The 71023-nt window shown below is 53.1% G+C and overlaps 1 protein-coding gene across 1 annotated transcript; it reads left to right on the plus strand.

Moving 5' to 3' along the window:
* Positions 1-934: 934 nt before the first annotated feature.
* GP2 (glycoprotein 2) lies at positions 935-15810 on the plus strand. The gene is made up of 11 exons (XM_016157035.2): positions 935-1067; positions 2187-2318; positions 4191-4622; positions 5930-6040; positions 8139-8350; positions 8817-8965; positions 10112-10357; positions 11182-11344; positions 12241-12325; positions 13374-13418; positions 15314-15810. The coding sequence occupies exons 1-11, from the start codon at positions 983-985 to the stop codon at positions 15370-15372; spliced, it is 1719 nt and encodes a 572-aa protein (XP_016012521.2). The 5' UTR covers positions 935-982; the 3' UTR covers positions 15373-15810.
* The last annotated feature ends 55213 nt before the right edge of the window (positions 15811-71023 follow it).

Below are 71023 nucleotides of genomic sequence, written 5' to 3' on the forward strand. Positions count from 1 at the left end.
CAGTTAGTGACTCAATAGCCACCTGGGCTATCGGATCTGTCACGGTATCGCAGAGCTTGTGTTCAAACCACCCTTACTTGGGCGCAAGGGTGGTGATGACCGCCATTCGGATGTGCCAAAGAGAAGCTGTAAACTGCTTCCTTGACGTGAACGGTGAAAGTTCTTGACTTAATAAGGAAAGAAAAGAAACAAACAAACAAACAAAAGTATGCCGAGGTCGCTAAGATCTATGGTGAGAATGAACCTTCCGTCTGTGAAACTGCGGAAAAGGAAGAAGAACCCGGAGTTGGTCTTGCTGTCGCGCGTCGACCTCCGAAAGTGACGGCCGCCGTGCGTGAGCAGTGCTCCGAGAAGCTGGAGCAGGCACTTGGCCCATGGGACGAAGGCGGGACATGCACGTGGCTCACGATCCTCCTCGCGACTTGCTGTCGGAAGGCCAAGGGCGGCCCGACAGGATGTCACTGGGCCCACGCCATCCTTTCACTCTGCCTCGCCACGTAGGCTCCGTATCACCCCACACCGTCACGGGAAGGGTGCGCGCCACGCGGTGAGATGTCCTCGGCGAGAGACCCCACCCCCCTGGCTTTTACTCCATAATATCATCGTGATTGTTCCTTTTCCATTATTAGCTCTTGTTGATCCCTTACTGTGCCTAATGTATAAATGAGCCTTTATCACAGGTGCGTGTATCTAGGGTTTGGAACTCTCTGCAGTTTGAGGCACCTGCCCGGGGTCTTGGAAGTAGCCCCTGCAGCTCAGGGGCGCATACTGCATCACTGCCGCTGCCGGAACAATCCGCAAGAAGGTGTGGCAGCTGGGAGTGCTTACCTGCAGGAAGGTGGTGGCTGGCCAAGGGCCCTTCCTCGCCTTATCTCGTGACAAATCACTTTTCTTACCTGCAGCCAACACGCCCAGTGGGTGCCTGGGAGATCGACTCCAGGGACACCTCAGCACCAATCCTGGAGAGCCACATGGGTGGGACATGGCAATAAAAGGACGGTCCCCAACAGGTGTGCATCTCCACGGCTGGCCGGAGGAAGACAAACGCTCTGTGTTCTCACCCCGAGGTAAGTCCTGCTTCAGGCCCCGCTGGGCTTTCTCACCCTGGGCTTGCTGGGGTTGTTTGTTTCTGGAAACTTTCAGCACCCAGCAAGAATTTGGACCCTGCACCTTGTCAGATGCTCCAGATATCCCTCTATGCCCAGCTTGACCATGACTCCAGCCGTGGGCTGGCTGTGTCCTTGGCCCTTGGTACCCTCACCGGGCGACAGGCCTCTCCTTGGGATCGTGTCTTTAAGACTTAATGGTCCTGGGTGCTCTCTCGTAACACATTCTTGATATCCTTTCCAGAAATCTTAAACTGGAGTCTTCCAGAAGCCATAAGCGAGCCCCCAAAAGGTTCCCCAGAAGAGCAAACGTTATTGAGTGCCGGCGGGCTCTCCATAGCTCTTTGGTTCCACCTCCCCACTCCATTTATGTATTCCATCCCTCAGACCTCCATGGGGCACCCCTTGTGTCCCAGACACTGCGCTGAGAGCAAGCGGCGGGCTCAGTCTGACGTGGTCCCCCACCTCGCAGAAATCCACACGCACTGCGAGCACCTCACGGGGCCCCCGGCCCAGTGGCTGACGTGCAGAACCCTCCGCCTGCCCTCGCCTCCGTCCCAGCCCCCAGGGCCTCTGCCTCCGCCTGAGCAGGGGCCGGCCTGAGACCCTCCGGGACATTCCGCCGTGCTGGCTGGCTCTGCACTCGCCTGCACTTTTCTTGCTGCCGCCTGACGCCCTTGCTAAGTCTCCTGTCACCCGGATGCAAACCACGCCTGCTTTAGAACAATGAGGCCCTTCATGATGGATTGGGATCGCGTCCGTTTCTGCGGCCCTTCATGGCGGATCGCGTCCGTTTCTGTGGCCTTAAGCAAACCGTTCGAAGTCTGTTTGCACGCGGGAGGGCTCAGCAAACACTGCAGTGACTGATGCTCTCGGAGTCTCGGCTTTTTCCCCCTGTAGAATGGGAGCGATGATGGCACCTTCCCGGAGTGGGGTTCAGAGTCTTAACAGCACGGGGGCCTGCGAGGGCCTTAGGACAGGTCAGGACACGGCCCTGCTGGGAGGGGCCTGCTTCCCCTCGCGCCCAGAGGAGGGACCCCTGTCACTCGGACCCGGACGTGGCTCTTTCCCTTCCCTTAGCTGCACAGAGGGTCTGCACGCTGCTGAGTGACCTGCTCACATCTCAGCTTACGGAAAGGATGGCGGGCTCCCACATCCTATGGCTGGCCTTGGCCTTCTGCATTCTGACCCCGGCTCCTACAGAGCAGCAAGGTGAGTGCTTTGCTCACCTGGCCTCTCAAGTTCCCCTCTGCACCTGGGGAGTGAGCAGGGAAGTGCAGACAAGGTGGTTCTGGGTCAGTGGGAGGAGCAGGGTCGTGCCTAAAGCAAAGACTAAGAAGCTAGAAGTCAAAGGGAACAAGAATGCAGGACCCAGGATCAATAATTATCCCACAAAGAGACAGGTGAGAAATCCCACCCCTCCTCTCCCCCACCCCCCAAGGACAGAGGGAGGCAGCTAACATAACTTTCCATGTGCAGATACGGGGAGATCAGAGAGCCAGGTACGTGAGGACATGAGTCGCCCAGTCACCTTGTGCCCTGGTTTTGACAGCCCTTTCTCCTTCCTCCTTGTTAGTTTGCTCATCTGGAAAACAAGAGGACTAGATGTAGCGATTTCTTTGTGGCCCTTCCAAAGGCCTACGGATTGGGCATCTTCGATGCTTTGGGGAGGGTTCTCAGGCCCGACGCGGGGCTGACAATTTCCGCCCGTGTAGCTGTCGAGGGGACTGGGGGCCTGGGTGCGACGACTCACAGCCTCCCTTGGAAAAATACAGGATGTGTGGGAAATAATCCGAGAATAACGAGGGCAGTGACTCTCTTCCTTAACACAAGCACACGCAGAAGCAAGGCTTGAAGATCTCTCTTTCTGAGAGCCCCTCTAACAGGTGCCGCAGGCGCGGGATCCTGTGTGCACACTTCGTTCCTCACTAGGGCACTCACACTGTCCAACAAATCGGACCTAGAAAAGAGAACTAGCTTGAGCTGCCAGGACCCAGGGCTGTGCGTGACGTTAATGCCTATTATCTCATTTAATCCCCCGACAGTCCCGTAGGGCTTTATTTCCTCACACGGGGCACACATATCCCAAGACGGCCATGGGGGTGCATTGGAAACGCGTAAAGAATTTTCTGGTGGCTCTCTCCATATTTTTTTTTCCCCATGCATATTAAAAAATAGAACTAGTACATCACACCTGTGGAATCGCAGATGTTATTCCTTGGGAGGAAACAAATTTATAAAGACAATCGTCGCCAGAAACGTACTAAGTAAATAATAGGCCAGGAGGGCGCGAGGGTGGAAATGGGTGAAATCCGGGAACGGCCTGCTCACAGGTGTTGTTCTGCAGACGCGTCTCAGAGGAGCCGGACCGCCTGCCAAGGTCATGCAGCCAGCAGGTGCGGAGCTGGACTCACACCCAGGCTGACCAGCCTGTGGTCCCCTCCCCCTCGCTCCTGTCTTCACACATCATGGTCCCTGAATCTGTTAAAAGCCATGAGATCAGTAATCAGAAATGATCTCGTTAGACCAGTGGCTCTCCAGTGGGGGCGATGTAAGAAAAAAAGGCAAGTGGGAAAGAAAGCTGTCCTCCTTTTACTTAAAAACACAAACAAACAACAACAAAAAAACCCCTTATATTTTAAACATGTGCAAACAACAAATTCATGGTTACTTCTGAGGATGGAATGGCCTTATGACAACTCTCATTTTTACTTTTTTTATTTTAATGACGTTTGAGGTTTTTCCAATGAGTCTTGTTACATTTCTAACGAGGAACACCAATGCTGGTCAGCTAGCACCCCGCTGTATGGTTGCAGAGGGGAACGCTGCACAATTCCGGGAGGGCCAGCGAGTTCGGAGTGAGCGATGCCCCCTGGGGCCTGCAGGGTGGTGCCCTGGCGTCCTCGATGCCTGTAAAATACTGTGCCCTGGCCGCGTTATGATTCCGACCCCGAGGGGACGAAGGCGGGGGTTTCGGTAATGGTCCAGCGCCTCCTTCGGGCCCTGAGCACAACTAAGACAGAGTGTGTCAGGGGACGGAAACCCCGCAGGCTCGGAAGAGCCCATCACACTGTCGCTTTCTAGGTCTCGGAGACTCCAGTTCCTATGGGCTGGCCTTGGAGTGCGGAGCCCCAGGGGCCCCAGAGCCTCCCCTCTGTTTCGACCCCTGCCGCAATTACACCGCCCTGGACGACCCCTCCCGAAGCACAGAGGACACAGAGAGGGCCCAGAAGTGTGACTCAGACTTGCGCGGCTGGTTTCGCTTTGTGGGAGAGGGAGGCGTCAGGATGCCGGAGACGTGCCCCTCAACCTACCGCTGCCAGACGGAGGCCCCCATGTGGCTGAGCGGGGCCCACCCCACCCTCGGGGAGGGCTCTGTCACCCGCACGGTTTGTGCCCACTGGTCAGGCAGCTGCTGCTATTGGAACACGAAGATACAGGTGAAGGCCTGCCCGGACGACTACTACGTGTACCAGCTAGCGGGCAGCCCCGCGTGTAACCTGAGATACTGCACAGGTGAGTGGCAGAGACCCCTGCAGCAGCTGCAGGGCGGGGCTAGGCGCTGAAATGCCCAGGGGTCGGGAGGCGAAGTGGGGCAGGTCGGGAGGAGACCAGTAGAAAAGCTTCCACCCGGCTCCCGCCAGTCACCGCCCAGTGGGAAAACAGCCCGAGAGTTACTGGCTCTTCTGATATCTCAAGGGAGGCCAGATCTTCAGGTTCAAGGGCGAAATCTCCTGATCTACACAGCTTTCTCCCCAATCCAAGAGCAGAGCGTTCCTATGGAACCTTTCTCGAGCCGGAATGACATAAAGCAAAGAAGCAACGACCGTTCATTTTTGATGGAAAATTTCGGAGTGTTCCTAGACACATAAAAAATAACCTACCGAGCCATACCAAAAAGACACTTAATTACGTCCAGTTTTATTCTAAGCCAAAGCCCCTTATGGGCTCTCTTAGGGTTTTCTGATACCTTACGGCACATCTCGCACAGAACGGAGCCAGATGAATCATGGACGCTCACAGACGCGGTTCAGAGATGCCGTGCGCGGTCCCCAGGGAGGCGCTGGGCAGGGCCAACGAGCCCACCGCCTCTGCGACAGCGGCTCGCTGCAAAACAAGAGCCGGACGCCGTCTTTGAGTTTTTGCTTTTGCAAAAGAAATTCGATTTTTTTTTTTTTTTTGGTTACCGAAAACAACTACTCACGTAGGTCTCTTTCACGAAAGTGGCGAAACGCAGGCTTTCAAAGAGCCGGGGGACCTCGTACGTCCACGTGCGTCATGTGACATGGAGACTCAGGCTCATTCGGGTTTAGGTTCCACCTGGGCTGAACTGTCGACCTCTCTGAGCTTCAGTTTCCTGACCAAAAAAGAAAAAAAAAATGGATGATGGCAAAAATAACCACCACACAGGGCTTCTAGGGTCCGAAGCGTTTGCGACTACGAGCCCACCGCGTGAGCTGGGCACTGTGCAGTCACCCCCGGATGGTGGGCCTGCGGCACAGAGAAGTCAAGCAGCCCCCTGCTCCCCGCGTCATGCGGCTGGGATCTGCGCCCAGTGCTCTCAGCTCCCGGATCCGTGAGCCTGACCACCGTGCCGGGAAGCGCGCCTGCCACGTTGTAAGCCCTGAGCTGGTGGCTTCGGGCTTTCCACTCACTGGCTCGGGAGTTGGGAAGCCCAAGGTTAAGGCTTGACGCTGCCACGGAGACGTGCACAGCCTCAGGCAGGGCTCTGCGCCCCGGGTTGGTGACAAGGTTGGCCTTGGCGGCCTCGGTCCCCCCACTACCCTGCATCCTGAGCCCCTTCCTCTGCACCTCATCCCCAGACCCCAACAGTGTGCAGGAGAGGTGTAACAAGACTTGCCGCCGGGAGGAGGAGTGTGTCTCTCTCAATGGCACCTGGGGCTGTGCCTGCAGACGGGACCACAACAGCTCCGGTGAGTGCTCGGTGGCCCAGCAGTCGGGATGGTGCTGGCGGGGGCCTGACCTGAGTGGGCACGGCAGGACGGAGAGGGCTTCAGAGGGTCAGGACGAGGCGTGGACCGGAGTCAGTGCAGATGGAACTGAGGTCGGGGAGTGTGAGTTCTCGAAGCCGGTGGGTTTGCAGGGATGGGAGGCCAGGGAAGCGGCTGATCTCCAGGGCAGCCGCGGGACCCCGGCCTCGAGAAGCGGCTTTGGCACGGGCAGGCTTGACCCGCGAGAGACACAGGTGGCGAGGGTGAGAACTGCAAGTGTGGGAAATGCATTAAAATATCTGCTGAACATGCATGTGAGAGACACGGGCAGACTCCTGAGCCAGTCTCGAATCTGCCACACAGTAGCTCTGGGGCCTGAAACAAGTCTCCTCTCCTCTCTGAGCCTCAGTGTCCTTATCTGTAAAATGGGGATAAGATATTAATAAAAATCTGTACTATGCAGGGCTATTGTGAGAATTAATTCAGAGTAGTCCCAGTAGGCAGGCTCCGGAGGGGATGAGCTTCCTGCCGCAGGAGGTAAGCAGGCAGAGGCAGATGACCCATGAGAAGGGATGCTATGGATGAGCCCTAAGCCCGATGGGGGCAGATAAGCTTCCCACTGAGATTATTCCCTTCCCTCTGAGGACTCTAAAGAAGGCCTCTGGCTCTTGCCCTTGGCTCTAGCGAGCCTTCCTCTGTACAAACTCCCAGCCCCTGTGGAAGAGTGTTCTAGGCAGAAGGGTGGGAATGAGCAGGCGGGTTTGCCAAACTGGGCTGGAGTGTGGATGAGGTGGTGCCTCTGTGTGCCTGGCCGGAGTCTCATGGGAATGAGGGGCAGGAACAGAAGGGGAGCATCCCTGCTCCCCGTTGGAGAGCCCCCCGGGGGCCAGGGTGGTTTCCTGGGTTCTTGGCCATCACGGCATCAGACTCTGGGCTGGAGACGCCCTCCCTGAGTCCGAGTGAGCTTTAAGGGCATCCTGGGCAGGTCCCCTTGGCTGACTGGGCGAGCAGGAAGCCTGTCCTGTCTTTATCAGTGGCTCTTCAGAGGGTCCCCATCACTTCCAGACACAACACCTTTCCGCTCTGACTTTTGCTTGGTTCTCTACCTCCAACAGCTCATGCCCCCACCACCCCGCACCCTGAGTTCCCCAGGAGAATGCACCTCTATGAACACGCCATCCTCTCTCCCATCACCCGCCCCCCCCCCCGCCTCTGCTGTTCCCTGAGCCCGAGGCGCCCTCGCTTGCCTTACTCACCTGCAGGACCCCGACTCTCGCCAAGCTTCTGCCCTCTGTGAATCCTCCTCTGACTCGCCCTCTGCACCCAGAACATACAGCTCTTAGTATTTTCATTACATCGCATCAGAATAAGCTGCTGTCCTGTAGGTTTCACACAAGGCCCTCGTGAGCCACGCCCGGGCTTTCTTCATGTTTGTATTTAATGTGCCCAGCACATGGAGGAGGTGGTTAGTAGAAACGCTTGTTGAATCGACGCCTTCATGAATACAAGAGAAATTCTACCTATCTTGATTTACTCTCTCCACTGTCAGGATGTTGCCCTATGTGGGTGTGAATTTCGTCAGTTCTGATCATTACCATATCCCCAGTGTCTAGGACAGTGCCTGGCAGATAGTACATGCTGAAGAAGTGTTTGTTGAATACATGTCAGATGGATGGATGGATGGATGGATGGATGGATGGATGAACACAAGGGCTCTGAACCAGGTCAGATGTGTTGGCTTTGCCAAGCCAGGACGTGGGAGTCGTGTGCACCTAGCTCTGATTCTAGCCTGGAATGTGCTGCAGCCCCGCTTCCCCTGAGACCCCAGTTCCCAAGGGGGACTAGACACGAGAGTCCTTGCCAAGCCCGCACACGAGATGCTTGACAAGCTCAGACGGGGGCCTCTTTGCCAACTGCACATAGCACCAGCCCGGGTGTGAATCCTACCTGGTCCCGGGCCCCTTCTGGTTGGCCCATCCTCCCGCTGGGCATGGTGGCTATTCCAAAGGCAAGAAATATGGGCTCTGGCCACGGCTTCCGGACCCCTACTCACTCCGCCCACGCCCCCTCCACTTTCCAGACGTCGACAGTCTGGAGCCGCAGCTGGACTGCGGAGCCCAGCAGATCACGGTGTCGCTGGACAGGTGTCAGCTGGAAGGCCTGGGTTTCACAGACGAGGTCAGAGCATACTTGCAGAACCAGAGCTGCAGCAGCATCATACAGAGGGAAGAGGGGAACTCAGTGTCCGTGACCAGCCCTGCTCGGGCCGACGCCTGCGGGAACATTCTGGAGGTGCGTGGTGTCCCCAGCAGGTCGGAGGGTGAAACCTGGGCTGGAGGGGGCCGTACCAGGAGCTGTGAGACCTTGGGTAGGTCACTTAGCCTCCCCGGGCCACTAGGGGAATGTGAGATTCACAGGCTAGCCCACATAAAGAGCTCAACACAGGTCTGATGCCTTGAGCTCAGAAAGTGTAAGCTACGATTACATTTATTTTGATTTGGTGATGATGGGGAAGGGGTTGGCAGAGGAGCATGGTGCTTCCTAACTCTCCCCAAGGGTGAGTTTTTTTTTCTTCTAGTTTTTGATCTGGGGTCCTCGCTCCCCATCCCATAAAGTATCAGTGCCACTGAGGGAGGAGGCCCATCTGCCACCGTGAGCTCAGAAGACAGGGTGGTGGTGGGATGGAGGACCCGAGTTCAAGACATACCTACACACACGTGCACAGAAACATACGTGGTCTTGTTTTTTTATGCTAAAGAAAAATGGAACCCACGTCATCTACAAAAACACCCTCTCCTTGTTCAGCAACTTCATCATCAGAGACACCAAGGTCATCATCAGCTTCCAGTGTGCCTACCCACTGGACATGAAAGTCGGTCTCCAATCTGCCCTGCGGCCCATCGTAAGGTATGGCACTGACCCTTGCCCTCTGACCCATAACCCTGCTATTGGTCACTCTCACTTTTTAACGATAGCCGCAGGATGCTACCTGCCTCCTTCAGGAGCTTCCATTCTTTCAGTCATTTACATTCCACAAAAGTCATTGATTGCATATTAGTATTAAATGCACAAGGCAGACAGAGAACAGTTTGTGGATATTAAAGATGATTACTCTGAAGCAAGGCAGCAACATGAAACAGTGTTAATTAAATATGCTAAGAAACAAAAACACATGACAATTTCATTTATCTTGAGGAAGAAAGACATTAAACAACTAATTATACCAATAATTACTTACAAGCGAGGTGAACGCAACGGAGGAGAAACACGGGGTGCCGTGGAATTGGATCAAAGGAGGGTTCCCTGACCTAATCGTGGGGTGAAGGGGATGGCGGAGGAGGAAGGCCTCCCTGCATGTGTGGGGTTTAAGCTGAGTCAGCTTCGATGGGCTAAACGGCACCCCAAATTCACCAGAACTAGAACCACAATAGCAGTTTGGGTGGGATTCCGTTTGGGGGGTGGTTTTTGTCCATTGTCACCGTGCCAGGAATGAGGCCCCGTTGAACGGCAGAAATCCAGGGTGCCCTTCCCACTCCCTCACTGCCTTCCGGGCTCAGAGAATGGAAGGCTTAGAAGGATTGCACATTTTCTAGTACGATACTGCAATACTGCGTTGGGGCCCAAGGTTCATAGAGAATACAAATTCGAACCATGTGTCTTGTTAAAATCGGCGTTTTGCCGAAGATGGTGTATTCAAATACAAACTATTTCGTATTCAAACACAAAAATTGCCAAATTGCTGCTAAAAATTGTGACCTTGCAGACCTGGTCCCGAGCCCCATCCTGCAAAGATGGGGGAGGGGCGCTCTTGGAGTGAAGGTGGTCTGTGCGGTCTGCGAGGCAGGGAGGATGGGCGGATGCCCTGGAGATAGGCCCCGTCTCTTTGACAAGTGCAGGGCCTAGGAGAGTTAAGGGAACGATCAAGTAGTTTCTCTAAGGACCCAAGAGGCGCCTTCGCCTTCCTCGCCTCGCGCCAGAGCGGGGCTTGAGTGCTTTCGCGCTTCCCGGTGGAAACTCGGTGGCCCCTCTCTCTCGCTGTGTTCCTTGTCTCAGTGCCATCAACATCAGTCTGGACGGGGACGGAGAGTTTACTGTCAGGATGGCCCTCTTCCAAGACCAGAGCTACACGTCGCCTTACGAAGGGGCCGCGGTGGCGCTGTCTGTCGAGTCCATGCTCTATGTGGGCGCCATCCTGGAGCAAGGGGACACCTCCCGATTCAACCTGCTGCTGAGAAACTGCTATGCCACGCCCACCGAAGACAAGACGGACCCCGTGAAATATTTCATCATCAGAAACAGGTGTTAGACCACTCGGGGTATAACTTTTGGCCTTTGAGGTTTGGCGGTAAAATGGTCATTTCATCCCTGCCTGGCAAGGGTGTGAATTGGCTTACGACTTTCAGGAAATAATTTGGTGTTACGTGTCATAACTATGCCAGCCTTTGACCTAGGGATACCGCTCCTGAAATCTTAGCCTAAAGCGTTAATATGACACAGGTGGGCTGGGTAAAGAAATGGCGATGATTTTTCATTTCAGTATTCTTTATAACTGCAGCAGTGGGTTCACTGTTCAAAATGGGGGCTCTATGATGTCACGATGGACTGTGACACAGATGTCAACACTGATCGATCAACAAGAAAACAGCGTGACGAGTGTTACGGGGCAAAATATTATTGACTATCAAGAACTGGCAAAAACAAAGGGAAAAATACATATCTGTATAGCATGATTCAAACCGTGGTAATAATCCTAGCTAATATTTCTGATTGAGTTTGACTGTGGGCCAAGCACTGTGGATTATCTCGTTAAATGCTCACATCGACCCTACGAAATGCATATTCCTGTCGCCACCCTACAGATAAGAAAAGTGGGGCTCGGTAAGTGGTCACTGAGCTAGGACATGAGTCTGTCTCACTCCAGAGACCATGCTCCAAAAGACGTGAGCCATGTGGGCTTGAGGACAGCATCTCAAAGGATACTTAAGGAATGTGTTGTCGGGAGGAGGGATCCCGGGGTGGAGGGCTCTTTAATTCTCTCTGGTGCTGTTTTTATACAGGGCACAGGGTCTTGGGGCCCTTGAGCCATTCTCAAAGTTAGACCCTTGCCCCTGTCGCCCTCTCAGCTGCCCAAATCAACGGGACTCCACCATCAACGTCGAGGAGAACGGAGTATCCTCTGAAGGCCGGTTCTCAGTCCAGATGTTCATGTTTGCTGGAAATCATGACCTGGTTTTCCTGCACTGTGAGGTCCATCTCTGTGACTACCGCCGCGAACAGTGCCAGCCGGTGAGTGTATCTTTGCATCGGGCTCTTCGGAGCCTGACATGGGCCCTCTTACCTGGCAGGCTCTTCGTATATAGTTATGGGAATTATAAATGAATGGAAAAAAGGGAGGGAAGGAGGGAAGAAGGAAGAAAGGGGGGAAAAAAGCTGGATGGATAAAGAGACAGATGGGAGAGAGGGAGGGAGAAAGGAAGAAAGAAGGAAGGAAGGAAGGAAGGAAGGAAGGAAGGAAGGAAGGAAGGAAGGAAGGAAGATGAATGGATGGAGTTTAAGCCTCAAAAAAGCCCACATATGAGCAATTATTGTGACCCTAGAAGGCAGATCCGATGAAGGAGCCTGTTCACTAGGCTTCCTCAGCACAAGACGTATTTTAGATGATTATAAGAATAGTCGTCTTTTTTTCAGCGCTTACTCTGTATCAAGCACTGTACTAAAACTTCCTTATTTAATTCTCACAACAAGTAGATTCTTTTATTGACCCCATCGTACAGATGAGGAAACCGAGACTCAGAAAACTCCCTTTCCCAAGGGCCACACAGCTAGAAAGCATCAGAGCTGGGACAAGACTCCAGTGCCCATGCTCGGAACCCCTTTGTGGCTCCGCCTGCTCACAGCTGGCAGTTGCTGAGTGCTTTCTACATGCCTGGGTGTTGCAGACACACCCCATGTTAACCTTCCCAATCGGGGAGGTGCTATTTAATAACAGTAGAGAGGTAAGGTCATTGTCCTAAATTAGTCAGCTGAAAGACAGTGGAGATGCAATTCTCACCCAGGTGTATTGGCCACGGCAGTGAGAAGCTTCCGGATTGAGATAACTGAAGCATCAGAGTTAGGGCCATGTGGTGGGATACTAATCTTCCTTTCAATTTCGAAATCATGACAATTCTCTATGCCCACAGTCTTGCTCAGGAAATCAGCTCCGCAGTGAAGCAGTGGTGATCAACCCAGCCTTGGTTCTAGATTTGGGACCCATCACTCGGAGAAGTAAGTGTCACCAAGGCCTGGTGCCAAACTCAGCCTGGGCGCTGACAGTTAACCAGGGACGCCGGGGGTCACTGACCTAACAATGTAGACCCTTTTCTGCCTCCTCAGTGCTCCCGCTGGTGAATCAGTCTTTCGATGAGGCACTTGGGGCCTCTGCCATTCGGGGACCAGGCCACGGGCCCTGTACCCATCGACTCACGTAATCCTCCCTGACCGTGTCCACTTTGCAGGCGAGACGCCGGAGCTCAGAGAGATGAAGCGACTCGCCCACAATCGCCTGGCTCACGAGCAGCTAGCGCTAGAATTGAACCCTGCTCGATCTGATTCCAAAGCCCGTGTCCTTTCCCTTGTCTATCTGGCCAGGTCCCCATGACTCAGTCCCTTGGGGCTGAAGGCTAAGTCCTAACCCAACTTTGTTTTCTGGCGATGGACTGTGTTTCTCAAAATCTAGCTACAGCATCGGGGCGTGATGGGGGGCGGAGGCTTTCCAGCTGCTCCCTACATTTTTATTCCTCCTGCCCATGGGTGAGCAGTGCTGTCATGGATTTTGTTCCCACCGGAGGAGTCAGGAAACCCAAACGAAAGCATCCATCACGCGGCGCGCTCACGGCCATCTCAGGAAGTCAGCATTACGGCCACTTCCTCTCTCTGAGGCTGCCTCGTGAGGAAGGCTCTGCCCGAGTCATCCTGCCCCTTCACTGAGCCCTCCCTGGAAGCCTCACGAGGTGTCACAGGGTAGCTGGAATGTCCACTTTGGAGCCAGATGGGCTGGGGTTCGCATCCCAGCTTTGTCGCTTAGTAATGGGGACAAGTCGGCCGGTCCCCAACATCACTGAGCCTCAGTCTCCTCGCGGCTCTGTGAGGGTTACGTTTCCCATGCGTGGGATGTGTTTAGAGAGGTGCCTGTCAGATTCTAGGTGCCTCCACAGGATGGACTGTCAGTGGCTGTGGCGGCCGGGTCCAGAAGGACTCAGAGCAGCTGTGACCGCAGAGCTGCAGCCACTAGAGTGTGACTGAGGAAACCCTCACCCTCTGCTCTTGTCTCCAGGTGCCCCATTTGCTGGTGCCATGAACGGAACACCCCGCACCGCAGGTACCTCGTGCCCTCCAGCCTGTCCCACACCCCTCCCTCCCGACGGCCCCTCTCTCTGCCAGAGCACACCCGCTCAGCCCCTTTGGAGGGTCGCAGTCTAGGCAGAAGAGCCAGCCACTTATGACGAATAGTTATCCAGGGCCAACTGTGCGCCAGGCAGTGTTCAAGGCACTGAGGACACAGGGTGAATGACATGGGCCAGACGCCTGTCCTCACAGAGCTTAAGTTCCTGCAGTTCCAGGAACATTCCTGGAAGCCGACACCTTATACCTCCACTTACGTCTCATTGGCCAGTGCTTAGTCACATGGCCACACCTGGCTGCAAAGGAAGCTGGGAAACGTAGTCTTGATTCTGGGAGGCTGTGTCCTCAATTAATGTTTGATGGTTCTATCAATAAGGTAGGAAGGAAGAAGGAATACCGGTATGGATAGATGGCCAGAAAAAAAAAATTACATAGGCGGTGATCAATTAAATCAAATGAGAAAAAGGAGCCAGCTGGGAACATATCACAGGTGCAAGCCCAACAGGTTGATGGACAACTGCAAAAACGAGACAGGTGCATAGCAAACTATTCACAACCGAGTGGACAGTGCAGCAGGAACGTCTGCCCACGTGACTAAGGTCTAGGATGGACCGTGGATTCCGGAGGGGATGGGTCCGACGCGGCACCGAGCCCCACGGGTTGGGGCACTGTGGTTCTCGTCGTCCCCTACCCCCCACGACCACTTCCGATGCTTGAGAATTAACTAACTGAACATCGGCCTAGGTTTCATAATTATGAACTGGCGGCCATACTACGCTAATATTCCTGAAAATTATGATATTCTTCTCCCCCTCCCTTCTAGAACATCAGCAAGCGACTCTGAAATTGGAGGGCTGGGCAGATGTCATAATCTGGCAGTGTGGCAGGAGGGGGTGCAGATGCCTCTCCCAGGCCCCCCAGTACAAGGCGGCTGTGATCCAGCTCGCACGCCGTCCACGAGCACCGAGTGTGCAGGGATGTCCAAAGAGATGTGACCCCAACCCCCCAGATCTTAGAGTCCAATTTTTAAAACCAACACTCACATGCTGTCCTAAATGCCTGATGTGAATCTGCTCGCTGAAGCCTTACAGAACTCCCATGAGGCGGTAGCCGCTCGTAGAAATAGTACTGCTTGTGTACAGAGAGAGCGAGACACAGAGGCCGCACGGCTTGCCTGGACCTGCACGGCTGGTCGTAGAGCTGGGATGCGAGGCTGAGCGGTCAGGGCGCGGAGGCCGCGCTTTCTGACCACTGTGTCTTTCTGCCTCTGCGGTATCGGTCGGAGTAAGTGATGCTAGCTGCTGTGACAGATAACCCCCGACTTCCTGTGCCCTGACATAATGGCTTATTCCCCACCGAATCACTGGGGAGAGCGGGGGCAGGGGTCGTAGCTCTGTGCCTTGCAGTCGTCAGGAACACAGGTGCCTGCTCTCTGGTCACTTCTGGCCACTCCGCTCTCCACTGCAAGTCCTCTCTTGGGTCCCCTGCATTGGGTCCCTACATGGTGGATGCGAGAGCATGGAAAATCATGTAGGGGGTTGCCACGGCCAGGCCTGGAAATGGCACATATGACTTCTACCCGTCACGTCCCGCTGGCCAGATTCAGTCACAGGGTCCCACCGACCTGCAAAGGAGGCTGGGAAAAAGACCTTCCGGTGCGCCCACAGGGACGTGAAGGAGTGTTTGGTGTCTAGATAGCTTTGCCTTTACCACATGACCCCTCCGTCACCTCCCGGGGGCTGCAGTCCAGACCGGAGAGTAAGGACATTCTGCGTTTGTCACCCTCGTGCAACAGAAGTCAGAGAGGCCAGCCTGCTCCGGCTGCTCGGTTCCAAAGGCCAACGCCTGACGGTCATCTCCTTTGCATTTCAGGGTTCCTGGTGGCCGGGCCCGTGCTCCTCCTGCCTGTCCTCCTGGCTGGGCTGTTGTGAGCTCAGCTGGATGTCTGGCCTAGAAGCTCGTGTCCTTTCTCTGGAGATGGCTTCCAGTCACCCTTTCGCTCTGCCGGACCTCTCTCCAGACCCCAGATGGCCTGGGTGCCCACAGACCCCAGACTGGGCAAGGTTTGGGGAGAGGGAAGATTTTGCATACCCCTGTCAGGGCCTCTGTATCTGTCTCTACCCTGGTGGGGGCCTGGCCTGGGCTTTCTCATTCTTTAGCAGAATCTTGAAAGCAAATTTGTTAGGTGCCTCTGTGGCTCCAGGCTCTACCCGAAGTAGAGCACAGCTATGTAACTCCTGGGAAGAGGGACCGTGCCACTGGGGGGAAGGGGAATGAGATGAGCTCATCAGATGCGCCTCCCGCGGCCCCTTCCCAAGCCCCCCCTGTTCTCACTGCTGATGAATTGAACACACTGACCCTTGCTTTCACCCTGCTTCCTCTGACGTATTTCCATCGTGGTCTTGACAATCGCCATGGGAACATGGTGAGAAGGGACCACTTTCAGAGGCCCTGCTCCAGGAAAGATCGTTCCCCGTTGCTCCCCGGTCCCCTGCCACACCGAACGTGCTTTGATGTGCCTAAAACTCCGCCAACTCCACCCCCTGGGACCTGGCTGCTGGAGGAACTGCTCGGTTTGGGTGCACCCCTAGCTGTAGAGTGGTGGGCTTGCTCCGAAGGGCTGAGCGGGGAGCCCCCAGCACAGTGGTGCCCCGATCCTGCAGCGGGAGGTGGGGTCTGGGTGACAGGGGCGGCCGTTTCTGGAGACCTTTACGAGCCCTCACAAGGCACTACTCCTCAACAATGCCACACTTAGAGAACGCACCCCTTTCCCACAGCTGTACCCAGGCCCCTCCAGGCTGGCCTCAGGGAACATGACCTGACCAAGCCAGGCCACTTGAGGGCGGGGGGTGCTGGGGGCAGCAGAGCCTGCTTCTCTGCTGGAAGGGGACTCTCCACCACTGCGACTTGCTCCCTTGTTCAGAGAAGGAGTCTTCACAAGAAACAGAAAGCCGCCCCGATTCACTCAGGTGAAAAGGGAGTTAATTACAAAGGCGCAGAGCACAGAGTCCCGGGACAGACAGTACGACCTGACTGCACGCGACAGACCTCTAGAAACCAAGGTCTGTCTGTCTGTCTCTCCCTCTGTCCCTCTCCCTGAAACCACACGGCCTTCTCATCTGCTTATCCTGGTGCGTCTCCTTCCTGCCCCCCTCTCTCCGAAACTAGCTCGTCCTGTTTATTTATCATGCCTCGACTTAACATGGGCACTTGCTAATTCGGGACCACAGAGACTAGCATCTTGATATTCCACATCCCAATAGCATGGGAGCCGGGGGTGTCTGATGCCCCTGCTTGGGTCCGAGTGTTTCCCCTGGTCTAGCTGTCCGGGGCCAGGTGACTGGGCTCCTCTGACGCAAACATCGCCGATGGGTCCACCCTGAGGACAGACATCCTAAAAGGCCACTGTGATGGTGGTTTCGTTAGAAGAGAGGCTCCGGGGAGGGACCGCGGATTCCAGCTGCCCAGCAAGCGAGAAGATTCCGAGCTACTGCATCCCAAGGGAGGCGGCACGAGGAAGAGACCTGCCTGAATAAGAGGTCAGGAGGTCCCAGCCCTGTCCCCCGTCTGTCCAAGGCCCAGGTGCTGGGCAAGAATGAGAGTCTCAAACGTTTACAGAGGAAGCCTTGCTTTAAATACAGTGCCGCATGGACCTTCGCCATGCACAGATTAAAACCAAAGGGACTCCTGTGCATGCGGGGCAGGGGGCTTAGCTCCCCCGTTCTGTGATTCCCTCCTCCTCAGGCCCTCAAAGACACTCCAGGATAACCCACAAGGTGACCAAGGTCAAAGCTTTAGAAGTCCTTCTAACGTCTCTTCCAATGTAAATACATAACCTTCTACTTAACTAGGGCCACCCTGGCTCTCTATCTATCTGCCTCTCTGTCTGTCTTTCTGTCCATCCATCCATCCATCCTTCCTGTTCTTCCCCACACCCATCTATCTGCCTATATATCTGTCACCCAGCTAGTTCCAGCGTTTTGTTTCCTACAAATGGGGGCGCTCTACGAGTAACGATCTCTGAATGTCCAGTCTACTCCATTCATTGCGTCAACACTAATCTGCTGAGCAACCATTATAAATAACGAATTGCAGTCCCCGCCCTATAGAGGTTTGAATCTGGTGGAACACAAATACATACTCGAGGCTTGCAGGCAGATCCCACTCGGACGCACAAACCCACCGGCCCTAAGACGCAGGGCTTGTCCACCCATACCAAAACACACATCCGAACAGATTCGCCTATCAGCCTCGCCTGCCCAGAAACCATCTCCACACGTGGAGACTCTCACCTGGGCCCTCAAGCTCAGCCCCTGACACGTTCATTGCCACGAACAACTTAGTAACGGCTGACATTTCTAATACGTCTTATGCATCAGGCATTATTCTGAGTGTGTTATGGGCATTACACCATCCTGTTCACGTCAGATATTACAGATAGTGAGTACTATCGTCATCCTGTTTAGAGATGAGTAAACCAAGGCTTAAAGAAATTACTCACCCAAGGCCTCCAGCTTTTAAATACTGAACTCAGGGCTTGACTCCAGGTAGCCTGAATTTGGAGCAGATGCTCTTAACCAGATACTGTATTCTGCCTCTGTCAACACAGAACAACATACACATGGAGACACGCATCTATTCATACGCATAGCACCACACACACACACACACACACACACACACACACATGCATACACACACTCACACTCGTGGATACATAACCACATGCACGCTTACCTACAAGACACGAGACCTGGATCCAGCTCCCCAAGGCCAAGACCCCAGCCACGTCTCCTCTCCTGTTAGCGTCCTTCTTCTCCGTGCCCCGGTCCTGCCCAGCTGGGCACTGGGACAAGAAATCCACGCCAGGGGCACGGTGAAAACAGGCTCTGGGCCCAACGTCTGGACGTTCTGGAGCAGAAAGATGATGGAGACCTGAGAAGCAGCCTGACCCACATTCAGGAAAACTGGGGTCTCCATCCCGAGGGCAGGGGATGCTCAGAACAACGAAGGGCGGCCCCGCCTTCCAGAGGCTTAGCGTCTGCTTGGGAGGCCAGGCAGGCCAAGCCACGCAGTGTAAGACCAAGGCAGACGCTGCAGCGAGGTGCGGAGCCCGGAGCCGAGCCGGGAGAATCCCACCCCGCCTGGGAGGAGAGGGCGGGCTTCTGTCCTAGGGAGCTCAGCCCCTTCGTTTTCCAAATGGAAACCGAGGTCCCAAAAGGAGAGGTGGCATGTCCCTTCTTAATTCCATGAGGGGCCCTGTGAGACGTGCTGTAACCAGCTGGGCGTGAGGGGGCAGGAGGAAAGATCGACCCCTGAAAGCTGGTCACCTGAGGGGAGTTCGGAATGGGGACGCCCAAGAACGAATTCCAGCCAGCCCGACTCGCTTCGTAATCTCTCCTCGCCCATCCTCCTTCTCCAACCGCCTCCTCCTATAAAGGCTAGAAACTGCCCTTGTCCGACCCTTCCTCAGCACAGTGGATCCTTTCTCAAACTCTCCTAAGAAGACCCACTTTTCTTCGACCCCACTGACCTTGATCTTTCCAAGCTACTGCCCTCTCTCGCCTGGGCTGCTACGATGCTCCCCAGCTGCTCTATCTCGGGGCTCACCCTCTCAGTCCGTTCTCTGCTCTGCAGCTAGTGAGCATCGAAAGCAAACTCACTCCTCTCTTTAAATCCCTCCAGCAGCGACTCACCTTTATGGGATAAGGACGGACTGCCAGCTGGTCATCCACTGTCCGAGCTCCGCCTGTCCTCCCGCCTTGGCTCTCATTCTCACCCCCTTCCCACCCCACATTCTGGTCGCTCTGAATTTCCCACAGTTCCCTGTGCTGTTCCTCTTCGCCCTGCGCTGCCTTTGCAGGTGCCTTTCCTGCCACCGGGAGGGCCCTCGCCCCTCTGGAAATGGTGACCCTCGTCCGCTTTAGGGTCATTTCTCCTGTGAAGCCATCCTGACCCTCCTCCCTGGTCTAGAGCTGATCACACTCCTTTGCGACCCCTTCACCACAGAACCTTCCTGTCACACCCATCACCCGCACCTGTGATGATCTCTTTTCACACCTGATGCCCAGCCCCCACCTGAGACTGTCAGTTCCTTGAGGATGGGGGCTTTGCTGTATTCGAACATTTCTGGCTGAGTAAATGAAGACACGAGCTGAATCCCTTTCTTATTTATCTCTTGACTTCCTAAATCGTCCTACTGTTGTCTACCAAGAGGGAAAGAGACAGCTTAATATTGGAAATAAAGGAGACGTTCCCCCCTGGAGAGTTATGTAAAGGAGCCACGTTGGACCGTGAAGTGGGGATTCTGGCCTCCATCCCAGACGCTCTCTCTTGCCCCACCGCCAGCCGAGCTCAGAGGGTCGTGTTCCTCCTCCACGTAGTTCCCATCTTCTGCGGCTTCTGGGGAGGTTGGTGGGGAGCAAACGGAGTGAGCTAAAAAGCGATTACTACTTAACAGCAGGTGTGGGGGGAGAACCCTAAAACCAAACCTGCAAAGAGCTTGGGCGACTAAATGCATTTAGCAGCTGTAGGGGAGGGAAAATAATTTTTCCTCTACCCTTCTAGATTCTTTGCTGAGACCACCTTGTAATTTAGAGAGAGAGAGAGAGAGAAAAAAAAAAAAGAGTAACAGAGGAGAAACAAACTTAACTTTAACAACATGTATAATAACATATATACCTCCTGTAGACATGGGAGAGAACCTGGAAATCTGAGAAACTCCCAGAAATGGCCCGAGCCACCACCTTAAATACCATCTCCAGCTAAAGACGAAATGAGATATTGCAGGGAAAGGAAGGCCAGTTATAACAGGTTGCCAAAAAAAAGCACAGTAAACAGAGAGAAGGTTTAAGTTGTTGCCATCTCCATTGATAAAGAGTTTTAGAGTCTGAGCCACCTTCCTGGCACAGAGAGAAAGCCGCCCTGACGAATGGAGATCCCCCTCACTAATGTAGGCGTCTCTTCCAAAAAGAACCTTCTACTCATTTTTTTTTTTTTTTTGGAGCTGCTTCTGTGTCTGCCACTTCTTAAAAACCAGCTCAAGATAATCCTTATGCCAAAGAGGCGTACATTTGGGGTGGCCAATTCTGCTCCCTCTCACGGGCAACGAGCCATGGAATCTTAGAAAGGCACTTTTGAAAGCACACGTATCAGAGAAAGGATTCGTTGTGGTAGTCCAGCCAGCAGACCGATTCTGGGGGCCCTGGTCTGGGAGAGGGACCAACTACGTCCGTTTCACAGAGTTCTGAGCACCTCGACTTGGGCCGGCAGGGAAGGGGGCGGGGCCTGGGGGGTACGTGTCTTATTTCAGTGCCTGGCTCTGAACTCACCGAGAAGCGCTGTGATGTCCAAGGGCAGAACCCTCGGGTTCTGGGTCCCAGACCACCTGGCAAGCGCCCCCTCCCCGACTCCGTCTGTGTGAAATGAGAGGAGCAGGGGAGCCGGAGACGTGAACGCGGTGGCCGTCGTGGAGTCACTCTGCAACGCGCAGCGCGTCACACGGGTGGCGGCTGCGGCACCGTCGCCACGGCAGCACCGCTGCCACCGTTACCCCCACGGTCACGCTCTAAGCCGCTTCTCCCATCTCTTTATTTGACCCGCTACCTCCTAGATGGGATCAAAAGGAGAACGTGGTTCAGAATTTCGCGTTTGCCGGAGATAAAAGGAAGGAAGACCCCCTCGCCCCCCCCCCCCGCCCAGCACACGGAGTAATCCTTTATGAACACTTACTACGTACAAACCAGTGCGCCAGACCCCTTGACATGGGGCACGGAACTTCGTCCTCACACGAACCCTCTGAGATAGGTGCCGCTTCACGGAGGAGGAAACTGAGGCACGGAGAGGTCGAAGGAACTCGACAGCATACCGAAAGCACATGCCTGCCTTCGGCTTAGTGCCCACGGGTAGGTCAGACTTTCAGTCTTCACGTTTTACAGACGAGGGAGCTGAGATTCGGGAGCTCAAGGCTGCACAGCCTAAAAGCTGATCGACAGGAATCCCCGTTGACGCTGGGGTCGGGAGGGCCTGCAGGGGGCGCGCTCGAGCCCTGTGTGGATGGCAGGGAACCCCCCCAGCTCCCCCAACTTCCTCGTTTCCTCTATGAAACAGCGGCCTCTCCTTTGTTTGGGCGTATGGTTCACCGTTAGGTCGCATTTCCCACACTGCAATTCTTTGTTGTTCCTGGGTACACCCATTTTTGTTGGAGGAATGCCTGGCGGGCTGTTTGTTTAAGGCCGAGACAGCGAGGAGATGGTGAAATCCAAGATTTGGATTTCGGTTTTGTTCACATTTAAACGATGTGCTCTTTCTGCCCCACCGCGCTGCCTCCCCGCATGATCCCGGATGTTTCGCAACGACAACTAAAAAGCTACGTCAGAACTGTGGCAGGACGTGCGCATTGTGTATTCATGCGTGTGCACGTGCATGTGTGTGTGCACGTATGCACGTGCGTGCACGCGAGTGTGTGTATGTGTGCACACGTATGTGATGCCAGACACCAGTTAACTGTGGCCAGGCTAAATGTCCCTCTTCCCGAGACAGCCTTTCACACCCAGCGGGAACTCAGAAGTCAGGGGACCTGGGAGACACGGAGGTGTACAGAGCATCTCATCCTCCCCGTCCTGTGTCCACAGAACACCGACACCCAGAGGGCGCCGGATCAGAAACTGAGAAATGCATTTTTCAGTCTGACGTCTGCTGAGGAGTGAGTTCCAGAACAGCACTTGACTTCTCTCGGGTCATTTGTAAATTAGGATAATGACGCCCCTTCATGGTACTTAGTGATCTGTGACGGTCAGTGGCAGGCTGTGGCTGTGGCTTCAAACCTTCCAGCAGGGTTCTCTTTGATCCTGCCTGGGGCCATGTCAGGACAGGCCCCCGTTGGTCAACGTGGCCTCGAACTCTCCCACAGTTCAGGACCTAGGAGAGCACCTCTGGTCCAGAAATGCCGAAGAGAGCAGTTCCGAGCTCAGAGATGGCTGGGGGCTGAAGGCTCTTCCTGCACTGACTCCTTCGAGAGCTTTGTGAAGCGCTTGGGTGAGCCAGCGCCTTCGCTAGTCTATCCTCGCTCCCCGGGGACTCGGGAGGGATGGGTTCCCTTCTCAAGTGCTCCCCTCTGCTTGCATCTTCTCAGGCTGAAAAGTAGCACTTAGGGCTACTCATGCCAGTGATGACAATAACACGACCTTGATGAAAAAGGCGATGTCACTTAGTGGCCACGTCACGCTTTCATTATATTTTATTGGCGTGTAATCTACATGTAACACGCTCTCGTGAGACCCACTTCGAGACATAGAACTGCCCCCTCACACCTTCCAATGGTGACCGGTGCCCCAGTTCCTGGCACCATAGAGGAAGTCTGTCTGTTTATGTGAGAGGAATCTTACAACGTCTGTGTTCCAAGCCCGGCTTCTTGTGGGCACCGTTATCTTTGTGGACGCGACCCACGTCGTTGTGTTTAATTACAGCGTAATCGTCCCACTTTACTGACATTGTTCCGTTGGGAGAACGCGACCTGATTTATCGGTCCTTTCTACCGTGGATGGGCATGTGGGTCGCCTCCCATTCTCAGCTCCTGTGAAGCACGCTGTTTTCTCATGTACGCCTCCGGTGGGCTCAGGTTCCCGCGAAGGGTGTATGTGCGGGTTTACTCGGCAGAGCCAAGCAGCTTTCCAAGGTGGTTGCACTTCTACCAGACATACGGCTTTAGCATTCCAAGACTCTTCATCTTCCAGTGGCTGGGAACTCTTTCCTCTGATTCCATTCATTCCTTGAGCACGTCAAGGTCTCGTCCTGCTACGGACTTCACACGCGCTTGTCTCTTGGCCTGTTGTAACCTTTCCACCTGCAGGGAGGGCCAGTGCTCACCTTTTAGGCCTCAGGAAAAATGTTGCCTCTTTCAAGCAGACCCTCTGCCTTACTGGTCACCTCTTTGCGCATAGCATCTTGCCCACGCCTTTAAATTGTTAGCACCGAGTCAATGTTAGCTAATATTGCCGTTGTCGCGATCAATAGTCTTTAAGTTTCTCTCTCCAACATTCTGTGACTCTGGGAAGTCGGATTTCCTGACTCTTATCCTGCAGGTGTCCCCAAGGGCTCTAAATCCCCATGGGTGTAGGGCAGCTGGCAGGCCAGGTTTCCGGGCCCCTAACACTAGAATCTATGTCCCCGAGGCTGTGAAGAACCTGCTCTCTACTGAATGGCCAGTAGAGGGCACTGTGGGAGCATGCCCAAAGAATGAGGGAGGCCTTGGTGGGAATCAGATAAAGTCAGAGCCCCAGGGGTCTTCATTTTGAAGACCCAAACCTTCATTTTACTGATGAGCAAACGGATGCCCAGATAGCAGATGCGACTTGCCCAAGGTCACACAGCGACTGTGTGGCTGGCGGAGGCGACTCTTAGCTTCTTGGCATTCTCCACGGAACGGGCAGTTGCCAGGCACTGGATGGGAGGCTGCCCGCGGGTGCCGTAGCCTTGATCCTGTCGAGGCCTGTCTGCTAAACCCCGTGCTGCCCCAAGTTCTCTCCTCCCCACCTCCTACTCCCTGAGAGTGAGGATCCAGATTTGGGGGCCAGGACAGAGCACACGTTTGATTCCACAATGATTTCTGAAGGAGCATTTTTCTTTTCTTTCTTTTCCTTCCTTCCTTCCTTCCTTCCTTCCTTCCTTCCTTCCTTCCTTCCTTCCTTCCTTCCTTCCTTCCTTTCTTTCTTTCTTTCTTTCTTTCTTTCTTTCTTTCTTTCCATTTTATTTTTCTTAATAATGGCTACCAATTATTGGCAACTTTCTAGTGGCAAATATTAGCCTGTGGGCACTGCATGCATTGTCAGATTGAATCCTGAAAGCAAAAACGCTGTGAGGGTTCAATTTCCCCCTCTTTCCTGGGAGTCTCTTCCTGATGGTCCCCCTGAGAGACCTCTCTCCACCCATTTCCTCTCTGTCACGGCACCCACCTTCTTTCCTTCCTCACGGCTTATAATTATGTTGATAATAATTTGGCTGATTCATTTGCCCACTTTTGTTCTGCTTCAGCTCCTTCCTTCCTCCCAGTAAAACTCCAAGAAAGAAGGAGTCTGGAGCTAGACGAGTCCCAGCTGGTCCCCTCACGAGCATTCTGATCTCGTGTTAGTCACTGAAGCAGTCTGAGGCCCTTTCTCCCTTTGTAAAACAGTGGTCCGTGCTGCGTTTTATAAGTAGGTCGGTGTCCTCTACAACATCACTGCCAAGTGGCCGCCCACCTTATATTTGATGACCCTCAGTGGCAGGAGTCTCACTACAAGGCAGCCCAGAGAAGGCAGCCTATCTGGGCATTCCGAGGGTCATAAGTGACTTTGGGAAAGTCGAAACTTTTCGGGTCCTCAATTTCTCGTTTTTTAAAGTGGCGACGGCGGTGATAATACACATCTCATGGGGCTGCCGTGAGGATTAAATGAGATCATGTGTGATTTAAGGGGCCGGCATGGGGTAGGCGCTTACTAAACGCTGGTTTCCTCGCCTCATTCCTTAAAAAGGGGAAATGACTCTAAAAGCACATTTTTTTTTTTTTTTGCATTTAATGATATCTGAAGTTGTTACGTGTTTTATAATTGATGGCATGTCACAGTTTGGAGGCTTTTTTTTTTTTTTTTAACTCAGGGATATAGAAAATAATGGTGCATTTTATAACCAAAGTCATCTTGGATCCGGCGAGATGTGACGGCAGGTGCCAAGGACCATATTAAGGTCTGGCTGCCTCCCACAGCGCACCTCATACCACGCATTTCTGGAGAGGAGAGTCAGGTCGTGGAGGAAGCGGCTGAGAACACAAAGGGGGAGGCGGGGAGTGCATTCAAACTACGACCCCCGAACAGAGCTGCCCAGGACGGACCCACGGCTCAGCTGGTCATCGAATCGGAAGTGGTTTACCACGCAGGCATGTCTGACTAAGACATCCACGGCCACAGGTGAGGGGGCTCCCCCGGAACCCCAGCCCTGCCCCCAGCCAAGCCTAACAAAAGCTTCACAATTGCTAAGGGCCAGGTCCATGCGCTGTGTTTACAAGCCTGGGGCAAGAGGGAGGGTCTGTTTATCATCTGCTACTGTCTATAGGTAAGTCTGGAGGTGGTGCCCGTGGCTGGTTGAGAGGACACTACATTGACTGAGTTTCTGCTGAGTTCATGGCCTTGGGCTAGGCGTTAGGACCAAGACAATAATTTAGCTCCTCACCACCCTATGAGGTAAGTGTTATTATGAATTAAACTCATTAACAGATAAGGAAAATATCTGTAAGGTTAAGAAATTCATCCAAGATCACACAGCTAGAAAGAGGCAGAATTTCAGCCATCGAAAAGTTGGCCGAAATGACTAGTTCTAAACACTGAATGGCCCAATTGTCGCCCCTCTTCTCGGCGCACAGTGCTCCCCAAATTCTGACTTTGTTCTCTTTGCAACACGGACCTTGTGTCCAAGAAAAACTAGACAAAGGGGTGTGAACCCCAATACACCAGCACTTTTTCGGGGATAGACTTTGCGGCAGAATGCGCCGGCCGGGCCTGCTAAGCCCAAGTTCTTAACTCCTTTGCTCCCCGGTTGACGAATCTAAGGAAGGGGGCTAACCCTCCGACTGTTGGGGAGAAGAGACTGAGAAGATGCCCTGAAGCTCGGGGAGCCATGGTCAAAGGAGTGCGCGTTGGCACTGCCCCCCCCCCCGCCCGTGTTAGCACTGTCCCTACTACGAAGGCAAGACTTAGGCACGTGGTTTTCCAGACCCGAATGGAACTGAAGAGAAAACTGGAAGCTTTGAACCCAGAAGGCCGTGTTCCGGAGGCCACACTGCCGACCTTTCTGCTACATGCCTCTCTGACCCAGCCGTTTCTATGCCCTCCGTGGTTTTCCTCCATTAACCACGGGCTGGCCGCTGAATTTGGGCTACAACCGCTGTCTTTCAGGGTTTCTCAAGCTCAGCACTGTTTGCTATTTCAAAGTTACACCAAATGAGGCTCAGAGATGGTAAATTACTTGCACACAGCTCAGCAGGGTTTGAAACAAGTCTGACTCCGAATCCCAAGCTTATCCGACTCCGGTTTCTGACGAGGGCATGGGGCAGGTAGAAGGACGGCCCTGGGCATGAGAGACAAACTCCGAGGAACAGGAAGTAAGGTGCAACTACTCCCAGGAGGAGCTTTGCTTTAACGAGAGACCAAGATTTTCTGCAGACATACTCCACCTCACAGCACATTCCACGTTTACCCCTGGGCCGCACGTCTTGTTCCTGGGAGCCAGCGAGCACATGGGCCAGCCCTGAAAGTCTGTCTACAGAACTCAACAGAAGCAGCGAGACAGGACAGACTGTATTATTGGACACACAGACAGTGTTGAGCATGTCGCAGGCACTGACCTAAGACAGAAGCCCAGCAACGTGAAGTCTTTTAACCCTCGAGGGGGAGGTGCGGCTGTATTCGCCCGTGAGGCGGGGAGTGAAGTCATGGAGGTGCTGGGTAACTCGCCAAGTCACACAGCTGGCGGGCAGCAGGGGGCAGGGTTCGAATCCCGGCAGTTGGGTTCCAGAACCTGCCTCCTTGACCATTACGCCACACTCTCCGTCTGAGCCCATCTGCTTCGGTCCCGTGGCTTCTCTGCTCCCACAGCCGTGCGTTGAAGGCCTGGAGCACAGGCGGCCAGTCCTGCTCTCAGTGACATCCCTTAGCATCCAGCCAATAACGGACCGTCCTCAAGAAGCCTCAAACTCAAGCAGAAAGACCCTGTAGGACAGATCCATGTGATAGCTCCATATGACCAAGCAGATGTGTCTGCTCTCTAGCATCTTCTGGGATTTGTCCCCGAGCGAAATTCTAAGGGTGTCAATGTCTCCTTGTTGTGCTGATGCCTCAAATGTGTTTATTTTACTGTGGCCCAGATAACTCCTCACCCTTGGCAACCGGAGCAGTGAGTCACACTGTGGCTTTTCACCTCCCATTGGCACTAGGCAGACAGATCAACACTGGTAAGAGTCTCCTCCCACCCCTCTTGGAACTCACCGCTATTATGGCCCATGCTAAACTGCAGTGATTTATTTGTTTATGTGTCTCTCTCTACTCTTCTAACTTGTGAACTCCTAGAGGCACCGAACCATCTTAGTCATCCAACATATCTAGTGCTGAACCTGACACTTAGACACTTTATAAATGTTTGCTGAATGAGTAGGTGGGTGGATGGGTGGATGGGTGGATGGATGGATGGATGGATGGATGATGGATGGATGGATGGATGGGTGGATGGATGGGTGGATGGATGGATGGATGGATGGGTGGACCGATACATAGATGGATGGATGAACGTACCAGATAATTCTGAACGAGACCACTTCCCCCACCACCACCATCCAAGCACTGTTTAGCTCCTATTGACAGATGTAATAGCCTCCTAAGGGGCTCTTCACCTCCTCTCTGCTCTCCTTCACATATATGATTCATACAGGATCCAGGGGAATGCTGTAAAGATGCAGACCTGATCACGTCCATCTTGCCCCCACCTCTGCCTAAAACACACCAATGACTTCCCACTGCCCTTAGAATAAAATTCGAATTTCTTCCCAGTGCTTTCCACGGGCCCGCAAGCTCTGGGATCTGCTGACCACTCCAGCCGCACTCCACACCAGCCTCCTCCTCACCGATGACGTTTGGACGCCCTGGCCATCTTTCGGTTCCTAGAACGAGCCCAGCTCTGTCCTGCCCCAGGGCCCGTGTCTGAACCCGCTGTTCTGTGTGTCTGGAATGCGCTTCCTCTGACATTCGCACAGCCGGCTCCTTCTCCTTCAGGTCTCGGTTTCAGAATGAGTTCCTGGGGAGACCTTCTCTTCCTCTCCCATCTAAATCGCACCCCCGCATCGTCCTAAGGGGGCTCATGCGCTGCGTCCACTTTCTTTAGAGGACAGTCTTGAATATTTGCAGCATTATTGGTCATTGTCTGTCTTCTTAGCTACACTGAGCTTGAAGAGGGCAAGGAGGGCAAGGATGACATCTGTCTTACTCACCGCTCTACCCTGTATGTTGAGCAGACAGTAGGCACTCAAAAGTATTTGTAATAGGTATCTGGATGAATGGATGACCAGGCACAGGATATGGTGACGTTCCTTCAGACTGGGCACACTCGGGGCGCCGCGTGACGGCGATACCCAGGCCTCTTTCCTTCTCCCTGAGTGTCACTCATGGGCGCAGGTATAGATAGAATCGTGCAACCCAACAGCCTCAGGGCTGAACGATCTCTTTGATCGGTAAGTCCAACTTCATTTTATATTTGCAGAGATGGAGCCCGAGAGTAGAAGGCGCTTGCCCAGGGTCGCTGCGGCGGCGACCGCTAGCGACCTGAATAACCACGCGCTTCTTGGTCTCCATGAACAGAACTCAGATTTTGTTGTTAGCAGTGATCAGCCCGGGTTCCAAAAGACAAAAACGAAAACACACTACATTTCCCAGCCTCCTTTTCAGGGAGGAAAAGTCATATGACTATGTTTTGGCCAACGAGATGTAAGTGCAAGCTCTTAGATGTGCCTTTCAGAAAATCTTTAAAGAAGGTCTGACTGAGCAGGCAAACCCTTTGTGCTTTTCTCCTTGCTTCTTCTGGAACGGAAGAATAAAGGCCAGAGCCGAGGTGGCTGTTTTGTGCTCGTGAGGCAATGTCAATGACAGAAGCCACAAGTCAAAGAAAGAGCAGAAAGTTAGGAGTTCGGAATACGGATGGCATCCAAGACCTCCCACATTAACCCTGGATCGCCCACTTCTCCACTTCATGTCACATGAGACCGAAATACACCCCTATGTTGTGTAAGCCATTGTTACCTAGATTTTCCATTACATGCAGCCAGCTCAATCCACAATGAATATGGTCACTAATGGGGCTGGCGGCACAGGCAGGATTCGAAGCCAGAGATTCCGAGTCCACGTCGAATGCCCCTTTCTCTGGGATGACAAGCAAGCTGGTGTATCTAATCTGTGGCATGGTTAAGGAAACACCATCCTGGAGATGTCGCTGTAATGCGGCCATTCCCAGACTGTGGTCCCCAGACCGGCGGCATCGGCACCCACGGGAACCATTAAAAATGCAAATTCTCAGGCCCCACCCTGAGCCTCCTGAATCAGAGGTGAACGCTGGGGTGAGACCCAGCAATCTGGATTTTCACAGACCTTCCAGATGATTCTACATGCGAAAGTTTGAGAACCGCTCCTAAGGTCGCTTAAGGGAAGCATGAATATAGCAGGTCATTTGGACAGCTCAGGGGCCACTTGGGATGCAGAAGTCACTCCTAGGGCAGAAAGAAGGGACCCCTCCAACTTCAAGAATACCCGGGCTCCTACAGAGAGGATGGGCACGTTGCATTTGCATCTTTAATCGCTTGCTACTCAGGCTGTGGTTTGCACATCAGCAGCCTTGGTTTTACCTAGGAGTTTGTTGGACGGAAATGCAGAATCTCAGGCCCCACCCCAGACCTACTGACCTGGAACCTGCATTTTCATACGGTATCCCTCTGTGGTGGTTTATACTTGTGTTAACATTTGAACACACGACTTCATGAAGCCTGAGGCCAGGGACAAGGTGGCCGAGGTCCTGATCCCTGGAAGTACCTGCAGGAAGCGTCTGTGGGAGGATGGGGTGACCACGGTGACAGTGAGGGTAGCTGCCCACACGAATTCTATTACCCACTCATCCGCCCACCATCCGGTCCATCTGCAGCCTCGCCTGGAGTCAGATCTGCCTCGATTCACCCTATTTGAGCTGTGTGGTCTTTCACAGGTTACTTAACCCCTCTGAGCCCGGGTACCAACCTTGTAGAGTTGTCACGGGGACGAAATGAGTCACTACTTCTGAAACACTTAGACCGGGGCTTCGCAAACCTGGGTCCCTAGTTGCACCAGCTGAGGGGCTTTTAAAATGTGCGGATGGCAGGGCCACCCCAGACCAATTAAATAAGAACCTTTAGGGATGGGCCCCAGCATTCGTACAGAAACAGACGAAGCTCAGACCTCCGCAGGTTCTTCTCACCTGCGGCCAGGAGGGAGAAGCGCCCACCCACGGCGATGCTGAGCACACAGTAAACGCTCCGTCGGGGCTCGCCAGGGCGAGTCACGCTGCACGCCCTTCCTCACGCATGCTAGACTGTCTCCTGCCTTCGCTCCGGCTGAATCCTTTGCCTTAAGCGACCTGCCCCTGCTGGACTGCCTGGCAAGCGGCTGCTCCTCCAAGATTCTGCGAGAGTCTTACCGCCGTCAGGAAGCCCTTCCTGATTTCTGTGGAGTCCTGACTGCGTGTAACCGGGGCTCTGGTGTAACCGGGCTGATGACAGAAACGCCGACTCTACCCTTTCATGGGGCGTTTGATCCACCCTGGGCACTGCGTTGAGTCGTGTGGTCCATTTTCTTTTTTGCCTCCTCAGGAGGATTCTGCAAGGTTGGTCCCACGGAAAGTCTCACTGTGTACGTGAAACAAAGGATCCAGGAAAGGGTGGTGATGTGCTTAAGAGCACCCAGCTGGGGTCTTGGCCAGGTGGTATTTGCACCTGGACTTAGCGGCCCCAGGGCCTGGGCTCAAACCCCTGCACCACACTGCCCGGATCTGCATGTCTGCTTCCTGCCACGGACTCATAGGCCTTTCAAGGACAAGGACGGTGTGTAATTTATCACGGTGCTGCCAACACCTGGGGCACATTAGGCACCTAATAAACGACGTAATTAACTGTCTGTCGCAGTAGGGCATGGTAGCGATCCCCCACCTACTGTGCGCCAGGCGACTCTGCGTGCCGCGCTCTCAATACAGGGGAGAGAAGATGTAGAGGGTAGAGAAAGATCTCGCTGGGATCCGAGACCGCCTACGGGGCTCTCGTGCTGGCGACCTTGGGCGAGTCTCATCGCCTCTCCAAGCATGAGCTCCTCGTGCGTACGTGGAGACGGCAAAGGTGGCCGCTTCGCGGGACCGAGTGACACGTATCGGGTGCCTAGCACGGTGCCTGGCACGTGGCCAGGGCTCAGCAAACGCGAGCTGCTGGTGGCGTCTCGTTTCTCCTCACAGCAACCCGTCGAGGTGGACGGTGTTCCCGTATTTTTCTTTTTAGCTGAGGAAACGGAACCTCAGAGGAATCGCCACTTGCCTGAGGCTGTAAAGCTAGCAAGCGGCAGAGCGGGGACTGGAACCCAGGTCCATCTGACAGGCTGACAGGCACAGTGGTTTCGTGACCTCCACTGCTCTGCTGAGGAAGGCAGCCGGGGGGCGGCGGGGCGGAGGCGCAGAACGGCTTGCGGGAGGAAGCTGCCTTGGGCGTCCTGCTCAGAGGGGTCCTCTCTCTCCCGGGCGGGGCCTGCATCTCTGCACACGCCAAGGAGAGAGGGGGCCCCAAGGCCCACAGGGGTGCTGGCTGGTGGGCGGGGTGCAGGGAGGCCCTTGGGGGTTGGTCCCAGGGCAGGGTGAGGGCAGATGGAGAGGATGAGAGGAGGGGAGAGGGGCGGGAGCAGTGCCGGCCGATTGTCAAGATGGAAAGGTGACTAGGACGGCTCAGGGGGCTGAGGAGAGGGGGGCGCTGCCTGCCCGGGAAGGAGAGGCCGAGGGGCCCGAAGGTCTCCCCCAGAGTGGAAGAGCTGTCTCCATGACGACGCAGAGGACCAGATCGATGCTTGGTGCTGGATAGAGCTCTCGGTCACTGCCAACTCCCTCCCCCTCTCGCCGAAGCGGGGACCATGTGCGTGAGGGGGGGCCACGCGCCGCTTCCCACAGCCTCCTGAGTGATGACAGGCGTCCTCTGAGCCCCGAGGGAGTACCGCCCACCCCGCTCAGAGAGTGGGCGGATGGGGGGTGGGAGAAGGGGATCCTTCTTCCTTCTGGGCGCCTTCGACCATGGGGTGAGGGAGAGAGCAGGGCTCCCCTGAGATCTGGGGAAACCTCCGTGCTGCCGGCCTCTCCCCTCAGTCACGCAGACGGCCCTGCCCCGGGGGTCACAGGGCATGGGGTCCAGCTCCTTTCCTGCAGGGGACGGATTTCCCTGAGGTTCCCACGGCTCTCGCGCAATGACTTCGGTTTTCTGTCAGCTACGTGAGGTGGGTCGCCCTTCCCGTGTGACTGCAGAAGCCCCACGGACTCCCTTCCTGCCTGGCACAGGCCTCCCCGCCGCTGGCCAGCCAAGGTCGGCCACGCCACCGGAACGGCCACGTCTTTGAGCTTCTCGTAGAAACGCAAATACCGCAGGAAGGGACGACGTGTCGGCACATCCCCAGGCCGCAGGCCGCAGGCCGCAGGCCCCGCTGCCGTCGGACCCCGCGTGACGCTGAGACTTCCCTGGGCTGGCGCCTTGACCCTGGCAAGTCCGCGACTTCTCCGAGAGTTAGTGTCCTCTGAAAGCAGGGTTTGGGGGAATGCTGAGACGTGGAGCAGCGTGGGTATTGAGTGAGATGATAGAAATAAAAATATATTTAAGAGTAGGAACCATTACGTGAGTATTTGAAATGATCGTCAGTCATCCCTGAGTGAATCTGACCATCAGCCCTGATAGAGAAGAGGTTTTCATGAGCGCGGTGACATGGGACGAGCCTTGAGCTCCTGTTGGGGGCCAGGTACCTTACTATCCCATTTTCTCTCCTCGGCAACTCTGGTGGGCATATTATTGCCATTTTCTCTGAGAAAATGAGTCTCAGAGAAACTGAGCGTATTGCCAAAGTCAGTCACACCAAAAGTCAGCGACCAGTTCAGGATTCCAACTCGGATCTCTCTGACCCCCAAATCCTCAGTGGGAATGCAGCAGTCGAGCTGGGTCTCCAGTCCAAGGACGCTCGGGCTCAGGGCCGTGTTGGGATGAAGAGCTAAGTGGCTTTGTCAGAAGCGCGGTGGGGAGTCGGTTTGGGGCGAGACCGAAGCTGGATTTACCCACCTCCCCCGTGGGGGCCCCAGAAGAGGAGTTTCTCAATGAGGCTAAGTTCAAGTGGATGTGTCAGGGGTGGGCAGTTTGTCATTGATTTGAGTTCGGCAAAGAAGAAAGGAATGGAGGAGGGAAGGAGGGAGGAGGAAGGCAGGGAGGATGGCGGAGAAGATGGTGAGCAAGGAATCCAGCTCTAAGGTAATGGACTTCTCCTTTCTCCAGTCCAAGGCCACAGGATTTTACCAAAGGTCCCACCTGGACAATCCCAAGAGGCCCCACTCAGCCACTTCGGACTTCCCTCAAAGTCTGGCCTCCTGGGCATGCCGGGGGGTGGTGGGGGTGGGGGGGGCACAGGGCTTCCCGGGAGGGAGGAACAGGAACCATGCAGGGGCCCCATGCAGCCAGGAGGCTTCGAGAACCTCCGAGCGCCCCACTACCTGGCAGCGGCTCCACGGCACCCAGACTGGAGCTCGGGTCTGGGGCTGTGGGTGGGCGCAGCCTCGCGGGGAACGGGAGGGCTGGGGGCGAGGGCTGGCCCGGGAGAGCAGGCAGAGAGCAGGGCTCATAACGGGGCTGTGCTGCCCGCCGGCGGCCGTCTGGCTTGGCTGGGAAATGAACACATTTTTTAAAAGGAGTGAGTTTTGCTCTTTCTTTGGAAGGGAGCAGAGGTGCCTGCCGTCAGGCAGTGCTGGGCTCTGCTCCCGGTCCAGCCTCCCCTGACAGCTGTCCAACCTCCCGCCCCCGAGTCTCAGTGCCCCCCTCTGAAAATGGGGCAAGGGGACGCCCACCCCGCCCGGGACTGTGCCGCAGGCGGTAAGTGAGATGATGTCTGAATGGCGGCTTGAGACGTAACTTCAAATGACATCTCTCTTCTAACTTCTGCTGTGCAAAGGGGCTGGAATCGCAGGGTCTTGGGGCGAGGGCTGCAGTGGGCTCTGAGGGCCCACTCACAACCGCGGTAGTGAGGAAGAGAGCGTGTGAGGTGACAGGGACAGACACGGGGTCCCCCAGAAGCCGGACGTCTCCTTTCCACGGGCGCTGCAGCCCGTTTCACAGATGCCGGACGCCGGGGCTGGCACCGACGCATGTTAGCCTGTTCGCCAAGCTCCGCCGAGCGCTGGAACCCGAACGCAAGCCCAGGGCCTCCCCCTTCTGTCCCCCGGGAGGGCAGCACCTGAGGCCGGCGGCCCGGGGTGCCGGCGCCACCTTTGCCGCCGTGGCCTCTCTGAGCCTCGGCTTCCTCCCCGGCTCGGTGAGGGTTAGGCGCGACCATGCAGGGGAGCCTGGCGAGTCCCGGCACGCGACGGAGGAGTGGAGAGACACCGTTAACGGCCGGCTTGCCTTTGCCTCGCCTTGCTGTGTGACCTCGGGCGAGTCACAACCTCTCTGGGCTTTAGAGCATTACAGTTCCCAGAGGAACTGAAAACACATGAGCGGCTCGGCCTCCCCTTGCGGGATTCTGACTTGGTTCGCCTGAGGCGGGCCCGCACGTCCAGGTTCTTTAGCGGCCCCCAGGGGTCCGGATGTGCCACTGGGGTTGAGCTGACGCCCCTGGTTCTCAAACGGGGTCCCTCATCAGAGTCGCCTGGGAACTTGTTAGAAATGCACAACTCAGGCCCCACAGGGTCAAGGACTGAATGAGACACTTGGGGGCGGGTCCCAGCGATGGGATTTCACACCGACCCCCCGCCCTCCCCCAAGGTGATTCTCGTGCGCCTGTCTGAGGGCCTCTGGGCCACAGGATTCAGGCCCGAGACCCTACACTTTTCAGGCTGTGCCTCAGCGAAAGGAGACTGAGACGCCTTTGAGGGCGGGGTCCTCGAAATGGGGTGCGAGCTGGGGTGGTGGCAGTGGGGGTGAAGACGCCGTCCTTCCCCGGGAGGTCGGCTTCCCAGCAGCTGTTTTTACGGGGTGGGGAGGAAAGTTAAACTCTTTCATCAAAGGGCGAAGGGAAACGCAGCTCTTCGGTGAAAGCGAACAAATATATCATGCGTGGAATGCCACTGTTTACACACGTCTAAGGCAAGAGAAAAGCCTCGAAGACACCTCGCACTTGCGTTCGGGAGCTTGACACGGTGGCCTCGGACGCTTTCCCTCGCTTTTCGGCGGAAAACACGACCATGAATGAACGAACGAACGGGCCAGTTGATTAGAAGAATGACTGAGCCCCTCGCGTGTGCCGAACCCTCTCCCGGACGCCAGAGCTGCACCAGTGACAAAAACAGACAGAGTCTGTGCGCCGGGAAAGCTTATCGCGCAATGGGGGCTGTTGGCTGCCTCTGACAGTAATCCTGGCATCGCACCAACGGACCCGTAATTTCACACCATGATACGTGTTTTGAGCAAAAAAAAAAAAAAAAAAGTGGCAAAGGGAGGCCTAAGAGCATCCGACGGGGAACCGGACCCAGAGTGAGATCTGGAAAGACTCCTCTGCGGGAGGGACGTTGGGACCAAGCCCGGGACACGAGGACGGGAGGCCTGTGCTGGAGGGTGGGGGTCTGAAAACAGCAGGCCGTGTCTTTGTTTCCCTGCCTGGAACTTTCTTTCGATTTAAAGCCCCCGCCCAAGCCCAGGCCCCGCCAGGAAACACTTCCCGACCCGCCCTGACCACACCGCACGTCCATCCTCTGACTGTCCCCTCCGTCCAGCAGGGAGCGGAGCCTTCGCGTTCTCCAGCTAAAAGCAACACTGCCGTCGACTTAACTGTGTTTTTCCCTCTTTATTCATACGAATGGATTTTTACAGGCAACTTTTACCCAGTTATAGGAAAACCGTTAAGTAAGTAATGCCATAAATGTGCCATCGAGGAAAGGTACCTAACTATGCCGTAAATAACAGGTAAATGAAAAGAACCCGTCATGCCCCTCCCTTTGTTATACAGGGAGTTTGGCGGACATCGGAAAGCCGGTAAAGGCTCATCAGCATCGGCTGCTGCGACGTCCTCCTTGACACATGGGAAAGGCCGGGGAAGACAGGCGAGGGGGCATGCGGTCACTCTGTGGCTGTCCAGGTGTCCACGCGACTCCTCCTGTAACTTCATGTCCCACTAAGGGCATCGGCATTGCGTATGTGTTTTGTTTGTTTGTATGTTTCGTGCTGTGTTTTCAGGAGGACGTAAAGGTTCTCTACCAAAACTAAACTACTGTTTCCTGCCCCAGAGCACTCATGGTAAGTGCACCAATGTTTCTCAATTCAGAGGAAATTTTTTTTTGATTTGCCGTGACCCATGAACGCTGAGCTCCATCGTGTGCTAAACACTCTACCTACATTGCCTCATTTCATGCTCACGAACACCTTGGGACCGAGGGAGTGCTGGCATCTCAGTTCTGCAGAAGAGGGAAAACAAGGTTCGAGAGAGGGAAAGAAATGATTGGTTAGGTTTGCCCAGGAAGCACGAGGCAAGGCTGAACTGTGAGGTGCGTCACGGTCACCGCAGCCGGGTGGCTCAGACCCTCCGGTCGCAGCAGGGCTGTTCGGGCCTGAGTCACACACGTATCCTGATTAACAGATTCACTTTTGCTGGGAGGTCCCATCCCACTGGACTCTTATGAAAATAAAATGAGAACACAGATGTGGAAAGGGGTGGAGGGAAAGAATGAGGCCGAGTACTGCAGATAATCGATGAACTCAGTAAAGCCCATGATGAGACTCCCCTCTCCCACGCGACTCTGTGACTCCCGGTGCCTGTCTCGTGGGGCTCAGACACCCGACTCGCACGCACTGCCATGATGATCTTCACCATGTTCACGGCCTGCTCTCGTTATACCGCACAATTCAAATTTATTTCGAATGCATCTCTGTGGTTCAAAATGCAAAAGCTATACGAGAGTATACAGCAAAAACTCTCACCCAGCCTGTCAACGAGATGCTCTTCCCAGAGACGCTCACCATCGCCATGCTCTGAATGTTCGTGACCCCCCCAAATTCACATGTGGGAGCCCTAACCCCCACGCGGTGGTGTTAAAAGGTGTGGCCTTTGGGAGGGGATTAGGCCATGTGGGTGGAGCCCTCATGAAGGGGATGAGAACCCCAACAAAGGGGACCCCACAGAGCTCGCTAGCCCCTTCCCTCACAGAGAAGGAACCGCGCCAATGCTTTGCTCTTGGACGTCCAGCCGCCAGAACTGGGAGCGACACATTTCTGCTGTTCATAAGCTGCACGGCAGCCCGGGGAGACCAAGACAAGCATGATGGGTTTCTTCTGTGTCTTTCCAGAGCAAGTCTCCTCATATATATGCAACTACATCTGTTTAAACGCAAACAGAAGCGTATCAGGCATTACGTCCTGCCAGGTGCTTTTAAGCTTAACGATACACCTTAGGACTGTTCCATAGCAGAACAGAATAAGCTTCCTCATCTTTTAAGGCCTCTGTCTAGTCACTGGCCCCATTCTTCAAGCAGCTCATGGACATCGTTCCTGAACTTTTGATATTAGAAACAACACAACACAAAGTCTTCCAATTATACTATTACTGATAGAACATCCTACTTTCAAATCAACTGTTTTTAAAAAACTTTTCTTCCATCCTAAGCAATATCTATGAAATCACAGGTTTGATGGCAAATACACACACACACATTTCTAATTCACATTACTAGAAATAGGTAAGAGATTTATAACCATTTAAATAAAAAATACCTGCCCCAATGACCTTGCACGTGCTTCTCCTCATGCCCTGGAGAACTCCTATTCTCCCTTCACGTCACAGTCTAAGACCAACCTCCTCCTCCAGGAAGTCCTCTGTGCCTTCTGCATCCAAAACTTGCAGCTACATATCTTATGAACGCTCCTCTCCTGGCACTCTGCATACAGCTGGTGTGGCATAGCGGTTAAGGAAGTCTGAATTGGGTCGTCTGAGTTCAAATCCCGACTCTACCACTTACTGGAGGCTTGACCTTGGGTGAGGTGCTTAATCTCTTGGGGCCTCGATTTCCCCGTCTGTGAAATGGTGACCTAATCCGACATCCACCTCTGCATTCCAGAGGATTAACAGACGAGTTTAGCGGAGCAAACGCCCAGTATGTGTTCGGTACCGCTATTACCTTTACAGCCGTTTCCTCTATTCAATTACTAACTCCTTTCGGCTTCTGAGACCCTCTTCTGCAAACCCTGACAGGCCTACCTGCCACGTGGGTCTCGTTGCCGAGCACGTCGCACCTCGTCCACGTGCCGGCCCAGTGCGAGCGGCCACTCTCTCCACCTGACGGCCTCCCGACGGCCTCCATTCCCGGCCCCTTCAGTCTGTGCTTCACAGAGTCACGGGGACCCTTGAATGCCCAAGTCAGATCGGGTCTCACCCGAATCATCCAGTTGGTCCCTATCGCTCTTAAATAAACCCCAAACTCCCTCCTGTTGCGTACAAGGCCCACGTGATCTGGCCCCTGCTCCCTCTTACCCGGGCCCCCCCGTTCTCCAGCCACACTGCCCTCCCTGCCATTTTATTCACAACTGTCTCCCCAGCCCCCAAGCCAGAGCCTGACACACAGCAGATGCTCAATAAATATCTGAGGAATAAACGGATGTATGGATGACCGCGGCGCTTGCTTAGGACAGGGGCTGGGACATTTCTGGGGCTTAGGAAATGTTCGGAGAGGGATGGAAGGAATGAGGGAGAGGAGAAGAAAGCAAGGGATGAAGGAGGGAAGAAGTCCAGAGGATTTTTCCTAGCCACCGCGTCCCTCCGTTGAGGTAGCATGAATTCACCCGACGTGGACGTGTACGGCTCGGCCGGTGTCGGTGCGTCTCCACGGGGAGGGGGTCATCGCCACAACCCGGTTTTCCGCCCTGCCCTCCTCACAGCGCTAGTCCCAAACCACCGCCGATCGGCTCCCTCCCTAATTTTGCCTTTTCTAGAAATCTCACATATAAATGGCATCATGCATTATGTAGCCTCTTCTGTCTGGCTTTTCCACAACGCTGCATAATGAATTTCGGGTTCGCCCTTGTCAGTCGTCCGTCTCTTTTATTCCATTGCGTGGCTAGGCCGCATTTTGTTTCTCCGTTTGCCCATTGATGGATGTTTGTAGGGTTTCCGGTTTTAGGTTGCTGCGACGAGCGTTGCTGTGACTTTCATGCACAGGTTTTGGGGCGGACGCGCATTTCCAAATGTCTGGGGCGGACAACGAGGTATGGCATCACTGGGTCACACAATAAGCATGTGAGTTCAGAAGATTTTGATGTCCCAAGACATGGCGCACCTGTAGAATCTCCACCGAGGACTGTGACGTGGTAGAGAGACACGTATGTAAAACTCAGTTTGAGCCGCAAGCTCGGCTCCGCGTCCCGAGTGTGTGGCCAATTCATCATGCCCGCGCTCGAAGCCCGTTTGCAGCTGCGTTTGATGTATCGTCTGTGGGGAGACGGTGAAATTTGCCAGCCTTCAGGCTAACAACTGAGCCTAATTTTTCACCCGGTGATTCTAAAGAAGTTTCTTCTTGGCAGAGGAACGGTCAATGAGATTGATGGCGGCGAAATGATGTGGGAAGCAGCGGTGCTTCACCACGGCAAGGCACGAGCGGAAGCCGAAGCGAGCGCGATCGTGTGACGGCCACGTCCTGGGGCCCCCGCCACAGCCCCGACTGCCGAGGCCTCGCCGCCCAGGCTCGCGAACCCGAGAGCGCGGGTCCCGCCTGGCGCCTGCCGACGAGCCGTCGCTTCGGGTTTTAAACTTCATTATTACGGCGACGCGGTTCGCCCTGAGCTGAAGCCTGCTTGGCTGCAGGTCACATTAGCAGAGGGCTTCCAAACTCCCGTCACCTGCCTCGCCACGGACACCTCGCCCTGCTCTGCCGGGACTTCCCCGGAGAGGGGACTGACCTGCGGGACCTCTCGGCCCCGACCCCCCGCCAACGCCGTGAGAAATAAAGCACAATCCTTAATGGGTCTTCTGGAGCATAAAATCGAAGTCGCTCCTAGGATATAATTTTGGCTTCGAAAGTCAATCTCTGGACTGCGTGCGGGGGTTCTCAGGGCTTCGGGTAAACGAAGATCCTCCCTCTGCTCCAGCCTCCCTGCAGAGAGAGGCCACTGAGGAAATGATGGCTCAAGTGGGCAGAGTTTGTGGGCGTTTTTGTTCTTGTCTGTTGGATGCAAGAGGGATTCTAGCTGAGGAAAAGGGAATCCAGGCTGCCTTGTGGGTCTGAGGGTCTGAGGTCGGCAGCCCGGAGGTGATCCCGGTGCAGGAGTTGACTGAAATGGGAGAAAGAAGTGGGGATCCCACTGGCCTCAGGGCTGAGAGCCATGGGAGGAGCAACCGTGAGACTCAAGGGGCCCTGACAATGCAGTGTGGGGGGCTGGGGACACAGTGGGGCATGTGCAGGGGGATGGCAGCATTGAACTCATTTCGGCACAGCGCGCAGTGGGACTCCACTCGGGAAAGATGGAGGGGGGGATTCAGCCCTACCCAGCGGGGCTGGCTGCAGACTCTGGGCCGGACGACCTGGGTTCGAATCCTGCCTCCGCGGCTTTCCACCTGACTCCGGACAAGTAGCTTTTGTCTGTGCCTCGGTTTTCTCATCCGAGAAACGGGCGTGTTAATAACGACTACTTCCTGAGCTCGCTGGGGGAAGGCACCGAGCGACCGCACGCGGAGCGCGCGTCGGGGTACAGAGCGCGTCGGGGTACAGCGCGTCTGCCGCACGTCGTCTGTGCCCCGATGGTGTTTTCGCGCATTGCCAGCTTTGGGGGGACATGCGGACGTATGCGTCAGCGTCATCAAGGGGGTTCCAGCCGGAGCTGGTGAGGATGGCCAGCCGAGGGGGTCCCTGGAGCACGCACGCCCTGAAGGCACCATCTGGGACCTTGTGGGGAACCGCCTAGGGACTCCAAGCAAAACCCGGGTGAGCCTTTGCTGGAACAGCCCTTGCACAAGGCGTCACCACGGTTAGCAATGGCCTCTCAGCCTCCGGGGCTCGGGGATACCCGAGTCACCCAAAGAAGAGGCTGGCGGGAACATGGGCAGAGGGAGCAGCTGCTGGACAGCTCGGCGGCTGAGAGCACGGACACTCCCGCTCCGTGGGTTCTAATCCCAGATCTGCCTCTTCCTTACTACGTGTTCGGAGCGAGCTAATTACATTTCAGCTGCATTATGGGATTGAAAGTAACAGTCCGTATTTCATCAAGTGTTTGTCGGGCTTTGTCAGGAGCCATCTTAAGACTAGAGGTCCGCCATTATAAATTACCAGGAAGGTCACGTAGCCAGAAAGAACTTGTTCTTCTTTTTGCATAAGTCACTCAGCACCTTCTAACTAAGCAACGGGAAGCCGCAATAACCGCAGGACAGAACGACGCTGATACCAGCTGGCCAATCAGATCATGCCATATACTCCTCTTTCCCTAATCAGCCCTACCCCTTTCTCTTATTTCCTGTATAAAAGCAACTGCTGCTCAGAATAAAATTTGAGGCTTGATCAGAACACTGTCTTGCCTCCACTCTTTTCTCTCGTCCGTGTTACCCCTCTTTTCTTTAGGTTGGGTTCTCCTCGGTTCTCCCACCAAATAACTTGTCCCGCGGGCGGGACAGGGCTTCACAGGCATCGTTACAATAAAGCACTTAACATGGTCCAGGGCCCAGTAAACATTTCTGAGCCAAGAGAGCAGATTAGGAGAATTCCCTTGTGGCGGGAAGGCGCGTGCAAAGGCCCAGAGGCAGAGAGAGACAGCAGAGCTGTCGGGACCAGCAGGAGGCAAGGCTGCGGGTGCGGCGGCCCCGGGAACCAGAGGCCTGCCCTTCACAGGCGCAGTGACAAGAGCAGGAGAATTTCTGGGGCACTGGCGAGTGACCCCGTTCGTGTCTGTGGCTCACCAGCTACACTTCAAGCCCCTTAATGGCAGGGACCTTGCTCGTTCGTCTTCGTACCCACAGCATCTACCACTGCCCTCTGTGTGCTAAGTCGGCATTTGTGCAAGGTTATTAAAAGGACTGGAAAAAGCTCCAGACCAGGGTCTGGGCCCGCCTTGGCCTTCACTGCTTCTCTCCGGGGCCACGGCCAAGTCATGCCAGTGATGCCCGGCTTCTGCTGGGCCAACGGAGATCGTGGGGGGGATTTTAGAGACGAGGGGGCAGAGGTCCGGAGGACGGGAAGGACACGGTTAACAGCAAACACTCATTTAGCCACGGAATCAGGGCTGGAAACCGTCCTCTCTGCTAACTCCAGGGCCGTTCCCACCTGATTTCCCACAGGGAAGATCAATGACAAATTCTGCTGTGTAGCTGAACTTCATATCCTTTCTCAAGCTTGCACATTTATTTCCAATGAGCCGATCAATTCCTCTTGAGATCCAATCCTTCCCAACCAAGTTGGGGGTTAATAATAAGCACGCATAACGGCGATATGAAGAGATGATTTTAATCTATTGTATTACGAATGAAGAAACTGGGCCTCGAAAAAAGTTAAATTTACTTGTCCAAGACCACACACCTGGTCTCCCTGAACCCAAAGTCATGTGCTTTCCCACCAAGAGTGGACCCTGTGCCTGGGGTACAAGGGTTCTGTTGGAGGTCTAGGGTTCTGTCCCCACAGAAAGGCCTCCAGAACAGAAGGCCACAGCCTGGGGTGATGGCTCAGCCATTCTGGAGGTTCCTATGCTTGCCACCTTCCTATGCTTGGCTACTTGGGGAAACCAAGGAAAATCTCCACCCCCCCCTTCCTAGTTCTCTCTCCCTGTCCTTCTCTGAGGGGTAGTGGGCCTGTAGGAAACACCTTAGCCCTCACCATGCCCACTGCCCAGACTCATGAGCAGAGGTCAGACAGAAACGTAGCCTCTGGTTTCATAACTTGACAGTCACTGCGGGAAAGCAGGGCACGCTCCGAGCTATGACATTGGACGTAGCACATAGGATGCTGGTCACCTTCAAGTTCAACGGCCTCCAGAGTCTCCACAGTTTCCTCCCTCCCCGCCTCAACTTCGAGAGAATCAATGCTTTCATTTCGCTGGATCTGAAATTCATATTTAAATTCCCATTACATCATAAAATATGTCTTGTGCATCCGCACGGACTTACCAAATGCATTACTGTCTTTGCATTTATTTTATTTCCGTAGAGATCTACCTTAATCCGATATTACTCTGCCTCCGTTAAGGCACCTATTTTAAAGGTTACCCCTATAAGAACATGTGCCTGCAATTTCATTCCCACTGCTAGGTGGAGAATTTTAGAAATAAGTTATACCTACAATTTAGTGAGCACCTGTAGAGTATCTTACACAATGGTGAATTATATATTTTAGGGTATAAATTTGGTTGCTGAGACAGAGACCCCCAAGTTGCAGCGGTTAAGTGACATTTCCCTTTTTCCTCTCTCATTTAACAGCCTAGGAGTAAGCTGTCCAGGGGGCGCCGAGCTCCAGGGGTGTCAGAAACCCCAGGCTCCTTCTGTCTCGTCTCTCTGCCATCTTTAGGTATTGCCTTCATTCACCTGCCCAAGACGGCACATTATTACGTTCCAGCCGGCTAACGAGGGGAGTGCAGAAAAGGAAGGCCCTTTTCCTTTAAAGACACGAACTTATCCATGGCACAGCTCACCCAGTAGCCAGAACTTAGCGGAGTATGCCCAGCTGCAAGGGAGGCTGGGAAATGTAGTCTTTGATCCAGGTGGCCTGGATCCTGTTGGAAATCAGGGGTTCTGTCACTACAGAAGAGGGTAATAAATACTGGGTCGCCACCAGCAATACATGCCATACGAGGTGATCCTAAATGAGGCCAGGTCCCCACGTTTTCGGAGCCATGATGAGAACAGGTGAAGACAACGTTCTCTGAGAGAAGCACAGCCTCACCTAGCCTGGGATGCCCATGCCTTGTCTCCAGCTTAGTATGAAATAACCCAAAAGACGGGCCGGGAGATTGTTCTGCACGGCAGGGACAGACCAACCCCTGTGGGTGGGTGCGGGGGTCGCCCAAAGAGGAGGGACGTTCTCAAAGTCAAACCCCCTGGGAGGAGGTCAATCCTGGAGCAGGAAACAAGGTCCTGACAATAGACCTCACACGGGAGGTACGTGAAATCGTCTCCTGTCTCCGTCTTGGAGTTCGGGTAGGTCTGGACTCCAGGTTAGAGATGCCTGGAGCTTTCCTGGTGGAGGAAGGGGGAAGGAGGAACTCGGGGCCAGCCATGGTGAAGCAGGCTGAGAGAGACACAAAGCCAGGCGGTTAAGGGAATCTGAGGACATCTGGGCCTCTTCTGTCACTGTAAATAGTTCTGTTTGCTTTCTTCCAACCGGTTCCGAATTACCAGTAAAAGGCTGTTAACGGCTACATCCTGGTCTCTGTTCTAATGTGGCCAGTGAAGGCGAAGCGCCTGCCCCACGCTTAGGAGGAAGCAGACATGCCGCTCTGGTCTTCCTTCAGTTCCTCAAATATGCCACATTCCCTCTCGCCTCGGGGCCTGGGCACACACCTTCTCACTGCCCGGGATGCCTGTCCACTCCTGCTCACCCCGACCTGGCATCCCGGATGTCACCTCCTCAGGAAGACCCCCCCAGACGCCTCCTCCCCCGACTCAGTACGCTCCCCCTGACACTCTCATGACTCCCTAACGGTCATGGTCATCGAACTGTTTGATCGGTCTCCATCCTGCTCCAGCACCGCAGTGGCAGGTCCCATGTCCAATTTTTCTTACCCCTCAATGCCCACCACCTAGGACAGTACCTGGCACACAGTAAATGCTCAATAAATATGCATCGAATGAATGAGACCGGTGTCTCACGCCTGAGGCCAGAGTCACGTGAGTAGAATGCGGCTCTGACCCTCGAGGGGCTTGGCAAGGAGGCGGCACCACAGCCGCGTGCAGAAGAGACGGGGAGGGGCAGAAACACCACTGGTTGCGAAGGGCCCCCTACGAGCCCCTCGGCAACACTTGAAATACACAACATGTACCTTGGGCATGAGGAGCTTAGCGTGGTGGCCTCTCCCTCCTGTTCCCATCGCCTGGGTTATACACTTGGAACTGGTGTCTCGTTCTCTACCCACCCTGTGGGGCAAGCGTTTTTATCTCCAGTTAACAGATGTGAAAACCGAGGCTCAGAAGCATTTGGAAACCACCCGCGGTCACACAGAGAGCAAATGGAGTCTGGATTCAAACTTAGGTCTGGCCATCCGCAAAGACCAGTTATTCTACACACCGCCCCCGCCCCTCTGCCTCTCAGGGAGTCAAAGGCAAATGGGGGAAAAAAACCCACAAAGTCCATTCTCTGAAACGATTTGAATGACAAAAGTTTCCAGCTCACAGCTGCATCGGGAGGATTTTTCTTCTGCCTGAATGTCTCCTTGGCTGGGTGCTCCCTGGACACTCTCGGAGAGCCTCTGCTATTTAAACTTGACATTGACTAGTTCTCATGAAGTTTGGTTTCAGTTATGGCCTTCCCTTCTGTAACTGGGCTCCCAGAATTCTAAATCTTTGAAGATCGCTATTGGGGCTCCCTGAACTGCCTCCCTTCCCATCTAAATAAGACTTTTCCCCCTCTCTCCCCCTTCATTTACATAACAAGTGTGCTTTGGGATCCTTTGCTTGAACATATAGCAGTTTATCTATGGCCCCTCCAGGGCATCCCAAACGGGACATGCTGAAATGGACTCAGCCTGTCCAGAGGGCGGTTCAGGTTTGTGTCTCCAACGCTTCTAAAATGTGCATCTGTGCCATCCAGCATTTCTACGTCAGGGGGCTTATCTCAAGAACGGAATCAGGCAGATGTGCAAAGTAGTCATATCGAGATGTCTCCTGGCAGAAGTATTTGCAATAGTAAAAATGTGGAGACAACAAAATATCCAATAATAATGGATTGGTAAAATAAAAACAGTTACACCTATACAATGATATACAATGTAGTCACTAAAATGACAATGTGGGCTTTGATGACAAGAAACGTTCACAGTGAGATAAAAGCAGGTTCTGAAGCAAATTGTATATTATCCCTTATTTCTGTTAAAATGCAGATTGATTTGTACATTCAACAAAATGTGTTGAGTGGTTGCTGTTTATCAGGTGCTATGCTGAGAGCTGGGGCTGCAGCAATGAACAAAATAAATATTGTCTATCGGGAGGTCACCAGCCCATTAACCATTCTCTGCCGGTGATGACTGAGGTCTGCGGCTCAAACTCTCTGGGCCTCAGTTTCCTTATCTATAGAAAACATAACGGTATCTACAGAGATGTAGAAAGGTCAAACACGTAGGAATGCGGGGCTCAATAAACGTAACATTGCATTTATCACACCAACACCGACGACCTTTGACTACTTCTAACCCTCCAGGGGTTACTGTGATCTTACGTAATGACCCCGAGGTCGCATCTCAAGTTCCAGTCTCAACATAACCATTGGATATTTGTACAACCCAGGGTTAATCCCTGCACTCGTCACTTCAGTCAGTTGGCTAGTCAGTCATTCAACAAACACTCACCGAGTACCTGCTATGTGTCTTACCACGGCCTGTAGAGTTCTACACTCCCTAGTCCCTACCTACTCATCTGCCCTCTGCTCCGACCAAAGGCCGTCCAAAACCAGCCTTCTCGAAGTTCCCCAAACATGTGAAGCTTGTTCCATTCCAGGGCCTTTGCTCTTGTTCTCACTTCTGCCTAGAATGTTCTTCCTTCTGTACGTCATGACTGCATCTTTCTATCTCTCCAGTCTCAGCCCGAATGGCACCTCTCAAAAAAGTCCTGGGCATGCTGCGGCATCCTAAACTTGCTCACGACTCCAGTGTGTTGTCTTCACAGCATTTACCGCTATCTAATACGGTCACATTCGTTCTCTTATTGTCTGTCTGCCTCACTACAACGTAAGCTCCACAAGAGCAGGTACCTCGTTTGCCTAGTTTGTCGCTGTGTAGTTCTTCAAACTATACATGTCACATAGCAGATGTTTAATAAATCTTGCCGAGGGAGGGAAAAAAAGAAGGAAGGAAGGAAGGAAGGAAGGAAGGAAGGAAGGAAGGAAGGAAGGAAGGAAGGAAGGAAAGGATGTGCCTGGCCCCATGCTGAAGCAGAAGATGTAACAGCGAGCAAGGCGCATATAATCTCCTATGGTCATTACTTCGAGATGCCTGGTTTCTCAGTCCTTCAAAAGAGAATTACTCTTGCCGTGTCTGACCTGAGAATTTATAGTTGTGAAGCCAGCACTCATTTAAACATGTACAGCTCAGCCCCCTATCAGGGCCTTCTCCAGGACCTACTCTGCCAGAGTGCTGAGTAATTATCCTTTAGACTCTACAGAGACTCCAAATTTTGATTAAACGCTTTCCTGGCTTTTGAAATTCCAGGCCAGACGGTTAGGTTATGCTCTGCTAGGACGTTAGCCAGCCCGGTGACTGACCGAAGCCGACTTTGTCCCTCTCTTACTTTGCAGCAATTTCCTTGAGTATTTTGATCCGGGCGAGAAGTATGACATTATTGATTTGCTCTGCTCTACTCAACCAACTGCCTCATCTGCTAGAGCAGGAATCTTTATGGCTTCAATAATTTCCCGGAGTGCAGAGACCTCTTTTATATTTCTGCTTGGCGCTCTGCAATTCTGTAAATTTTTTATGGACTGAGAGGATAGGTTTCGTTCCTTGCTCCCAGCCTCATCGGGATGTCTGCTTGTGCTCTGAGAAAGAATCTGACCCATCCTCTCCTTCAGCGAGGGAGGGAGAGTGGAAGAAAGAGAGAAATAGAATAGGATTCTAGAGCTTTAGAAGGTCTATCCTTCTTTTTACCGGAAAGGGGTGGAGAGAAAGGAGCTCGGAAAGCTGAAGTGACTTGTCTAAAATAACGCTGCCAATTAGTGACAAATTCTCTGGTGCAATTCACCGAAATTTTGGTTTCTCTTCCTCCTGAGCACAAGTATGGCCCCCATAAGGCCATACAACTTGCAGTGGTCAGTGAAGAGCTGGTGCCTGATTCATCACGTCCTTCCTACCTCCTGCCAGTAGGTATTCCAACGACCTGCATCCCTAAGTGACAGCAGTGACCCCCCAAGTGACCTTGCATGCAAGGTAAGCAGGAACTAAACCTTTGCCATTGTAAGCACTAGGATTTGGGGCTGTTTGTTAACGCAAACAACCTAACTCGTTCTAACTGTTACAGCCTCCAACTTCAGAGCCTCCCGGGTAAGGTCGCTCAGAAATCTTTAGAAGATAATTTTACTGGATAATCCGGAAGATTCGGACAAGAAGAGAAGCTGAAAACGTCAGTTGTTTCAACATCACGGATTTCCCAGGGACGGTTTTGTTTAAATCAAGAGTTGACAGCGCCAAGAAACAAGGAAAAGTCCAATGCGTTAGGAAAATATCCAAATCCCTTCACACCTTGACCCTAAGCTTCCTTTCCAGCCTCGACTCTCCACATCCTGCCTCTCACACTGTGTTTCAAGTTCATTCACTCCTTTCTCTGAACAGATACATCATTTCTTCATTCTCACAGTCATTCATTCGACAAACACCTTGTGAGTTTCTGGTACGTTCAAAACATCTTATGGACTGTGTATGTCTCCTTCGAACGCCCTTGTCACCCCTCCCCAGATTTCTTTTCAAAATTCAGAGTGAAACCCTTTCTTTCGGGAAGGCTCGTTTGACACCCGTTTCTTCCAAAGCTCATTTTGCCTCTTCTTTCTCTGTGTTTGCGACATTATGTATGCATTTCTTCTACCTACTAAGCATATGGGACGATAATTACCGGTTCACATATTTATCTCCCTCGTTAGCATGTGAACGCTCTGAGGGCCGGGCTCGCCCCTCGGTTATCTCTGAAGCACTCGTGCCTGGCTCCTGGTCTGAACCCAGCAAATACCTGATGAACGAAGAAGGCATGAAGAAGGCATGAATGCTGCGATCCAACCTTGCCACTCTTCCTGCTTCCGACATCCCAGCATCTCAGCTCTCCTTAGGGGAAAGGGGCCATTCCAGAGTCCCAGAACTCTGGCTGAGCTGCAAGTTTGGGCGTTACTTCTATAAACATGCCTGGGCGGGCTGGGGGAGATGGGGCCCACCTGGCCTGGGAGGAGCAGACACCCCGTGGATGTGCTGGTATATTGGGATATGTGAGAGACGGCCGCCAACACTGACCTGCTGAGCGGGACAAATGCCACTTAATCAGCGGAATCACCCTCTTGGTGGCCCCGGAACGTAACTACGCTAGTTGTGGCGCTACCCTTCTCTGCTCGCGCCTTCCACGAAAACAATCGTACGCTGCCCTCGTGAGTGCAGAGCTCGGATCCCGATGGCGGAGCATAAGACTCTGGCTGTGCGGCGGGGCCTGTCACTTCTGCAAAACATCAGCGCCTAGACCTGTGGCAGCGCCCCCAGGTCAGCTGGGCCTCCTGACGGCCGCCCCCACCTCGGGTCCCCTCCTCCCCATGCTGGGGTCCGCCCTGGCCTTTCCTCCACCGCCTTTGACATAATCCATATTTTCCACTTTAAATATTTATAGCGAACTTGGAGGGAAAACAGTCTCTTCTCAACAGGCCTTCTAATTTCATTTAACGGTGAAGGTCAGAGCAGTGAATGCTCTGCAGAGAAATTTCTCTCCTGACTTTCCGCTTATGGCAACCAGGATCGAGGGCAGGAAACAGAACCCTTTTATCCAGTTTTGTCCTCCACGCTCTCTGCTACCGGTTATCGGAACAAAGCCTGTTAAGGGGAAAAACAGCTGAGACTCACTTTTTAATATATTTATAGTATTTTTCTGATTATTAAAATGCATGTCCCTTGCCGTAAGGCCAGGATATATATATATATATATCTCCTTTAATCTACCACCCAGAAATGATTATTAATAATTTGGTATCTAATCTTTTAGATCTTTCTTCCAAAAGAAGAAATTATTCCTTACTAAAATGGGATTGTATTATGCATTGTGTTTGATTGCATTATACAAACTTCTTTTTTCTAGTTATAATTATACTGTGGAGAGCTTCCTTTTGTGCGTGTGTGAATATGGTTGTCTGCCACACATCTTAATTTTGAATGGCTGTGTAATATTCTGTTGCATAAAAGTACCAGAGATAATTAACCAATCCCCTATCCCTGGACACTTAGGTTGTTTCCACTTGTTCATTGTTATTCTAAAAAATAATTTAAAGATGTGGTGACTTTCCCTGTACAGATATATGAGTGTTCTTTTCTTACTAATTCTTTTATATAAATTTATTGGTGTAGAATTAATGTTTCAAAGAATAAGGATCTCTTATTGACTTTTGACTCACATTGCCAAAAAAAAAGAATCGGTTTGCTTTCACAAGCAGTTCATGTTAAAGCCTATTTCCTCACAATCTCACCAGTTCTGAGTGTTAGCCAACTTAAAATTTTTGACAATATGATAGCAAAAAACGCAAAAAAGCAGTTCTCACATTGCTGTCTCATTTTGAATACATTTCATTAATACTGAGTATAAATGTTTATTAAACATCCATACTTTTTACTTTATTAATTTGCATATGTAGATATCTTGCTCATCTTTTTCCCCATTGGAGTAATTTCCAATTACTGTTGTTTTCACACTGTCGTTTTCACTGTTAAAGATATATTCGCTGCAAATACTCTTTCTAATGTGCCTTTCATTTTTTAAGTTTGTTCTTTGCTGTGCAGATTTTAAATTGTCTGTAATAAAATCCATTATTGTTTTTCCTTGATGGTTTCTGGCTTTGATTTCAAACGTCAGAAGGCCTTCCTTCTCCTCTCCCAAGACAATGGAACTTTCACTTACATGTTTTTATATAAACTTTGTCTTTACTCGTTTAGCTTTTATACAAGTATTTAAACAATACGAAATTTATTTGGGTATAAGGTATGAGGTAGGGATCTAACTTAATTTTTTCCCCACAAATTTAGTTCATTTTCCCAACACCTCTTAATGTATAATTAACCCTTCCCTCAGATTTAAAATCGCATATTTATAATATATAAACTACTTATATATTTGCATCAGGTAGGTACATTTTCTTAGATAGAACAACTTCCTTCACTGCTTTTATTTTTCAAAAAAAATCCCTGAATAGTTTCAGATATCTATTCCTCCAGAAGAATTTTAGTATCTTGTCAAGTAATAAAAATTTTGCTAATATTTTAATTAATATTACATAATAGTTATGTAATTTGGGGATAAATCAGCATGTATCCAATATGGCCTTCAATGAAGATTTGTAATTTCATACAACATAACATATATATATATATATATATATGTATATACTTAAGTTTGTATCTAGATATTTAACATTTTATCATGACTTTATTCTAACTTCATTTCATTATTGATGACTTTATTCTAACTTCATTTCATTATTGATTTTTACTCATCTACAGGAAAGCCGCTGGGTATTTTCGTGTATGTTTTATACCTACGATTGTTTTTGAAGATGGTTATTTGATGACTAAAGTCACGAATGTCACTATACTTCATGGCTTCGGTTGTGCTACAACTAGGCACGAATCATGTAAATTCATCTGAAAACCCCACTGGCATAAGAATGGCTGTGTCACTTGGAAAATCCACCGAGGATAGTTGTATTAATTATATTTTTTTGTTTCCTGTATTTTATGATGCTCTGATATCTTGAGGCCCCACTGGCCTGGGAAAGACTGCCCCTCCCGCGCTAGCTAATTCCTAGACAGCGAACTGCTCCCCCCGCCCCCCCCCCCACCCCCCCCACCCCCCCCCCCCCCCACCCGCTAGCACGCTTCTCACGTGGAACCACCACCAACCCCAAACCTGGGACGGCCTCTGCCCTTCTGGTGACATTCTTCTCCCCTAAGTGCCCCGCTCCCTGTCCAGGTGTGAGAAAGCTCAGGGCAGCCCCAACACCCCAGGGCCCAGCAAACCAGCTAGTCCTAGGCCTGCTGAACCTGTCTCACCGGTATTTCCACAGAAACCACAATAAAGGCTCCTCTGCCCCCTACCTGCCCTGGTGCTTCCCCATGTGGCCTGTGGCCCTGTGTGGGGGCGGGGGCCCCTCCCCTGAGGACTCTCAACACATTCTCTTGTCAGCCGTCAGCTGCCCTCAGCTCCCATCTGCTGGCCTCCTCATACTTGAATGATAATAAAATTTACATCTTAAAACACTAGGAATAGGCAGCCTGATAGGGGGGCAGGAGGAAGGGCGTTGACAGGGTCGGACCACCCTGGGGTTGGAATAGACCGTTTGCCTTGCTGGCTGTGCGACCTCGGACAGGGGTCTCGCTCTCCTGATGTTCCATTTATTTTCTCCCTGCAAGGTGGAGGTTCTGAGAAAAGCCATGACTCAGTGAAATTCAGCCAAGGTGGGGGGCTGAACTGGGGTTCGGAGCCACGTGAGCCTGAACCCAGGAGGCCTGTGCTGCTGTCACGGCGTCTCGTCTCGCTGTGATGTGCGAGGGTCCTTCGGGGACCCAGCCACTGTCACGAGTCCCTGACACCGTCGTCCAGGGTTAAGACGAGAGTCTAAGATGCAGCAGAGGAAAGGGTAGGGACTTCCTTTCACTAGCTGAAGCCAAACCATCTCATTAATCCTGGGTCCTGGTAAGATGGAGTCGTACTGGTCCAGGGGGGCTACTCCGAGGCCAAGACACGCTTTAGCTACCCAGTGCCTCAGGGGACACACAGCAGCCACCTTTGACACGCAGGAAAGCGAGGCAGGAGGAGCCTGGATTAAAATGCTGGCTCTGTGACTCATGAGCAGCTTCACGGGACCCGGGCCTCCCCTCAGCTCTTGAGATTGGCACAAAAGGAAGAGCCGTGCTGGCCCTTTATTTGCTCCTACCACTGACGGAGAGTTTACTTTCTGCCGAGACTACGCTAAAGAATTTCTCATCACGAATCCAGGTCAGCCTCACGGCAGGTCTATGAGGAAGGAACGCTCATTATCTCCATCTTACGGATTAGGAAACCAGGATTCGGAGAATCGAAAGTCAAACTCAGGGTCATATAGCCAAGAAGTAGCGGAGTCGGGCCCCGCACCTGGGCCCTCCTCGCTGGTCCTCACTTTGCTCGCTCGCCTGTTGCCCTTTTGCGGTTCACATTGGGGCACGGCTGTGCTCTGGTCGGTCCCACAACGAGTCACCAGTGAATGCTTGGAACGCTCAGGCGACGCGATCAGGAGTCATAGCCGAGAGTTCGCGCAACATGAGTTTCCTGTTTTATCTGTCGCCCTCCGCTGCTCTCCTGCTTGCTCCAGTGGACAGCCGCAGGTAAAGCTCGCCTTGCCCTCAGGGCAGCCCCGTCTGCACACGTAGGAGTTGACGTTGCTTTGGAAGAGACATCGAACAACGTCTAACACCACAGCTCCACAGCCGAAATGCTCCCACACCAACACCCCCATGAAATAACGGGAAGGACACGCATCGGCCGTTGACCAGCGCGGGGGAAGCAGACTCGTGCGGCGTGGACCGTGCGGTGGCGTGGACCGTGCGGTGGCGTGCTGCCCGCTGGTGGTCAGGGCCGAGCACGCCCTCCCCCCCCCCCCACTGGAGAAGCTGCTCCGGCCAGCCAGCTCAGCGCTGCCCCAGTCTGCTCAGGCGAATCTGCTGTCTCCTGGAGGCGCTGAGGCCCGGGGAGCTGTCACGGGCCCAGATGTCCCCACAGGCCATTCCCAGGGAGCCCTCTGTCCCATCCCTGAGCTGACTGCCCCATGAGTCTGGAGCACATGGTCCTCCCTGAGAGGCTTCAGCAGCGGCACTAGGGAGCGAGCGGGAACAGAAAATCCTTCTTCTGAAATGTTACGTGTTAATGTGAGAGCAACATCTGCCCCGAAGCCCAGGATCCCAAAGCCTTCGGTTTGCGTGTGACCTCAAGGAGCCCAAAGCCACCTGGCGTGGGGTGAGCCTCACTCATCGTAGACATCGCCGCAAAATCACATCCAAAAGGACGCCAGGTCCCAGCGCCTGCGGGAGCATATGGCGAAACGGATTAAGAGGGCAGAGAGATTTCCTGTGCCAAATCATGGGTCTCATTCGCACAGATTAGCCCCTTCCGTCATTTCCTCTCAGCTAAAGGCCGAGGGGCCTGGAGACCAGCGCAGGGCCCAGGGCAAGATGCCGGGGCGATCGCGTCCTGTCACATCTCTGGGTTGGAGCTTTCCGGTAAGTAAACATTCATTTGCTCTGATGGCACCAGAGAGAAAGGGATGTCTGCAGTGCTCAGACGCAGGGATTCCAACAGGTGGCTATGGCATTCAGTAGTCATCGTTTACATGTGCTTTGAACTTGACCGTGGGGATTTTCTGGCAAAGCCTCGAAAGCGCTGGCTTCTTCGTTACCAGGTAACAGTACACAGCATGCATCTCGGAGCCTCGCCCTGGACCCTGATCCCGATCCTGACTCCCCCAGCTTTTCACCCTCACCAAGTGAAAAGATTTGGGGGCACTGTCTCCTTAAACCCTCCAAACCGCCCGTGGCAGCGTAGTGGTTTAGGGTACAGACTCTACGCCAGGTTGTTCTGCGCCTACGTCCTGTGTGATCCATAAATGAACATTTGCTACCTTTTAGGGCCACTGTAAGAACGAAATGACTCAGTATGTCTACAGCATCATGTTCAAGTGCCATCACCAGGTGGGGACCGGCGCCGAGGAAGAAGCAGAGTCTCGTGGAGGCCTGTGGGTGCTAAACCCTGACACTGACCGCCCTGCTCTCCCCGAGCCCACATCTGAGAGCCCTGAACCCCAGCAGGAGCCTGAAGAGGAGGGGCTGAAAGTCAAACGTCAAACAGGAGCCACACGGTCAAACTCAAAGCTGGGCACGGAGCCCCGCTCCAGCCAAACGCCCTGTGTCGCCGGCCTTCCCGTGGGAGCCCCGTCAAGGCAGGGCTCCCTCCTCTTAGATCACCCCCGCAGCACCATCTGCACCGATTACATCTGAGGCCTGCCCCTGTCAGGCCCGTCGCAATAACGATAATGACTCCTGTCATTTATTTTTACTGACAATGGGCCAGACTTTGAGCTAAGTGCTTTAGTATTATACCCATTGTACAGATGAGGAATATGAGGTTCAGACGGGTCATGTGGTCGTGATAACAGCTTCCTACGTGGCAGGCACTGTGCCAGGGGTTCTGTGAGTCCTGTTGGCCTCCCTGTTTTCTAGGCAGGGAGAGTGAGCAGCTGAGCCAGGACTTGGCTTCCAATCTCTTGACTCCCGCGCCTCAGCTCAGCCTCTGCCTGGCCCCTTCCTCCTCCATCAGAGCTCCGACTCACAGCTCCTCCTCCGTCACAGCGCAGACACCCTGGGGCTCAGGATTACAGAGGACACTAAACTCATCCTCTCCCTGCTTTCTTCCATCAGACCGAGAGGTGCCCAGTTGGCGGGAAGCTAGACGGGCACGGCGTATTTCTGAACCGCGGTGACATTAACGAAGTCCTCAGAATGTGCAGGGTCGTGGCAGCTGCTGGAGAGCCCGGTGAGGCTCTGCAGTGACCAGCAGGGACGCATCCTCCCGGGGCTGGGTGGTGTGGGCCGGCAAGGCTCTGCCTTCGCTGCCATTGCAGAGGCAGTTAGTGGTGGCTGTCTCCATAGGAAATGGTCACTGCAGTCCCCTCCTGACCTCCCTACGCCCAGCTCCTGTGGGGAGTCCCCGCCTCCTGGGAGATCGCCCCCCGCCCCGACCCCAGGCTTGCGCCTGTGGCTTCCCTTCTCCACAGCCCGAATGTCCACTTCATGCCTGAAGCGTCCTTCAATCTTTCCCACACCTGGGTCTTTCCCCGTTTCACAGCTCTAGGCCCCTTCCATGACACTGACGATGACGACGATGACGACGCTTCGATGCCAGCTGGCACGGAGCCCTCACGCTCCGGCAGACGCTATCGGGAGAGCTCTTCACGCTGTAACGCGTGTGACCCTCACAGCCACCGCGTGGGGGGGTCACAGCGATGAGGATGATTAGGGGGGATCATGCTCCCGTTTCGCAGGTGAGGGACCTGACGCACGGGCAGGTTAAATACGGTCGCACAGCCAGTGACTGAGAAAGGCAGGAGGCGACGCGGGTGACCGACCTCGGGGATCTGATCGCCGGACCGCACGCCGGCTGGCCGTCCTCGCAGGCGAAGCTCAGCGGGCCGCAGCCAAGCCCGTGTGTTGACTCGCTGCGTGTGGCGACCGCCCCGCGCCAACGGCACAGCCGAGTAGTTGGAACAGAGATCGTGTGGCCTGAGAAACCTGAAAGGTTTACTTTCTGGCTTTTTACGGAAAACGTTTGCCAGCGCAGGTCTAACGCCTGCAGGACGCGGCACGGGGCATGTGCTGACAAAGCCACACGCCCCTTCTGTCAGGACGTGGTCCCCAAGCCCAGGTGGAGTGGCGGGGACCGTTAGGGCCTCGGCATCAGATACGCCTGCGCCGAAGTCCCCACTCATTCACCTTGCCTCCCTGCAGCGCCTCGAGCTCTTTGTCCCTGAACTTAAGGACAACCGTTTCTTTCCCGGGGGGCTGTGTGCGGGGAGCATTAGATGAGATGCCACCAGTAAACTGCCACCACCAACAGCAGGGACACAAGTGCCCGGAAATCACCAATGGCACCAGTGTGGTGGGAGACGCCCTTCCCCTGCCCTGCATCCCACCAGAAGAGGGGTGACGGTCAGCCCCGCCATTCACCACCCACGGAAGAATAACACCCGTTATCCCACTGAGCTGCACGACGCTTCCCGCCCATTTCGCATTTGCAGAGGATCGTGAACGCGCTGCTTCCGCTTCCGCTGGGCAGATGCAAAGAGAACCTGGCAATTTCCAGCACCGCCGGCCGCCTCCTCGTGGGCAAGGAAGAGGCAGAGGAGGGAAGAGGGAGAAGGAGGAGGGGGAGGGAAATGAGCAGGTGGAGAAGGAGTCGAGGCCCAGCACCTCCCCAGACGACTGGGGGCCCTGCCACCCCTCTGGGCCTCTTCAGTGTCCAGGTGGCCCCCACGTCTGCAGTGAACGAAGGACCTTGAAGAATGTGGAGCTGGGGGCGCCCACAGAATGCTTTAATTATGGAGGCTCTGTGCTGGACGGAAGACCTGCAACCTGCCTGCATGGGCCACCCACTCTGGAACTGCCGGAGTGAGGGACAGATGGGTGTGTTTTATCAGACCGGCTTCCCTGAACAGCTTGCCTGGGGGGCCCACGCAGGAGCCCGGCCACCACTGACGGCAACAGCCAACATTCGCCGCGCACTTATCAGCCCACGCGCTGGCAGTGAGGAGGGTCCCGCAGGCTCCAGGGACGACGCCGAGGCCCAGAAAGGTGGAAGATCTGGCACCGTGAGAGAGTGAGCCTCTGTTATTTCAAGTCACCCAGTCGGTGGCTGTTTGTTACAGCAGCTGCAGGAAGCTGATACAAAGGCTTTGCACGTGACTTGGCATGTGGGCATGAAGGAGGCCGCCTCAGCACGCTCGACCAGCTCAGATCAATTGGTAATGCCTAGAGGATGACGCTGACAGTGTGAAGTTCGGTTCCCTCAGGAAAGAAGGGAACAATTGATTAGTGATGTCTGCCAAGGGGAAGAGCTTAGTCATGTCATCACCCAGGTGTCAGAGGGACAGGTGGGAAATGCGGTCTTCATTTTGGGCAGCCATGTGGACAGCCAAAAATCAGGGGTCTTACAGAAGAAAGGAAGAAAAGGTATTAGGAAAAAGGAATCACGAGATTGGACAAGGCCAGGCAACTCACTGCTCACATAATCCCTACAACGATGTGGTTAACAGTCATACCCCGCGTAGGACAGACATGCTCTGGGCCTCAGCTCGAGAACCAGGACAGACTATCTTTCCATCTTCATCTCAGCTCTCTTAGCCTGTCGCCTCATTCTCAGTATGACAGCTGCCGAATGATACGTCTTACGATGCGCACGGTTGGAGAGAAACTGGCTCTCTGTATGAATTCCTGGGGAAGCCCAATGCCACTTTAAAATTAAGTAATTGTGTGGTCAGGGAGATGGGTCCTGTAAGGACATTCTACTAAAACTACGTGGGTAAACGCGGATGCCTCCCACGCGCCACACAGACGGACAGAGTGAATGACGGAGCGAGTTTGCACGTCCTCCCTGTCGTCTCGTATCTCTGGCTGATATTCCTGTGTTGACACCTTGAGAGCCGGAAGCTCCACGTGACCCCCTCTTCCCATCTCCCCAGATGCTGGGATCGCTCGGTAAACATTTGTTGAGACAGAGTCAAAGAATTGATACTGGACATTACAGTCAGACAGTGCCATGGAGATGATCGGTGGACTAAACGCACAGTGCGCCTCGGTAGAAAACCGAGCAGGCATGCAGCGGAGAAGGCGGCGCTGTGCTCTGCTGAGTCCGCTCCTTGTGTCCGGCTGACGGGAGGTCCCTGGGGTGTGCTGAGGGCAGCACGTGCCCACCGAGGCCAGAGATCGCTTCTGTCATCCTTTACACCTCAGTGAGACCCAGCGGGGTAAGTTTGGAGCATGATTACCAGGGATTTTGCAAGATGGCTCATTAACAGAATTCCCCTAATTGGAAACCAAAGTAGCTCTTGTTGAAAAATGTCCACTAAATATTATAGGGCCATAATTCCTGCATCATTAGGTGCCTGGCTCTGAATTCTCATTTCAAACCTTCCTCCTATGACCTGTGAAGGGCTCAGCTCTAGAGGGCTTTCTTTCATTTAGTAAACAGTTATTGAGCTGCTGTGTGTCGAGTACTGTTTGGTGCCGAAGATACAGAGATAAGAGAGTCCCAGACCTCAAGAACCTCATTGGAAGGAAAGACAAACAAGCAGACAGATAAAATGATGCAATGCAAAGGATATTTGGGGGGTGTGTGTGTGCGTGAGAGAGACAGAGACAGAGACAGCTAGAGACAGAGAGATAGAGAGAATCTGAGTAAGACATTTGGGAAAACCGAATAGCTTGTCGGCTGGTGAGCGGAGTTGAGGTGGGGAAGGAAGGATTTCTAACTAGGCAATCCATTAGTTATTTTAAGGATTGGTAAGTGCAAATAGAAAGGTATTTCTGGTTGGGGAAGTGCCAGGTAGGACAACGATCTCAAGGTCTGGGGGTTCTTCCTAAATGCCGTTCTTGCTAAATGTTAAAACATAACAGCATTTTGCAGACACAGCTATGAACAGGACAAGCTTGACGGGAGCCCAAGCAGATAAGGGTGGCCAATTGCAAAGAAGAAAGTAACATGCAACTAAGCAAACAGTGCATCTAAGCAGTGGCTAAGCCTCCCTTTGGGGAGATGGAGCTCAGGACGCGTGTCTCCTGTCCCCCCTATTCGTTGCAAGTAAATAAAACTACATAATGACAACCATGTCTCATTCTTGAATGGCACAGCCCAAGCAGCGAACCTCTTGCAATCGGTAACGGAACAGCACATGCTAAGACCCAGGCATGAACTAACTGAGACTCGTGCTAAGGACAGCGTCAGGTCCGGGTGGTGGCACTTTACCGGTGGCATCTCACCTGCACCACGGTGCCGTAGGTCTGGCACTTCAGAGCACACGGAGAAGTGGAGACAGGCATGTCTGCCTTGGTGAATGGGGGTCAGATGGCTACACACCGTAAAAACCAGGGTCAGGATGCATTTTCAAGGGCGAAGACGATGAGTCGGAGGTGAAGGCGGACGCCGGTCAAAACCACTTTCTGTACATGTGCCTAGAGGATTACCCTCCCAGCAAAAGCCCCTTCCTCTTATCCTAGAAACCTCTCCCCCTCCCTCCCGGCCCCACCATCTTAACGGCCAGAGACATCGGGTCACAGTTTGTCCATATGGCTGATCGATTTGGAGGACAATCGCCTGATTCGAACCAGACCAATCAGGCTTCAGGAATGTGATCAAGTCTCTTAAGACGCAAATGTCACATGCGTTTTAGGAGAACGAGACGGTCCTTAATTTCTCTTAGCTTCTCAGACGGTTACTCCCGCGCCTCATTTACGGAGGCCCAAACTAGGGATGGGGCGGTGACCAATGGGATAGGACCACACGGCAAGACCCTCGGGCTCACCACTGCCCCACCTGCTCGGGCAAAAAGGAGAATGGTTTTTCAAAGCATACGCTACTCCCCGGCCCTCCGCCACCTATTCTCCCGCTAGCTGTTTCGTTATTTCAGACCCACGCCCACCCCACTTGTTTTCGTCTGACATGATACAGTATCTATCTTATGAGAGATGGTGAAATGGACTATAATAAATACATTGCTTAAGCGAGGAAAGTTGACAGGAATATAAATATGGAGCATGATATAGAAAGCCCCGCACATCCCAATGGCCTCGTTTATTAAAATCTTGCCATGCTAAATTTACAAAGAGCGCTCGCCTCTATGTGGGTTCTCCTAAGACGCCTTTTATGCTACTGCTCACGTCTAAACCCTCCCCAATTCCGCTATTAGCTGACCTTTCTCTCTGCAAACCTCAAGGACTGGCTGGCTGGCTACCGTCCACCAGAGACTTGGCCTTTAGATGTGTTCGGGGTGGGATCATATTCGGATGAAAGTGAAGGTACAAAGCTCTGGTCAAGACCGAAAGGAAAATTAAAATGGAATCATTCCAGGGATCCCTCTCTCTAGGCCATTCCCAGGACGAGCCACCCGTCTCATTAATTCGGAGCCAGATCCCCATTAAATGTTCATTTATCTAGCTAACGTTTATCGAACACCTACTATGCTGTAACAACTGGTGAGGAAGAAAAATAAACAAGCCATAGCTCTTGCCTTTAAAGTACTCACAGCAGAATGCAGGAAAGAAATGCGCAGACGGAGGGTTTCCCCACGTTTTGATCAATGGGATAAGGGATCGGAAAGGCACATCGGTACCCTTAGCGGCTGACAGTCGACGGTGGGCCAGACACTGTGCAGTCCTTGTGCCGCCGTTAGGGATCTCCACCCGCCGTCACAGAAGACAAAGCTCACGGGAGGGAGGCGACTTGCCTGAAGCAAACAGCGAGGGAGCGGAACCCCGGTCTGTGCGAACCTGAAGACCACGCTTTATTCCCTGGTTCCTTTGGATCCTGGCCTTTAAGGCGGGCTCCGAGTACGGGTCCAGCCCTGGGTGACTGCCAAGGAACTTCGAGGTCAGCGAACCTGCTTCAGCCTGCCGCTCCTTGTTGCCGCTCTCCCCGCTCCCTAGAGGCATGCTCGAGGGACGGATGATGAGCCACCCTCGGTCCACGCTGTTGGGGACCCACGGTTACTCCCCGCCTGCCACACATTCTCTTTTCTCCCTGTAACGGGGCCCTGGGATCCCCTTTGCTCCCTCCATCCACATGCTAAGATGAAGCTGACCTTGCTCCCAGGGCCCGGAACCAGCACAGTCACAGTCACCGGTTCAGGAAAGGGCATGTGAGCCGGCCCGGCACCGTCGGAATTTGGGGGCTTCTGCTGGAGTCGTTGAGAAGGAGGTGCTGTCTGTTGGCTGGGTTGCTAGGCAGATGGAGTATAAGCCTGAAGCCGTCCGAGGCCATTCTCTTTGGGGGAGAACTTGCTGCAGAATGAAGTCAAGACAGAGAAAGCAGAGCCGAGAGAAAGAGAGGGGTTGGTCCTTTATTCCCTTTTCAATGCATTTTCAGCAAACTTGAAACCTGCACTTATCCCAGACTATCAAAGTGCAAGAGACGGTAAATGCTCTTTTTAGCTCAAGTCAACTTGAATTAGGTTTCTGTCAGTTCAATCAAAAGAGGCCTAACTAATACATCCACCAATCTTATCTCTGAACTCCTAGAGGCTGGAGCAGAGACTTGGATAAAACCCACATTGTCATCCAGCCCCTGATTCTCCACCAGCTGAGCAAAGAAGTCAACTGGTCTCAGACCCAGAATCCTCTCTGTCGATTCACTCCAGCATCTTCCTCAGTGAAACGGGGAGAAAAAGTTCAGAAATGTCTCTCTGTAGAAGACAACCTCACAACATTGGGTATTTTTGAAGCTATTCTCCAGTCTGAGTCCTTAGGAGAAAGATGTATGGTGGAAGGAGAGGTATCTGGCCTTGAAAGATATAAAACTCTCTCATTCTAGTACTAAATTAAATATGAAATTACGTACAAAGGATGATTTGAACCGTGAGATGATATGTAGGGGAAAAATACTGATGGAACTTTAAAACGTAGTCTTAACCACAAAAGAAAGAAGGAAAACTGAGATTTACTGTACTGAAATCGCATCCACACAGAAAACAGCTCTGCATATCTTATGAATACGCGTGCATTAGAGACAGATATCAGAAACAATACGGTGGGCGTCTGTGAGTGAGCGGGGTGGGGCTCAGCTGCGGATGAATGGGGTGCGGACGATACGTAAAACGAGAGGGACACGATCTCAGCTCTCTGCATCTGAGGTCACAGACAAGGACGGAAGGAAGGACTAGAAGGAAACACCCCAAAATGTTCCCAGTAGTCGTACTTAAATCCGGGAGCATGTGGTTATCAGGAAGAGATGCGCACTCACTCAAGGAAGCTTAAATTCTGGGGTCGATGTTACAGACGCTGTTAGACAGGCCCAGCTGGCCTCAGAGAGCTGTGATCTTGGGCAGCCTCTCCCCTTGCTCTTCATCAGGACCTCACCCTCTCCCAGTCTATCCTCCGGCTTCCTTGCCCTGCACCGGCTCCTTGCTCATCCGTCGCCTTCCGCAGCGTCCATCACGGAGGCAGCACCGGGCCCCCTCGCGACGGTTCTACACGTCTCTGCCGTTCAGCAGCCTTCCCTTCCCCCCGGCCAGCATGCTCTGGGGCTCCACCCTATGTGTGAGGGAGACAGATGGAACTGGCTATCTGCCCCTGGTTTAAACTGCACTGGTGATCGGGAAAGGGAACGGGATGGATGAAGGAGAATGAAAACGGGACCGGAGGCTCAGAAGAGAGTGGGAGGACAAGGAAGGTGGGGTGCCTTTTACAGACCGTCCCCCAGAGCTGGGATTATGGGTGATTATAATTGTTCGCATGATCCAGTTTTCTAAAATGATGAGCTGGGGAACGAATGATTAGTGATTAGCTCTGGAGTCTGACAAAACTGGGTTCAAATTCTTGCTCTAGATGCGTGACTCAGACAAGTCCCTTCCCCTCTCTGAGCCGCCTCCTCATCTGAAACGGGGCGTTAACCTTCTCATACGCTCTTGTGAGCATTAAGTGAGATAAACCAAGTCAAGCGCTGAGCACAGGGTCTCGTTTATAGTGACCGCTCTGGAAATGCTATTATACATTATTATTAGTATACCTAACTTTGATAATTAAAAAGTCTTCAACCAACCAACAAAAAAAAAGCCTCATGGACGCATGTCAGTTATCACCCCTGAGCTCTGCGGTGACTCTTCTTTTCCTACCCCATTCCTTCTTGGAATACAGAATTTATCTGTGCTGGAAATGGCTGTTGAAAATTACCACTGTGCATCAAGTTCCCCCTCCCCGCCCCGCACACATACGCGTAATCGATAAACTAAGATAGCTGCCTCTTCCTGGCGGCCCTCATCTACTCTCTCTACTTATCACCACGAGGCATGCTCAGAGCGGCCGGGGCTCATGTGTTAACCGACTGCACACCCCCTTAATGAGGGGCTCTCCAGCCCCCCATGCGCCCGCCGTGCATTCTGGGAGCCTTCAGGGGCCAGCGGGTCAGCAAGCGGTGCATCTGATCAATTAATTAGGAGCACGGTGAGAGGTCTGACTCCGAGCCCAGCTAATTGCATGATTAAATCTCCACCCATGGTCCATCCCAACCTCCAATCCCAAGCTGCCCGCGGTCTGCCAGCCCTGTTTGTTGGGGGGAAGATATGAGCCCCGCTCAGGTCTGTCCACGGCAGAGACAGCCCCTCGTCTTCCTCCTGGTCCTCATTTCTGAGACCGAAAACGTGACTGGCAAAGCGTGCCTTCGGAACACCTGGGAACGGAGGTGGGCCGACCCCCTCAAAAGCCTGTGTGAGGATTAAAGCGGATGACAGAGAGTGAGGTGAAGCTCGTCAGGAAGAAACACGTCAAGCTGCGCTCCACCAGCAAGGCCTGCCGATCTGTTCTGCCAGGCCGGGTTGGTTCTCTGTGTCCTGCCCATGTCCGTTCCCCTCTTCTGAAGTCTCCATACGAAAAGCCCTGTTTTCTGTTCACGTGCAGCCAGAATCATTTGTCTTTCCTAGGCTACCTTGAGTGGTCCCATGACATAACTCTGTTCAGGGAGACATCGGCAGTAGACCTCACGAAAGGTGACCCTGCCTAAATAAATAAGGGGTGGGGTCTGACTACAAAGGAGGACGCTGTGCCTCAGACCCTTTACCCCTTGCTGTCTTGAAGACAGAGGCAATGCCTGGAGGCACAGCAATCATTTTGCGATGCTGAAGCCAACCTCTAAGGATGACTGAGCTGGGCATGGAAGGAGTTAGGGTCCCTAACCGACACTTGTGAACAGCCTCTCTGGACTTGCTGCTCTGTGGGAAAATAAAGCCCTCCGGGTGAAACCTCGGGGGGCAGCTGTTATCCGCATCTGGACACATCCTAGGTGATACAGACGCCGACAGCGGCCTGACGCACGGATGTATCTGTGCGTCGCAGTAATAGTAGCAATGATAACAACAAGATACAGCGACCACACGCTACAGCACAGGATCGCTGGGAGGACCGCGTGAGGCTAAGTGGTTAAAACTCTCGGCACGGTGAAGGGCACGTGGTGAATGTTCACGAGTCTTGGCTTTTATGAGAAGTCGAGGCTGGGAGCGTTTATGAGACTTATCGAGATGCCTCTGACGAGACTTACCGAGAAGTTGGAGGAGAAACCAAAACCGAGATTTGGGAACCACGGAAGAAGAGCGAACAACAGCCCCAGCCTCTGGCGCCCTGCCCGTTAGCAAAGATCCCGGATTTGTCCTGCAAGTGGTGTGACTTCCGGCAAATGGCTTAATCTCTCGGAACTTCGATTTCCTCTTGTGGAAAAAAAACTGGGGTAATTGTGAGGATTAAACGATATATGCCCATTGTGAGGGTTTAATACCTGTGGTTAGCACTTGTGGTTGATCCCACCTGGAGATGGGCAAGAATCTTAAAGGCGAGACTCTCGCAGGCCCCAGGAGAGGACGCAAGATAGTCTTTCAGCAAAGGTGCTTTCCAGCAGGTACCATGAAAAGCAAGAGGAGGCACTCGGCATATTCCTCACTTTGATAAAACCCTCTCCGAGAGGCAGTAAATCACGGAGTCCTCCGTTCCGCTAAATCAAACCTACAGCAGATTCCACCGGCATTTAACACCAACGCTACAGCCCCCAGGAATGACAAGCGAAAGCAATTAACTTTAATGGTTCCGACGAGCCCAATATGCTTGATTGCAGTGTGTACACCTAATTATCTTCCTTTCGTTGTTGTTGTTGTTGTGCACGGGGTATAAATAAAGCCTATTTGTAAAATTTTTAAAAAGGCACTCATTTTAAGATGCGTTCGGGAAAGTTGTATCTGCACCACCTTGCTGAAGGGCTCACTCGGAACCCTGAGCGGGAAGAAGGTCGCATGGCTCGTCGGGAAGGCTGAGGAGGTCTCAGGTCTCTGAAAGGAAGGACCACCCCAGCCTTCTCAGCGGCAGAGGCCGGAAGGGAGGAGGCCCAGGCCTGTGGGCTCCCCTGATCCCATCCTCACCAGGGTACGGGACAAACAGAGCTGGGGCAGAGGCATGAGGCCGACCCCGGGGAAGGACACGGTGAGACTCGGGCACAGTCTGCTCTGCCCACCTGGAGGGGACAGCCCTGTGGTAGACGGAGTCTGTGGCCTCAACATCACGACGCCTCCTTGTATCGAGTTCTTTCCCATGGGACTGGCCCTCCCTTCCGCTACGAGGACAAAATATATCTCCCTACCCTTTGACTTTGGGTCCAAACATGTGACTTGCTGTGGCTAACAGAACTGGGTGAAGGAGACAGGGCATGAGCTACGAGCTCAGGGCTTGGAAGACCTTGAAAGTTTCTGGTTAACGTGTGACTGGGCCTGGGCTACCTGCTGGTCCCAGGCGGAGAAGGAGTGGCGCACAGAACAGAGCAGCTGAGTCGAGCCCAGCCTAGCTCAGCCGGACCCCAGCCGCGCTGCAGTCTGAGAGCTACGTGCACGCCTATTGTCGATTCATTTATTAAACAAACGCCACTCGCCACTCGGAGGTTGCTTTTTAAAAATGTAGCACAAGGTCATTTGTATAACAATGAAAACATTGGAATACTGTGAGAATTTGGTGACGATATGCAATTTTTCTGGGAAGTTTCCCAGCTTTGAAATGTCAAATCGGCCACGGTGGGAGTACCTCTACCTTATAAATCAGTAAACACCGCAAACTAGGGCTCGCGCCCTCCGCAGAGAGCGGGTGGGCTTACCGGCACGGCGGCGCCTCCCGCAGTCAGCTGCGGCATCCTACGGTTCTGACATCTGCCGTGTCCCTCGAAGGAGCCCGTCTTCCTCATGCTCTCCTCCACCGGCCCTGCGCGGGGGGCGGCCTGGAGCCGCCGAGCTGATGTCAGGGTCCAGGATCTGCGCTCAAGCTGCAGCTCTGCTACTCAGCAGCTGTGTGATCCTAGTGCCTGTCGAGTTCCTTACACTGCCTAAGCCTCATTCTCCACTCCCGTAAAATGGAAATAATAAAATAGTATCTAATTCGTAGGGCTCTTAGTCGGAGTTGAGGAAATAAGACGGGCGAAGCACACAGCACTGAGGTGTCGGGGATACCGCCTCGGCACACGATGGGTGACGGCTGTCATTACTTGATTCCTGTTCACGTCATCTTTGCCTGAGTTACCTGCAATCACTTCCAATCAACCTCCCTCTTACTGCCCTCTTGCTGGTCTTGCCCCTTTCTCTGCACCCTCCCCACAGCAGAGAAAACTTGCAAAAACACAGACATGACCGTATCACTCCCTTGCTCAAAACCCTCCGGTCGCTCCCCTTTACCTCAAGAGACAGTCCCAGTGCACAAGTGGGAAACTTGGAGAGGTTACGAAGTTTGCCCAAGGTCAAATAGTAAGAAACGCAGGATGGGAATCCCACCTTCCACCTCCACATTCTGCCTTCTAAACCGCTACGCTACACTGAGGACGAAACGCAGGTGGAAAGAAGGGCCGTGTAGACGGGCAGGTGCAGAAACGGAAGAACAGAAAGATGGAAGACTGGCTGCTAATCCAGAAAGGATGGCAGACTCTGGAATGAAAGGATGGATGGAGCAACGGGAGGAAGGGTAGGAGGATGGAAAGGTGGAAGGAGGAAGGGACCGCAGGATGGAAAGGTGCAGGGATCCTCCCAAGTGGCATCTCTCCTTCTCTCGGGCCTGGCCTTTCCTCTCAAGGGCTCCTCCGACTCGCTGAGAAGGCAGCGCTTCCTGTGGACTCCTCCGCTTCCTGGCCCTGGTTCCCCTTTGCCCGCGCCGTCTCCGGCACGGTTCGCCCCTAAACAACTCTCCCTCCGTGATCAGCTTGCAGCGAACTGACCACTTTTGTCTTCTTTCAGAATCTCAGGTGTTCCCATTTCCAGAGACCAAATTGGTATCTTAATAGCTAATATATACACTAAGCCCTTATTGCCTGCTAGTTATAGAACTATCTCATTTAATGGTCACAACACCCTTACACAGTAGGTACTGTTATTTTCCCCATTCTGAAGACGAAGAAACAGAGTCCCAGAGAGCTTAAGTAATTTTCCCAAAGTTACACAACTACAAAGTGGTGGGGGCTCCAGGGTTAGGCAACCAGACCCCAGTGCCCACACTCATAAGGACGGCATTGTGTTGCTATGTCTCCTTAGCTACCTCAGCTGTTAGCTCCATTCTCCGTATTTGGGTAGACAGGCTGTTATCAGTCCATGAGGGCAAGAGTCACCATGTCTCTTCTGCCCTCAACTAAGGCATTTCTCGTACACCTGCCAATTTATACTGAGCCGCAGACACGAACAGCTGTGGAGTACAGGTTACAGAATACAGAATACAACACTGTTACCTAACTGGAGGGACATGGGCCAAAGATGCTTTCGACGTGGGATTAAAAAGTCTGGCATCCTCTCTGAGAAAAACACTCCTCCGCAGGGCATGGTTTAGTTGGGACAAAAGACCCACGGTGGTCTCAGAATTGAGCAAACCTGGATTCCAGCCTCAGCTGTGCCTTTCATTTAAGCTGTGTGACCTTGGGCAAATGACTTAACATCTCTCAGCCTCCATTTCTTATCTGCAAAATGGGAAGAATAATCGTGGCAGCCAGCATGAACAGTTGTGAGAATTAAATGAGGTGAGGTGTACAAAGGACTGGGCACAATCGGAAACACCCAGATGACAGTTACTGTGGCGGGTGTTATATCTTGACCGCAGCAGGTCCTCTCCAGGCAGATACGCTGCCTGGAAATTTTCTAAACTGTGCTAGACCATAGAAAACTCATCTTCTACTATTAAGGCACATGATATAGCATAAGATCCATCTGGGGAGAAAGGCTACATTTTAATGCATGTGTGAAAAAACTCAATCAGCTTTGACCAAAGGTCCAAGAGCCCTCACCTTCCTGCTCCTTTTTCCCTCCCCACAGGCCCCCGACTCCTGCCACAGCACCGGTCAGGTGAGCTCTACCTCTGGGTTGATTAACTCTCCCTTAACCGTCAGGGTTCGATGTAATTTAATTTCATTGGGAGGAAGTGGTTCAGAAATCAAGGTCACTTCATTTCTGAAAGGCAACTGAAGGACTGACTGCCTTGCTCAAATGATCTCTCTGCCATTTATTCCCCTTAAAATGAAAAGTACAGTGGCTTTTTAAGACGATGGCTTCAAGGTTATGTGAGATCACCCTTCCAAATAAGAGAAGAATTCTTTCTATGGGATTTTAATTAGGCCGAGTACAACTAATTCCTCCTTCGGTACTTATCCCGTTTCCTTTCCTTTCTGTAATCAGTGCCAGGGTAACGCTCCTCACACACACAAACGGAGCCGAAGAAAGCCGCGCGGTTATCCTTGACTCCTCCTCTGATAAAGGAAGGCGGGGGTTATCCACTGCGTTCATCTTGCATAAGGCCGAGGGCTCTGGCTCTACACGCATGTCGGCAGCAGCATCGGGAGTCAGAGCGCCTAGCAGTGTGACACACAGGTCTCCCCTTCACCTGGTCTACAGAAAATAATTAGAGATTGAGACAAAGAATATCAAGTCACGTGCATGCTGTCGGTCAATAATCACGTATTGAGCGCCACTAAGGGCTCAGTAGGGTGTTCAGTGCATGAGGGTGGGGGCTGCAAAGGAGACTAGGAGCTTATTTGGTTTTGGCGAGACAGACAATTAGCAGGTAAAATAAACCAAGCGTACACGGCCTGGTTCCAGAACAGCAAAGTCATGTGTGTGGTGGTGGCAAAGGGGGCAGGGGAGGCTAGGAGAATGCTCCAGAGGAGGGGAGGCTTGAGCCGACCTTGGAAGCACAAGTAGGATTCAGATCATTCACATCTAAATATCTCCTGAGTGCCCAGCATGAGCTGGGCATTGTACGAGGGCTTCGCATGCAATACTTGGTTATTCCTCACTTCCGTACTGAGGTGCAGGTGATGTCTTTATACCCACTTTACGGATAAGGAAATTAAGGCTCAGAGACACTGAGCCAGCTGCTCAAGGACATGGAACAGTGACCGAGCTGGGATACAAACTCAAGACCCTAAGACAAAAAAGGGAGAGAAGAATGGAACCCATTGAGGAGGGAGAGGCCATACAGGTCGGACAGGGAAGAAACTGGACCAAACCTTCCTTAAGTGTCCACGAGCCAAGCTCGGTGGGAAGTGTATCTCCTTGGATACTTTTTATTTTCACCGTAGCCCTTGTCTGTACCTGCTACTGTCTTGCTTTGGTGGTTTATATGTTTTGTCAGTTTATTCCTCCCTCAGCACCCAGTTCCCTGACTGGCACATAGTAGGTGATCAACAAGTGCATGTGGAACGAAAGACTGAATCTCATTTCCCAAGACCCAAGGCGAGGAGGGTGCTGCATTGTGAACTGCACCGAGGCACACGGTCCATGCCTGCCCGGTGCCCTGTTGTTTTATCAGCACCTCGGACAGCACCTGCAGCCTGGGCAGCCCCACAAAGCCTACTGCGTGAAGAGAGGAAGGGAGGGAGGGAGGGAGGGACAGGCTGGAACAGAAGGACACTCCAGTTTAGTAGAAAGCAGATCCAAGTTCAGCTAAATTATTAGTCCCCCTCGCTGATGGACAGAGCCACTTTGCTAGATACCGAGCCAGAGGAAACTCACTGCCCTGAATTCATTCTCAAAAAGCCCCAAATGCCTGGCTGGACCATATCCCCGGGGACGTTCCTTTGCGCCCATCACCCTCCTGAATGATCCTAAACGGGAAGTGCCCTCTGAACGCTGGGATCTCACCTCCGACCTCTTTTCATTAGTTTGTGCTTTCCTAAGGAGTAATTATTCACGTAGTTTCTGTTTGGGTAACTGTTGAAATGATGTCTAATTATGTGATGATGGTAAATAATAATAATCACCTTACCTGCAACATGTTCTGTATTTGTTATGGGTGAGGATTTGTTGCAATTCACTAAGAAATGTTTTAAGGTAAGAATGCTGATTTAAGGGAGAAGGGAGGGTACTTTTTTGAACATTTGGTTAACAACATTATCTCTATCCAACTGCTATTTGGGAAAGGCCCCATATTTTTTCTATCCATTCCTAGGGCTGTAGTCTTTGGATAGCTTTCCAATGACAACTATTAATAACAGCAACTCCTAATTCAGCACTTACAATGTGCCAGATCTTCTTTAAATCCAAATTAAAATTCATGCACACTTCACTTAAGAGACCAAAAGGTATAATAAACGACAAGCCGGCTGGGTTGGGGAGACAATAGAAGTGGCGGAGTCTGAGGTGAACTGTAACTTGTGTGCC

This window comes from Rousettus aegyptiacus, unplaced genomic scaffold, assembly GCF_014176215.1.
Source record: "Rousettus aegyptiacus isolate mRouAeg1 unplaced genomic scaffold, mRouAeg1.p scaffold_m13_p_8, whole genome shotgun sequence".
NCBI lineage: Eukaryota > Metazoa > Chordata > Mammalia > Chiroptera > Pteropodidae > Rousettus > Rousettus aegyptiacus.

What these genes read in the sequence shown, in the direction of transcription:
- GP2 (XM_016157035.2), top strand. Translation starts at nt 983, where the DNA reads ATGGCAATAAAAGGACGGTCCCCAACAGGTGTGCATCTCCACGGCTGG. An exon ending in TATTTCATCATCAGAAACAG is followed by an intron (nt 10,358 to 11,181) that starts GTGTTAGACCAC and finishes TCGCCCTCTCAG; the next exon opens with CTGCCCAAATCAACGGGACT. An exon ending in CGGAACACCCCGCACCGCAG is followed by an intron (nt 13,419 to 15,313) that starts GTACCTCGTGCC and finishes TTTGCATTTCAG; the next exon opens with GGTTCCTGGTGGCCGGGCCC.